The sequence below is a fragment of the Netta rufina genome (assembly GCF_964035555.1).
Source record: "Netta rufina genome assembly, chromosome: 2".
Lineage (NCBI taxonomy): Eukaryota > Metazoa > Chordata > Aves > Anseriformes > Anatidae > Netta > Netta rufina.
The window spans coordinates 68,488,610-68,560,698 of NC_140124.1; the positions used below are offsets into that span (position 1 = coordinate 68,488,610).

Genomic DNA, 72,089 nt, shown 5'->3' on the forward strand with positions numbered 1-72,089 from the left:
TTTTTACAAGTAGCATTCAGTTAGAATGAAAGAAAAAAAAAAAAAGGAAAGAAAGAAAAGAAAAAAAAATAATGAAAGATATCAATGTACCACTAGTCAAACATCTCGAAGAACACAAAACTGTGGAAGCAGAAGTTTTATTTATTTACTTTTTACTTATCACATCATTTGTTTTTGAGACAGACCTCCTGAGCGGAAGGCTCAAAACTGAGTCACATTATGTAGCAAATTTCCAGGAAAGTTAAAAACTCGTCATTTAGATCCACTTCTACAACCTAGAAAAGTAGTTTCCTAAGAAAAGATTTTATCAATCAATATTTAGTCTGAAATAAATTACTAATCATTGTTAAAGAGCTATGACAGTACTTTTCCCTTACATTCCATACATCATTTTCTCAAAGTTTTCTAGCAAAAAAAAAATTAAACCATACCTTCAGGGAAGAAATAAATAAATAAGTAATAAAAATCTACAGATAACATTAAGAGGTTTGCTCCTGACTTAAATGACAGGAGTTCACCTTCCTGTCAACTGCATGGAATATTATACTCTGGTACAATTCAACTTCTAATTCTCAATATCAACATAAACTATAACTTGATCCCACTAGTTTAATTTCTTTAGACAAACACGTAAATTAAGTATTATGCATGTTCTCATACAGCCTTTCAGGTTTTCTTCCTAAACTCTATGTAAAATGTAATACAAAGCATTCTTAATTAGTAGCAACCATAGAGAAAAACAACAAAAAATAACTCCGAGTTGGGTAAAATATGAAGATCAACTAACAGCTTAGGGTTTGTTTGTTTGTTTGTTTGTTTTCCAGTGAGGTCTAACATAGCTTTAAGGCCACAAAGGCCAGAAAGAGAAGTTCAGAAGCATACATCAAAATTTACAAAAGTTTAAAGGTAAACATAAGCAGGGTGAAAAATCTGTTCATAGATAATCAGCAGGCTCACAGATGGTTCAGTACAATTCGCCTGGCTTTATTTCTATGCCTTTTGATGGTGGCTTAATGAAAGCCAACAGCAAATGACAGATTCACCTTGAGCGTCATTCAGTTTTGCACTCAAATGATATTCAGGCCAGATGCACGACTACATGGAAGGAAGGGGTAATGTTTAAACTGCGACAGCACCACGTGGTGATTCCTCACACACAGCACTCAGCAATAACTGACACATATTTCTACAGACAGCTTCTCAGACAGGCCCACATTTACAAGGGATGATGCCAAGCACTTCTCTTTTCTATTTCTGATGGTTTTTATGCTGAGAGGTGACTCTTGACATTTTGGCATATTGATGTGAAGAGCACGGATCCTTTTTTCTGCAGTTTTGCATAAGACATATGGGATCCAGAGCACACCTGTCACAAGTTGCCAACCATAATTGCTTGTAGGAAAACATAACCGATGGGAATACCCAAATGATATTAATATAGTATGGCTAAACAGACAGAGGTCATACTCAGGCCTGGCATTTAAGGGCACAACTGCCATTGACTTTGGATGGTGACTTCCTTACACCACAGTTGTACATGGTCCTAAATGACTATCCATGTATAAACTCTTCATGTTTGAGCTAATCAGAGACAACAGTAAAAAAGTAGAGAAAAAAGAAAGAAAGAAAAAAAAAAAAAGTTAAACTGCAACATAACCTTCATTTCTTTCAGGGTTATTACAAAAGCATTTGAAGTAGAGTAAAGCAGAAATCACCTTTATGCCACCAAATGCTTTCTCCTGAATATCTTCACTCAGAACATATATGATATTTCAATGCCTACATGATGGGTTCAATCACCTACAACAGTTCTTTCCAGACTGTAATTTTCTCTAAAAGTAAACAAAACCAAAAATGTAATATTTAGAAACACAATTGGAAAAAGAAATAGTAAATTTTCTGCAAAAATTCTTGGCTAGAAAATGGTTCTTCAGCCAGAACTCGAATAATGGCAACTGCTAAAAAATATTAGAAGATACACAAATATCTGAAGATACAGCAGATAATATTTTAATTGGAATAGAAAAGATAGTTAAGAAAAGTCCTACATAAAACTCGAGAAGTATTTCCAGAAACACAATCAGTATGGAATTTAAATTATTAGACTCCCAGAAAACATCATGAAGCAGTAGTATATTGATCAGTTATTCCTCATGTTTTCCCAGATATCTTGTTACACTTGCATTCTTACTCAATTTATAAGCATCTGCAATATGCAAAACTCAACTAAATGATTTTTCTAGCATACCTGATAAAATAGGCTTAAATCTTATGCAGACCATAATTTTGCTCACAGTAACTGCTTGCCTGCAGTGTTCTAATAATGTTGAGAGATCTTACTTTTTAGTCATTCTAATAGCTACAATTCCAATTGTCATGGTTTTGACTGGGATAGATTTAATATTCTTCATAGAGGCTCATATAATGCTGTCTTTTCGATTTTTGATGAAAATAGTGGTGATTACACGCCACTGTTTTAGTTGTTGCTGAGCAGTACTTACATTAAGCGATGGATTTTTCAGCTTCCCATACTGCCCTGCCAGGAGGAGATTGAGCCTGCACAAGAAGCTGGGAGGGGACAGAACCAGGCCAGCTGACCCAAACTGGCCAAAGGGATGTCCCGTATCATGTGGCATCGTGCTGAACAATAAAAGCCAGGCAGAGAATAAGAGGGGACACATTCAGAGTGATGGCATTTGTCTTCCAAAAAAAATATTATGTGTTTTAATCCCTGATTTCCTGGACGTGGCTGAACACCTGCATGCCAATAGGAACAAGCAAATGGATTCCTTGTTTTACTTTGCTTGCATGTGCAGCTTTTGCTTTACCTGGTAAACTGTTCTTAACTCAACCCACAAGTTCTCATGGTTTTACTTTTCCAATTCTATCCACCATCACACGTAGGGAGGGTGAGTTAGCAACTGTGTGGTGCTTAGCTCCCTACCAAGGTTAAACCACAGCATTCAAATAGAGAGGCTAGAAGGATAAGTAATCCTTCACCTACATCCCTATCCCTCAAATCACCAAATCTTAAACCTATATAAATGCTTTGACAAACTGATGATTTACTGAGACAACCCTGCAGCTGCAAGATTCTCACATCTATTTCTGCAACACTGCTCTGTTAAAACGCCTCTCCTGTAGTCAAATCCTAGCACAATCCTAACAGCCAAGTCATGTAACCTCTTGCATAGGCAACACTTCACTGTAGTTTTTTTCCATTCACATTATTTATCATTTGCGTTGAAACAGCAGTTTGTTTTAGTTCTTGTGTGAACTACAGTAAAAACAAGTTTATAACTCCTAAAAACTTACAAACATCAGTCTTACAATATTTAACATCATCAGTAATTTTTTTTATATCAGATCTTATCTTGCAGTACAATGAACCACGATTCCCACATTACTGAGCAGAAGCAGCAACATCTTGTAACACCTCAAGTCTATCATATCCAATCAATACAGCCAAGTGAAATAAAACTTTGTGACAGAAGCAGCACAATTACTAAGTGATGAGCATCTTGCAACACTGCATGCTGCACTCATTTTTGTAACAAACCTGTGGAATCACTTGACAGCCCTGGGGAATGCTACTGACTAAACAAACAACAGATAACATACTACTCAAAGTAAGAGGTTGGACTAGATACCCTAGGACCATGCTGCTATTTTTGTTATCACCAGAATCTCTCTGTCACTGAAGTCCTTGTTCCTAAGAACCATGGTCAAATTAGAAATATATTAAAAACAAATTAAAAAATCATTTGTATATTTGTAAAATTTAATTCTGTGATCCTCCTACAATAGATGACTTCAGATGACTCAAAGTGACATGGTGAAAAATCATATGAAGTTGTTTAGATTTTAAACCCACGGGTTTGATCTTAAGATGCTTAACATGAATTATGGAAAAGCACAGAACAGAATATGCACTCCTTAAAATGGGTATCAAATTCCCAATAGGTGAAATTCTATTAAAAAAAAAAAAAAAGAAGTGCAACCAACATGTTTAGACCCTGTGCTATACAGAGAAATATAGAGAAGAAGAGCACTGGCTTTTTTTAGTTATTAAAGGTTGGCTTTCTGTGGGTTTTGAGTCTTTTTCAATTTATATACAAAGAAAACTAACAGAAAATTCATCCTCCTCCTCCATTTTTGTCATTTTTAGTGATGATCTATAGTACTGCCTAGATGATTATACTTCACCATCTGGTTAACCTTATCAGCAAGACACTAGAAAACAAATCCTGTGCAGTACAATTTTATCTATACCTCAGTTATTCTGATCCCAGACAGTTACCCAAAACCATGAAAAATTGTTATGGAGTGTTGAAATGTCCTGCATAAAACACTTGCAAGTGAATTCAACTAACGGATCCTGCACTTTTCAAGAAAGAAAAAAAAAAGTCTACCAAAACTCCACTCATGATGGTGCTTTTGGTGAGTGAGAATATCTATATTAGATCCTAGAAAAATTAATAGTATCAGTTGGCACCAAGATATTGGGAAAGCAGATCTCAAAGAACCAATAAGGAGGGTAAAGTCCTTCATAAACAAACAAACAAACAAACAAAAAAAAAAACAACAAATATTCAGGTGGTGGTAACTTATTTGATTTCTAGGAAAATCAACCAGTGATGAAATTTTGTATTTAAGCCTTCAGGGCAAAATGTACATGTTATACAACCTGCAGAGTAACAGCTTGAAAGAAAGACACACACAATAGTTATCCATATACATATGAGAGTTAGGCCATGCTAGGAGGTGAAGTGCAAACCAGACACACTGAGTAGACACCCCCAACTCCACCCCACCCTCTTTTAGGCACTCTCAAAGAAAGGAAAATGGTCTATTTTTTGTAAATGGGAGCCAGGAAATCCTTCTATATAATTATTTCTCCATTGTCTGAAAAAATATAAAAAAAAAAGAAGTAATAATAATAAATCCTAACTAATCCTAACTGGAGTAAGTAACTGAACACCCCTCCAGGAGTGATCTAGAAAACTTGCTCAGCCTTTCTCTTCCAGCTTTCTCCTGCAAAACAACAGTCTCACTGTTTATTGTAAGGCGGCTTCTAGCTCTTATCAGAAAAAAAAATAAAAAAATGAAGAAACTGGGAAGGAAGAATGTAAATAATTAAATTGAGACAATATTAAAATGATTATTCAGCAGTTAATATCCCAGGTAAACAGTCCATCCTTAACTTTTTGATGCAGCAGTTTTTTAAAAACAGGATTAAAACTGATCACATTTTAGTCCTGTTTAGTACCATGTACCATACAAGGTCATAAATGACAAAAAGGTTTGCTCTGTAAATGAATGTAAACTATTCTACTTCCAGATGACATTTCTATGAGTTATGCAGAATTGTGTTTGGTTTCTTCCTTGGCCTTTATGTACCACTCAGGTGATAAGCAAGACAAATGAGTAAACCACAAGGAAGAAGGGAGAAAATCCCCCAGGAAGGCAGCATAGAGACAACAAAAGCTGCTTTATACTCCACGCAGGGCCTTAGTACAGAGCATAGTTAGAGATGTGGAAACCTTGCATCTCAGTCCTGCAGAGAATATGTTATACTGCATCCCACTGGCTAAGAAAGGCTGCTATGAATTATAGAAATCCCCAGAAACAATGCCAGCACATGGAGAGTAGCATCAAGTAATCTGCTTTACTGGGTCACTGTAGGAATACATACCTTTCACAGCAGGACTTCAATGTAGTGGGCAGCCCACACTTATTTCTGGAAGTAATGAAGCCCATATCTTCTGATAAAGACCTCACTTGAAAGGAACTGAAACGTTTCTGTTTGTAAAACAAAACAGTCAAACACCCATGTATTTATTGTTACTCAAATGAGAGGCCGTTAACACATCGTAAGGTTGTTTATAATTCACTGATCTCAAAACGACCTTAGAGGACCACCACTTTCTGCTAACATTAAAAACTTGGTGTTTTGCTTACTGAAGGGATTCCATCATTCTTACCCACAGTTACAATCTCTCTCTTCCTCATACCTACAGAATGCCAAGAGCTTTGAAATGCATTACTATGCAAATATCTCGGGTGCCTTTACTACACATTTATATTGCAGGGTAATCAATAAATTATTATTTCAATATTTATTGGAATCTCAGAATAAGAAAGAAGACAGATTACACAAATCCATCTTAGTTGATTAATGGGTACTCCAGCAAAAGGCATACACTGATGGAGTGGGTCTGTATGCAGACTATATTACTGAATATTTCAGCTCGGTTGTAAATATAGTATCTGTTTCTCTTAGGGACTGTCACACTGAGTGCAGTATAAAAGGCAATAAATTTCAACAGATTAATTAACTCTTTGGTTACTGGGGCTGTGTGTCACCTATCCTGGCACCTAATAAAAAATCCTTTAATGCCAAGACATAAAGAAGGGCCTCTTTGGAAATGAGTTATTAACAGCATTTCGTGAATAGATGGAGAAATTGTAGCCCAGCCATTTAAGTGTCATAAAGTGCAGCAAAGGCTGCTGGAGGCCTCTGAGGGACGCCAGGCAATACCATAACAATCAAATCTGAGATGGAAGAGGGATTGAGCTGTCCACTCAGAATTTTTATATTGTCAAAGAGCAGCGAGGAAATAATGTGATCAAGAAGTGAATTAACCTTGTGTGTGAAAGAAAGGGGATGATCTGATGGAAAAGGCAGTAAAGTAAAAATCACTCCATAATGCCTACATTGCAGGCTGGTCATGAGGGGCCCCTAATGTCTGCAGGCTGTCAGTGAACAGATCCAGCCTTCTTACTACCATAAACCCATTACCTGCATTAGTCGGTAATTGGAATACATTTACTCACACTTTTTAAGTTCTTAGGGTCGTGACGTTGGCTAACCACACTGCATTAATTTCTACAAATGTTCTCTTTTTCCATCCTTGTGATAGAATGTGGACAGTTCTCTGTGGAAGTAAAAAGGGACAGAAGACTTACACCACGTTACCTTTATACTTATGTCTTGTGTCATACCAAGTCTAACACAGTTGCTTTGACCCAAACATCTTTAGTAACATGCTAGCCAACCAAGAGCCTATGAAAGTCATGCAGTACATTCCTGTTAGCTAGGAATCAGGTCAGTCATTTCCCAACTGAAGAACAAAGAACAGTAGACCCAAATCTACTGCTCCCCAAAAAAATATGGAATCAGACCATGCAGCATTCTGCAGATAAAAAAGCACTTTTCCCTTAGAAGGGGGAAAATAAATAAATAAATAAGATCTGCAACAAAACAGCTGAATGAAAAAGTCTCTCTGCAGGTCTGCAGAGCATCCGTGAGTGCCAAGAAAGGATCGAGTACAGCAAGCTAAATCTAGCAGAAGTCCAGGCACAGATTGCCTGTATGCAGTTTACACTGTATGCAGCAGGGATAGAGAAACCATTTGTCCTACTCCCAGACTTCCAATTCAGTATCAGGTAAAAACACCTCATCATTTTTAGTAACCTCACACTGATAATCCAATTGCTTGAAATGAAAAATAGCTTTGTCAAAGAATATTAAATTCAGCAGTATTTGCTGAGCCTAATGACGTTTGAACACATGGCCACAAAAGGAGCAAGATCAAAGATCAATTTTCCTGATTCTTTTTGGTTTGGTGGAAAACAGACACTTTGCTCCTCAACATTACAAAAATTGGCATCTATGTGAAAAGCTTGTTTAGTGGTTTGGTTGCATTTGTTGTTCCATAAAACTTACGACTTAAACCAGAGGCTTTATCTTCCATTTATGAAATAGGCACTTCAATCCACAATTATCAGGAAACTTTACTTAACTCATCGCACTGTTGATGTTACATTCATGACCACAGCAACTTTCCCAACCATAATTAACTCTTGAATTTCATCCAACTAAAATCACGTTATTTAAACTTTTACAGTAACATCTTACCTACCTAAAGATTTCTAAAAGAACTTCCAGAACAGAAACATACACATGAGCAAATAAAAAGTGACAAATGCAGCTAGCCAGCAAAATTTTGAGAAAAGAGACAAAATGTACCTGTTTTTTTGTTTGTTTGTTTTGTTTATTTGTTTATTTAAAAAAGAAAGGCAGCATACCTTTTAGATTGCAAACCTCTACATCAAGCTCTCCTTAAAGCTGAAGCATTCAAGGACAATGATCATAGGACTGTGAAAGGAGTTAATGAGCTTGAAGTGTACAAGTACTGCTCCCTGTTGTATTATAAATATTTCACTCCCTTTCTCAGTTTTCTCACCTGTAAAGAAGAGTTAGAGTAAAAGCAACATAGTGTTGTCAGACTACTTGCAAAGAGTTTATATGATCAGAAATTATCAAATCCTACACTAGTTCAAAATATTATAGACAAATGGCTGGACTAAAAGACTACATTTCTATGCAGATGACTTTACGGAAACAAGCAAACAAATGTTTTCATTCCTCAGTAATAAATAATCAAATTATAACATTTTCCAAGACATGTAACATCATTATTCATTGCTCATTAAGGTCATGCCTACCACCACACACAACCACTTTAAGCTGAACTGAACTCAGTTCAGTTCAGTTTAAACTGAACTCAGTTCAGTTTTGTAGTCATGGAATTTAAACATCTACATGGGCACTCTGGCATGTAAAGGATTGAACATCAAGAGACTGAACAATCTTCTGGAAAGTTACAGAGAACTTGTTTCAAACTTGCTTCAAAGTATCTGTTGGTTTTGGGAGACTCCCAAATATATGACCAGATATCTCTGAAAAAAAGGCAATGGTATTCATTAGTGAGCCCTGGAAAAAACATGGGTGAGTAAACTAGCAGGGAGGTTCAGAGTTTTAAAACTTGCAGAGTTTTAGCTGCTTCCCATAAAGATAGTTGAAGCATAATATCTTGCAAGCAAAGGACCATGAAATTAATATTTTCATATAACTGTGTGCTCTTGCACCTATATACAATTATTGTATAGGATGTTTTCAGAATGGCAGATTATGATTAATGCTCACACAGACACTAACCATGCTTCCCAGTCAGGGTATTTGCCCCCAAACATAAAAAGAGCAGTTACTAACCTCAGTGAATCTACAAAATTTATTTTCCCTTTAATTTCTTTTTCTCTCCTGTAGTAAAACATTAGGGGAAAAAAGCAATTGATTATCTTCACGACTAAATGCACTAGGTACATGGGAACTAAATGCCACTAGTTTCTAACTAAACAAAAATTGTTCAATGCTACCTTTAATTCTTTATAGTGAATCCTGCTGGTTCTTTGATGGGGAAGGATTTTCTGCCACCAGTTTTTGTGCCCCAAGTAATTTTCATCTTTCTCACACACCATTAATATAGCTACTGCTCCAGGTATCACTAAAAAATATAATTAATGGAGCCCAACTACACTGCAACCTAGCGATGTTGCAATGTGATTTGGGTATATAAAGAACATGCTGAAGGCCTTAGCAAAATTGGCTGGATTACCCAAAATAATAATGCAGTGTAGGTTCAGGAAAGAGAAAAAAACAAAACAAAACAAAACAAAAAAACACCTTAAACCCTTCAACATAACCAAGTAACTGGAATAAAACTGTAAAAAACTGAGAACAATAAGCATCTTATAATGCTACTTTACTTATTTGTAAATACCAATTTAAAATGCTTAGCAAAGGAAAAAAAGCTTGCAAGATGGACCATGGGGAAAAAAAGACTTTAGATTATTGGCCTAAATTCAGCAGCAGAGTTAGCAATTTATGGACTTGATTATACCTTCAAAATGAACAATAACCCAGTAACTACTGCAGTAGAAAGGTACTAAATTTTTATGATATGGGGTAATCAGGTTGGCTACCAAAGACATAGTAGACATGCTGCAAAGAAGAAACAATTCACATTAAAATAGCCGAGTGACAAATTCCCTTCCAGAAAAGGATATTTTTCTTTATATGATGTCTTTAGCAGACTGTAGGCTGTTTCTTTAAATGAATACGTGACACTTAATTTTCAGGCACACTTGGTTACAGAAACAGGCACTACACTGTACATCATGTTTAGTAACAAATAGAGCTGTCATACCTGGATTCATATTGACATTTACATCAGACTCTTAATCTGTATAGATTTCACATATAGGAAAAAGTCAGTCACCCCACATATAAATGATGCTTACATATTCATAATCAAACTGTTCTTGGTTGTTTACTCAGTAAAGCAAAACTAGTTGTGTTTTGTTGTTGCTGTTTTTTGTTTTTTAATACCTGTCTGTGATGATATTATGATAGTAAATAGTCTGACATTTCAGCATATTTGGAGACAATATAGTATTTTATTGCAATTACTATTTCCAGTGAAAAATTAAGAAGCAAAAATTGTGATGATTTTTTTTTTTTTAAATAATGTATTCATTTTTGTAGGAGGTTGAGAAGAATTTCATTCTTCACTTCATGGTGTAATGGGTACTCACAGACTGTGGAATTAGCAATCTGATGCAAAATCGGTAAACTCTTTCTTTCTATTTATTGCATGAGTTGTTAATAAAAACTAAATAAAAAATGAAGTAACTATGATGACTCAATAAGCACTCAACGGAATGTAGAAATGCTTTCTTAATTATTTAATGCCTCCAGGAGTTGCCTATCAATTGCTAAATAATAATAATAATAATAATAATAATAATAATAATAATAATAATAATAATAATAATAATAATAATAATAAAAGAGGAAAACGAAATTATAAAATCAAACATTCAAAACTTAATACAAATAATATTAAGTTTATTATAATAAACTTAATACAAATAATATTAATATTATACAAATAATATTAATGAGTCAATATTTTGACTCATCTGTGATTTTCCAAGTTATTGCTGTCTTCTGGAATTTAAGAGTTTCTATACTGTTCTGTCCTGTTATCATCCAAAAAAAGATGAATGTTTATGAATTGAGTTGAGCTCAAAGTCAGGCATCATCTCTGTGTACTTATATGAATGCATCCATAGGGATTTCCATTTAAGACAATGACACCACATAGGACAACTTTTGGGACACTGATGATAACTTTCTAGATATCAATTTATCTTGGTCAGTTGCATTAATTATGCCACAAAATATTTTTCAGTTCAAGCATATTAGACTCTTGATACATCATAGTTTACCATATTTCAAACAGACAACAGACAATGCTTTAGGAGAAAAGAAAGAAAAATTACCAATACACTTACTCCTAATAAAATGAAATCAACATAACACGAATAATGCTGATGAAGCTCAATCTTCAAAAACACAATGCCTTTTCCCCAAGGGTATACGTACACATTTTATCCTTCTATTTATTTAACAAAACATGTGAAAAAGTTGATTTCTGTTTGGCTGGTTTTTAAATTGCATATTTCCAAGCTAAGGGCTGTAACGTTAGCACATCGAAGGATCTAACCATGTATCTGGGTAGCAATAAAATTCCCACTGTAATCCACAGCCCAGGAGCTCAGATATCTGTGAGTCAAAGCCATGTTCTGAGGGGCACATTATGTGATCTCAGTTCAGGTTTACTGAGCTGAAAAGTGAAAACACAAAGTGAAGACGTTTAGATGTAGAGCTTAGGGATATGGTTTAGTGGGGACTGCTAGCGTTAGGTCAGAGGTTGGACTCGATGATCTTGAGGTCTCTTCCAACCTAGAAATTCTGTGATTCTGTGATTCTGTGAAGTGAAACTGTTGAAATAGAAAAAGTAACTCAAGAGCTCAAGTGAAAAACGCAAACACTGAAAGCTACAAATGCCTAACAAAAAACCTGAAGAGTCAGTAAAAACACTCAACAGAAAGGACCATTCTGTTAAGAGAAACAATGGAGACCAAAACTTCCACACTTTCTGGAAAGCCTCATCAGATGTCTGCATTCATAAGTGGTGAGATTAATGCTCCACCTCATGGTGTATAAGCCCTCACTATCTGCTATGCCTATTAGCAGTTCAAAGTTGCTGCATTCTGGAAAATTGTATCCAATAAGCCTGCACTCTCTCCAAGGACAGTAAAAGATGCCCATATCAAAAGTGACTCCGCAGAAGTTGTATTATATCAAATTATTTGAAATAGCATTTAATTCCACATTTACCAAAGTTCTCCCATATTTTAAACTCCCCTGGCCAAGTACATTAATTTACTGTAAGTTTGTGCAGATTCAGGCACAACTCAAGCCCTATCATGCTCGAAGAATCTAGACACTATAGTAATAATAATAATAATAATAATAATAATAATAATAATAATAATAATAAAGAGTATCTAAAAATGCTTAGGAGACTTTTTTAACAATGGTGAAAGAAGAGACTTATTATGCAACTGTGCACAATCACAATGCTTGTTTCTCTGTTGCAGTGAAAATGTGCCACTTATTGGAATATTCAGAAATATCAGGAAAGTACATTACAAGTTCAGAAAAAATCTGAGTGTTCTGGAAAATATATTGCTATAAAAGGACAATTATGGAAATAAAATGCTTAGAGGCCATTTCTGACATAGATTCTTCATACTTCTACATATTTGCCTAATAAACATCTTTTACATTTAATAGTGCTACAATTAAATTTCTGAAACATGGGTGGAGTGTTTGTTTGCTTGTTTGTTTTAAATATCAAAATCTGTCACTCCAGTCACTTACAAATTTCTTAAGGCAGCAGTCTCTGATAATATTGCTGATGATTTATTCCAATGCATGGGGCTTTACCAAGTCAGAAAACACATGCAGCAGTTTGCTATTAGATGGGAAAGAGATGATTCTTGGAGTCCCTAGTAATCAGTAGCTGCACAGTGCCCACGTGCATATCTGAAAGCACACAGCACCCTGCTGCCTCACACGAGTATTGCCAACTGGCTTGACCAGACCATTAGCACAAGAAACACGAGGTCCTGCTCACTGTAGTGGAAAGTAGGCCATGCCAGTAAACATGTGCTGGCAATGGAACGCTGAAATGCATCAAGTAACTCTGCTCGCTGTCTCTGTACATCATAGCATTGAAATCACACAAACACAAAAAAGCCAATACAGCATTTTGGAGATTAACTACAAGCACAACTTTCCCAAAGAAAATAATGATACTTTTCTCTAAAGAATAAAACATTAAAAAGATATCAGCTGTGCTTTTGTTGCCCCTATTCCTCTTCTGTACAGCTCTGAAACTTAAATAACTCACATTTCTAAAGGCATTTTAGTCATTTGCATTGTCTTCATATCATTTTAGTATAAAAGAGCAAGTCAGACCTTGAATATTAATGTCTCTAGAGTTCTACAAATACTTAGAACCAAAGCTCTTGCAGACCCAGCACCACTGGTCCAGATACTTATTTAGTAATCAACAGGCTAGCCAAATTTTTCCTGTGGCCAGTGAACACAGAGCAAATGATGCTGAGGTTGTATAAAAAGAATGGGTATTCTCAATACATCACTCACAAGTCATAAGGTCCACACTGTGGGAAAACAAAGATGAGAAATTTCCTATAACAGAAAACAGTACCAATTACACCAAATGCTACAAACCAAATCAGTATGGAACTTTAAAGCAAAGATACCAGAGGGCGAAACTGGCAGTTACAGAAGCCTGTGGCTTCAACACCTTTGATCACCTGTTTCTGGCAGAAATCAAACTATCATTCTCAGCAGCATGACAAGAAGGCGGCAAAGCTGGCACATGTCGGTTTGAAGGAGAATCCTTTCACTGAAAGGTAGAGAATCTTAGATGATGAATTCTCTGGCTATTCCAAGAAATTCTCTGAAGTTTCCAAAATATATTTTCATGCACAAAAGACAAAGCTTTGTGCTGATTTAAGTAGGGAAAATTAAGCTTAATTACAGACATGTTTAGTGGTGACTCTGCCCTAGTGCTATATGGATCCATTCAGATAACTGAGATTAGGACAGCCTAACTGCAATGTGAAACTTTTTGTAAAAGTATTTTGGTACACAGACCCCAAGATTTTAACCACTGAAAATCAAGAATAAGAACTGAAACAAGGAGAACTGCATTCGCTTCTCACTTCAGCCACTTAAATCAATATAGACCTGGAAATACCACTGTATCATGTTTCATACTAGCCCTAGTGCTCATAAAGCAGCAGTAACAAAACATTTACTTCACATAAGTGTTGTTTTAACAATTAATTCATGTTTCCAATATACTTATAAGGCACTATAAAAGTACTACAAAAACACCCATGAGTACAAAACAAGTGATATGACAATACATTTAAAAAGCCTTTCCACGTGTAACATGTCATTTTCCTCAGATTGCTTTAAGGAATGGAGTTTTTCACAATCTTTTTGGCCTTCAGAAAATTTGGTAAGATATATAAACTTCATTATTTATCACACCAACCCAGTCTTTAGTAATAAATACAGTATATTGCTTTTAACACAAGCTATTACCTAATATTATTAACTAATTCAGCAGAAAGAACCACTAAAATGTAAAAATTGCTTCAGTACTCTTTTAAGGTTAATTAAAATGTAGTGATGAATGAACTTCAGAATAACAAAGGTTTCTTTCCTTTCCAGTACCACTCGACACCAACACAACAACATTGTTTACTCTCATTGTTTAGTCATATTATATCTTTGTGGAACATACCTTGCTTGTCAAACATTTATCTTCCAAGTTCATACACCTCAAAATACTGTATTCTCTCTTCTCCCCCATCCCATAATCTTTAACACACCCTTCAGTCCCAGACATATGCAAGTTAAGAATCTGTTTAAGTTCCCTGCGGCAGCTTCTTTTCTTGGACATTATAGAGACCAAGAATTTATATGACTTCAAAGCAAGATAGACAAAGTGAGGGAGGAGATGCCTACTAGTGGCCATTAAACAATCTAGACACAATATCCACACAAGCTACTAGCACAAACGAGGAGGCTATAGCAGGAGGAGGACTGCTTAATGTAGCCACAGTTTCTACACCGCTCTCTAGACCCCATCAGAGTGAGTGACGTTTGACCTGATCCAATACTTTTTCTTAGGTTGGCTCACAAACCCAGATAGGTACCCCCTGACATTTCTTCACAGTATGCATCACATATCTTCGGGATGTACAAAAAGCCACATCCTGAGTCAGCAACTTCCCAAGTCTTGCGCTTCAAGAAAAACATCCATCATCACTCACAGGAGCAGGGCCTGAATTCAAACTTTCCACAGCCATGACACGCCCTATTATTTACAGTGCAGAAGGCCCTGAACTATTTAAAAAAAAAAAAAAAAAAAAAAAAAAAAAACATGCAATAGGACAGTGAGAAATTTTTATATAGAGAACATTCTATCAATCAACCTGCCTCAGTAGTACTTACTCCACCATTGTCTCCAGAGTAACAAAAGACCTGCAGGCACAAGTAAGGCAGCGTTTATTAGCACACTGGAGTGCCACCAGTGTAACACAATCAATTTGGGGTCACAACACCTGTTCACAGCTGCTTATGAATTTAAAAAAAAAGTTTTTCTAAAGAAGGCTGTTTGTGACCTAAGCTGACCGGGTACGTTACTAACCACCTCAGAACAAAAAGCACAAATTAATTTGAATGTGTTCCAGCTGAAGCACAATTTTTCTAATATCAATGAGTTACAAGTGCAAAATTCCCTATGATGTTAATTCCAAACCAGTGATCGATTACATATGTGCACATATGCTCTCTATAAAAGATTTCTTGCTGTTTGCATTTCCAAGTACTAGTACGTATACGCACCAGTGACAAGACAGAAATAATAAATTTGTATCTGGAGCATTACCAACGCTTGATAGATTAACTGTCTGGTCATATGTTACATGTTTTAAGTGCAATTTAAAAATTTAAAAATCAGTATTACAGTACTTTGTAATGAGAGGCAGAACCTTAATTTAACTTTATAATTTCAGATACAATAGCTTTTCCTTGAATACGAAGTGATGTATCACACATTTCAAACAGGGTATTCTATAATCATAGAGCTTTTTGTTACTATTAGAACTGCAATTCAGTTTCTGAGGCAGTAAAATGCAGTGCTACATGGCAGGAATTAGAAAAGCTCTTAAAAATTAGGCTAGGAAAAATCATTTCAGCTGGAGTTGAAGTACAGAAAGCAATAGGAAAGGATTCAGAAAACATGTAATAGAGAAACCCAAGTAACATACATTTTAAGGTAAAATGTCCTTGTTTAATTATATTACTGTTGTGATACCTAACTTGCCATCCCTGGCATCAATAGGCACTTACTCCTAATTTAACAAATACTACTAACAAAAAGTCAGTTGAGTCTCTCTTCTACATGTGCCTTTATTTATTTTGTTCTCATTCCCCAGCAGCTCACTACAAGAATAACAGCAGTTTAAAAAAAAAGAAAAAAAAGTACAAAGCTGGCAGAAAAATCCCACTGTGAAACATACAGTACTAAGTTAACAGTAATAGCCAGTAATAGCATTATAGCCATCAATGGGAGAAGGGAACTATTGCTTTTCCCTCCCTTCCTGATGCTACAGAAATAAACATCCTCACTTCTTTTTGTGAATCAATTTTTTAGGTTCACCTAACTCCCACAGATTCAGTGGATGTCAAATGCACTTTCATTTAACCAAAATACTTCCTCTTGTAGTTGTCTTGAGTACAACCCTAAAGGACAATTCATACAAAAATATGATGTTTTTTCAGTAATTCTCCATTATTTTTGGTAATGACAATAAAACATTAAATTACACTGTTTTTAGCCGTGTAACTTCTAACATACTGCATCCTCATTTGCATATGCCATGTTTTAGTCAACACAGTAAAATTTAAAATCATCTAAACAAAGCTAAAAAAATTTAGCTCTGAGAGGAGGGTTCAAGCCTTTGGAAGTGGTATGAGTTTGCTTTTTATGCTGAAATGTAACAAAATCCACATTGTTTTGCTTCATTAATTTTGTCTGTCAGCCAGGTGATAATCTTTGTTGATATTTGTGTCACTAACACTGTGTCACTAACATTGTGTCATTTGTGTCACTAACACATACTTACATGTTTCATGGAGAAACAGAACTATCAGTGGGTATTTTTTACACAGATAGGAAAGACTTTTTTACTCCTTTGAATTCATAATAAGAAAACATGCTACAAGCATACAAATACGCACAAAGACATTACTGCCCCTAATTCACTAACAAAAAGTAATATGTGCACTTGTTAAAATATTCCATATTTATTTTTTCTCCTGCAAACAAGAAACAAAAAACACCTTTGTCCTGGTTAATTCCCAACCTATTGTATATGGTATAGATAAAGGGGTATCATCTTACATTTGAGAAGTTAGAAATAGTCATATTGAAGAAGCCAGATAACAATCTAGGCTAGGTTGACAATGTAAACTAATATCAAAAAGTTAGCATTTATAAGTTAGATTGTAGTGAACAAAAGTTCTTGATAATAGAACTACATTGTGTATCTTCACTTATATATTCCAGCTGAAAGACACAGGATTATGTTTGCGCAAGAGTAAACTTCCCATTTGGTACCTTGAGTTGGTCAAGACTGAGAAGTTCAAACAGGCAGCATGACAACTTTGAGATCTTTAATACTTCCACTGCCTCAGCTTGTGATGTACAATATCTATTTCCTGGATAAACAGAGAAGTCAAGTCTCCAGAGTCTGAATCCAGCACCTTTCATAAGCCTTAACTTCATTTTTAAAAGCGATAAAAGAAAATGTAATTTGCTTTCCAGCTTTACCAGTAATCCATACGTGCTCATATTGCAGACTGCAAAAACATCTGTGAGATCAATAATAAACATCCTTCTCATAGTTCATTCTTCTGCTTTATTTAAAGAGAACATTCACCAGCACATACCCTACTCTGTACTTCCCCCAGTTTGAATGATGGAATATGGGTAACAGAAATAGAAAAATGTAAAAAAATAAATGAAAAAAATGTACATTCTTTACAAAGAGGCAGGAGACCTTCTGAGACAAAATCAAGCCATCTAATTTACACATTTCTGAATTAAAAAAAAAAAAAAAAAAGAAAGAGTTATAGTGAGACAGCAACAAGACTGCAAAGTCTCAAATATTAGGGAATATAGGGGGATGGTTGGACCAGATGATCTTGGAGGTCTTTTCCAACTTAATGATTCTATGACTCTACATCAGAGTCACATTTGCCAGAGTACATTTCTTCAACTCTTCCTACTCAAAAGCTTCATGTTCCTCATTCCAGTTACAGGTTACTTAGCCAACCCCACTTACTGGCACGATTTGATTTTTCCTCCTACCTGCCTGCTTCCACCGAGTCATTTGGGCATTCTACTACTTTCTGTGCAAAGTTCAAATCTCGCCTACTATGTGTTTTAACTTGCCTTCAATCTTCACAAAGATGAGAGCTTTGCTGATACTGATTTCCCTTTTGGTACCTATTTCCCATCTAGTAGTAGCTGGAAGAAAAAACGTAGAGAAGTAATCACTTCACTTGTAATAGTAAAGGTCATTACAGATGACAGGTCTAGAGAATCTGTTTATCTACTTAATCTAGAATCTACTTAAACTAGAAAATCCCACCTGACCATGTGCAAACACAGAAAGCACCACTGTCTGGCAAATGTGAAATCCCTCAGTCCACGTAAAGGAAGCACAAACCAAGAAGCACTGGAACCTCTGAAGATGATGGCTTATTTTCCTTAAGAAAATCACTGATTCATTTCTTCAAAAACAACTATTTTGCTGAAAGGTTTGGGAAGATTGGGGGGGGGGGGGGGGGGAGATGGAGGGTTGTCATATAGAGTCAATTTGAAACCTACACTTTCTATTTCATGTCTGTGAACTAATAAATGTGCTAAAAAATTCAAAGGCTGATGTATTTGTCACTATTATCCGTCATACATACTGATTTACTATGCTAGCTTCAATAAATAAATAAATAAATAAAATTGAAGGAAAACTTTTAAAACATTACAGACATAAAGCCTTGAGTTTCCCAAATGCTACACGACAATAGATAAATATTTATGTACAATGTTAAATATTTTGCACATTGCTTCTAGGAGTGCAGCATTTCCATTTTATAGTCCAGGATGATTCATCACTAGACTTTATGTGTTCTGAAGTTATATAGTTTATGTATTTGCACAAAATCGCCTTCAGCTACCTTTCTCACAAGCTTTTTACCTGATGTCACGTTCCCTACGTTACATTATCCGTGTGCTTTGCAGTTACTGCCCTGATTTGCCTTTCCATGTGTCACTATTACACATTTTTATTATTTTCCTCCTGCGGTCTCCCAGGGGAGGACGACGAGAAGGTCCCCCCCCTGCGGAGCAAAACGCATTTTGGCGGCTTTTAGGGGGGCAGTTTCATCGGTGACTTAATGACTTTCGTTGAGCAGCCGAGCAGCGCCCGGCCAGCACACCCGCGCTGTTCCCCCCTTCCACCCCCAGCCCCTGAGGGGCCAGGCGGGAGTCGCCGGCCACCGCCCCAGGAGGACGAGCGGAGAGCCGAGCGCGCATCGATGCGCTCGACGCTCGCGCCCCGCCGCCGCCATTTTCTCCGCTGAGGGAGGGAGGGAGAAGCGCGGAGGCGGAGGAGGAAGAGGAGGAGGAGGAAGCAGAACGGGAACGAGAAGAGGGCGGTGGGTGCCGTCGCGCCTCCCTCCCTTTTGGCCTCTTCCCTGCTCCGGCAGGTACCGGGTGGGGCCGGGAGAGGGGCGGAAGGCGGCCATGGGCGCGGCGGTGAGGAGCGCGGAGCGGGCCGGGCCCGGCGGGGGGAAGGGGCCGGGGCCGGGGCCGGGGCCGGGGCCGGGGCGTGGGGCCCCGCCGCGGCTGTGCTCGGGAGCTCCGGGCCTGGCTGCACCCGGGGAGCGTGAGGCTGTTCGGGGGGAGCCCCTGTTGGCCTGGCCTCGGGGTGCGGTGTGGGCAGGGTGTTTCTGACAGAGAACTGAGCTGTTGGCGTCTGCTGAAGTGCTGCTCTGAAAGGGTGCTCGCTGAGGTTAAATAAAAACTCCCCAGCTCCGTCGTAGTGTTTATTCTGTGATGGTTACAAGTCATGAACTTTTGGGAGGCCAAAGACGTTTTGCTTTTCTAGTTACTTGCTTGTTTTCGTTTTTTTTTCATGTAATAATTACTACATATTACCCAAGTTAAAACTAGTATGGCATGCGATTTCTCCTTTTTTTTTTTTTTTTTTTTCTTTCCCAAATGAATAGAGATTGGAACAGAATGTATCGCTGGCCTAAAGACTGTTTTGTTTACACTATTACACAGGAAGAGGGAGGAATGTGTTGTTCCACACAAGGCAGGATGGCACTATGCCACTCGGCACTTAATAAAACAGCTTCTTGTTGCGCGTTTGTTGAACAAGTGGATCACTTGCTTGAGGGGTTTTGGTAAGAACAAAATAACATTTTAGATAGTGGCAAAACTAACAGTTTGAGAAGTCACGGTGGACTTTGGAAAAGTTCCTGTGCTGTTGTCAATGAAATTATTTGGTGGAGAGTGTTTCAGGTGGCTATGTACACTTAGTGTTTGTCCAGTTGCTAAATAGTTTCAGTTCCTTGAAATGTTTCTTCAGTACTGTTTTGTTTGTTTCATTTAGAGTATGATACAAACAAAACAGTTGTTCTGTATCATCCTATGGATGGCCTTGGGCATGACTAGAGCTAACAGTGCTGTTTGTTACTACTTCAGTGGTGGATTCAGTAAGCTTCAATAAATGAAATGAACAGGTCATAAAAGCTGGTGTTGTTGCTGAGGAAATAATTTTCATATAAACAGCTGCAAATTCAAAACTGTGCTAATAAGTACACTTGTTACTGTCTGGACTTCCCTCTACATTGGATCTGTGATGTTCTGTTCCTCGTTCAGGCATCATACAAATAATGTCTAAAGTAGTGGCCAAAGTGGAAAGCTTGAGTACAAAACTGTGAGTTGCACAGGTCATCCCGCTGCTGGACACTTGAAGTACAGATGACAGCACGTGGCTATACGCTGTGCCACACATACATCATTCTCTGTGTTGAAGTTTAGGTGAAAAATGAGACTTAGATTATTTCTGCAGTTTGTGATCCTGCTGAGAAAATGTGTCATTAACAAATGGTCAAGAAAGATCTGAACAGGCAGTAACGAAACTAAAAGTTCAACTGTAGTGTAAACAATGGGTATATTGCCTTTCCGTGGTAGTGATTTGCTCCTTGGGCTTGAAGTTTGGTCCTAACCTAGCTCACAATTCTTTCAGCAGGAGTAGTAATTTGTATCCTGCTTTAGTCATCTCTTCTGGTAATGAGGGATTGCCAAGTGCCTTCTGCAGATACCTTTGCTCTGTTTGCCATGGTGAAGGAATGCAGTAAGCACAGGACTGAAAGGGCCTGCTCAGTAATCAAATCCAAACTTAACAGCTCCACATAATCACTTTCATAAAAGACATCTTATAAACAATTCAATTGTTTCATCTTTCATTCTTAGTCTGTTCTAGAATGCTGATAGTTTTAGAATGCAAAAGGAATTTCTAGTGAAGTTTTATGATCATTTTATGTCAATTTGCTCTCATGCCATCACCCTTAAAATTAGAATTATTTTTCCTCTTTAGTGATGATCACTTTATTGAAAGCAAGTCTGTTCTCTTTGCATCAGGGTTTCACTAGGCTGGGCAAGTTAAGCTTTGATCTTGATTCCGTTCAGAAGTTGGGCTATCTGTTCCTTCATCCTGATAACCTTGCCTGCAGTCATTCTTTAAATTTGTTTTTGCGAGGGACAAGTGTGTGTGGTACTGTATGCAAAGGCTGACCAGTGCCTTATAGGATGACAGGGGTACTTTTCTGCCCCTGCTGAAAACGCATACTTAACCTTTTCTTTTTCCTTTTTCCATTTTACGGCAACCTCATCTTGTGATTAACTAACAATCCACAAGGGTAAACTTTCTACCTCTTACTTCTGGTTTTCATCTAAGGAGCTCTGAATTTAAACAGAAATAGTTATTACAGTCCCTAAATTGTTATTATAGTCCCCAAGCTATTCTTTCAGAACTCTAATAGCAATCTTGTTCCAACATGGTAGCAGGTTATATCAAAGAAAGGGAAACATAACCACAATGTAAGTTTTATACTAATCCATTGTTGTGTTTTTGTTGTTTTTTTTTTTTTTTTTTTTACACTGCAATAATAAATGACCAAAGTCTATGCAGAATGCATTTGCTGTACTTATTGCATGCATAAGTACATGCATAAGATGCATGCATGCATCTGGTTTTCATATACTAGCATATTTTCCATTTTAAGATGGCTGGAAGAGTAATTTTCATAGATGTATGATGAAAAGTATTTTTGAGCTGGGGATCACAACCCGCTGTGTAGTTAAGACCAATATAATTTCTGTCTGGTGACTGAACTACATTCTCAGCTATCCTTAAAAATCTTGGAACTACTGACTGACCAGTGTGTTTGTCTTGAGGCTGAAAAGGAAAAAACGTTTAAAAAGTCATACTCTCTACTGAACTAGAGGAATTATTTGCCTGTCAGTCTAGTAAGCTGCTAAATTTCTTCTCCAGACTCGCCTAATTTTGTTTCTTATTTTACATGGAAATGGCTACATGTAGTTAATGTTAAAGGGATTGCCATACCGTATACCTTATCTGATAACAAGATTAATTTCTGAGACTGGCTTCTTAGCCTTGTTTTCATCTTTAACTCTTCCTCAGAAGTGTGTGAGAAATAGTGAATAGTGAGAATGAGAGGGTAATTTCTTTCACTTCAACACTTCTAACCAATCAAAGGCTCAAGTCTCTAGCTTTCAGAAAACTTTCACTGGCCATGGGCTAGTGTAGTATATTTCACTGTAGAAATAAACTAGGCAGAACTGCAGTGGCTCCACACCAGTATTTTCACTGGTCTTAGATCTTGGGCATCATTCATCTCCTAGGTGGTCACCCCTGTGAGTGCTGGCATAAAAGGGCTGTTTGGAGCTGTTGGGGAACTGAGGCTAATTTTCTGTTGCTGTCTTTTTTTCTGTGAAGTGTGAGAATACTACTTTCAACATCAAGCAAAAATGCTTTCAAAAGTGTTGAAAGGCCTCTTAGTCTTGGACATTAGAAAATATAAGTAAAGCCTGCAAATAAAATTAACCAAGCAAAACTCTGAACCCTTGGTATTATCCATGTCAATTCCGCATTTGTTTACTATTATTGTTTGAAGACTGTATGTTATGTCTTGTCTGATTCTAGCGTTTCTTTTCAGCTTACAGACAGAGAACACAAGGAAAAAGAAGAACAGAAAGAAGATAACAGCATCACCGAATGCAGCGAACAAGGAGTCATGGATCTGAAATTCACTTCATCAAGAAAATACATTTCCATCAGTGTACCTTCCAAATCTCAAACTATGTCACCTCATATCAAATCAGTAGATGATGTTGTAGTTCTTGGTGTCAATCTTAGCAAATTTAACAAACCTACTCAATTTTTCATCTGTGTTTCTGGAGTTTTTATGTTTTATCTAATCTATGGATATTTACAGGTAAATGCTATGAACTTGTCTAATAACTTGTCTAATGCTACTTTCCTTTTTCTTTAAGTTTTAGTGGAGTAGTAACATAGTATTTATCTTAGTCCGTGTAGACATCTAAAATAGATATTGACTGTGAAGCTTTCAGAATTGTAAGAGCAGTAAGCCATTATATAATACAACACTTCACCACAGTTAATGTGGCTATGAGGTTCGGTTCACTTTGACTTGCTTTTTTACCTCTGCGTCTAAGGCACACTGAGCTATACAAAATTGTTTTTAATGTATGTTTTTATATGTGACTTCATAGTCTTCTGAAAAAAAAAAAATAGAATGGTACAGACAGACATGCAAGTCTCAACTGGTGTTGAAACCTCCATATTCATCTGAGTTCTGTGAGCGTAGCAGAGTAGTACTAGTCTGTTTTCTCTGTATTTTATTTAGTACAGGGCTGAAACAGACTATGGTGATTTGTTAAGTGTAAGCATAATCTTTGGGCAAATACTAGATTTTATGTTGTTTTAGATAAGAATTTCTTTTACTGCCAACCTTTTGCTCTTATCAAGATAAGTTACATTTCTGTTCCTTTCTTTAGAAGTTTAGATGTGTCTTCTCAATAAAGCAGTGATTAAAAAAATATTTTCAAATAATCACGTTTCCCATGTAGTTCTCAAAAACAGCTTAAGAAGTTTTACTGGAAAATAGTTACTTTCAAAGAATAAGTTTGTTTATAACAGAAAGCAGAACAGAATCTCTAAAAGGAAAATACTAAGCAACTTTTTTTTTTTTCACTATATAGTTCTTCTGCCCTCTCTAATTATAACTGACACACATACATAAATGCTTTATGCAGTGCATGTATTTTTCCATAGCAAATTGTTCCACTTTTAAATATCCTTAAATCTACAAATTTATAAACTCACAAATGCTATTTAATTTAGGCACTCAATTTTAGGTCCACATTTATAAGAGATGAAAATTACTAGTAAATATGTCTCTTAGAGAAAGCTTGAATTTATCGTAAGTTATTTACAAATTCCAGCAAAAAGTGTTTCTGTAAGTAAATGAACTGAAAAACAGACAGGAAACCATCCATATTTTGTGATAAATATTCATGGATCAAATGTATTCCCCCCCTCTAATGAATCAACTTATTATTTTCAGTAGATTTACACCAGAAGTAAATGCTCCCATCTTTTGAAGAAACTAAATTGTCTTCTTCAGTACTTTGCAAGTAATATGTGGCAGCTGAATTCTAGTTAATAACTGGCAGGTGCAAAGGCTAGATTTGCATGTACATGAAGAAAAATGTGTTGACTTTAATGTTTTGGTGTATGCATGTGACATTGGTGGGTTTTTGTTTTTATAGGAATTGATATTTTCCGTGGAAGGTTTTAAACCTTTTGGTTGGTACCTCACTTTAGTGCAATTTGGATTTTATTCCATTTTTGGACTAATAGAATTGCAGTTGATTCAGGACAAAAGGAGAAGGTATGTGTTTTTTCCAAACATCTGCACGCTATCCATCAACAAGGAAATATTTTGATATTTATGGTAAATTTCTGTTGTTCAAATGTAAATTTTGTAAGGTATTGGTAGCAGATCTGTAGTAAAAAAAAAAAAATATATAAAAATTAAAAATCTTTACTTACTAGACGATGTTAGAAAATATTTCATAAGCACCCACTTAGGCTTCAGACCTGCAAACAGTCTTGTTGACTGTCCTTCCTGTCACTTTGTTCTGCCTGTGGAGTGTGTTTTGTCTCTAAGGTAGTCCATATAGAGTGAGTCTTGTTTGTGCTGCTTCTTTTTATTATGTCTAGAAAGCTCCAAGTGCAATTCGCAGCACTTGAAGCTCTCTCTCACCCAAATGTCTTTTCCTCAGACTTTGTCTCTTCCTAACCAACAGGTTCCTATGCATCTTGGAGAGTATCAAAGCTCTGCTTTCTTCCACATGGCATTCACATTTTTCGAAAGAATGTGTCACTCTGCCATTAAATTATTCTGTCTTCACTGCAGTCAACCAAATGGATTCTTGCTGTCTTGAATCCTAAAGATACGGTGTAGTTCCTTCTGATTCAGTGTGGCCATTCTGTGGTTTCCTGCCCTAATACAGCCTTTGCAATCTATATTGAGGCATTCTGAAAGCTTGGAGATGAGTCATCGTGGTGTACACACATTTTAAAATTCATTGATGCTTTATTTCCTAGTTGAGTGTAACCTGTTTAGGTTACTTGTAGTTATCATCAGCTGACTTCTCATACATTGATTTTAGGTAATAGATTCCTCTCCAATGTAACTTTGAGAATCTTTTGTTATTACTTTTGACAATGACAGCTAGTATTTCAAGCTATCTGTCTTTTGGAGATGCATCAGATAATGTGTAAGCTGCCTGTTAGGCATTATGTAACTAGCAGCTATTTTGGTAATTAAAATTAAAACTATTGCTTATAGTACATAAGTTATGTTGGAAATGTAGAACTTTAGTATTATCTGTTTTGTTTTCTGTAATCGGAATATTTTTGTAGACATTAAAAATCTATTTCCTCATTGCTATGCTGAATCTCTCTTAAATTTTATTATACAAATTTTTCTTGTATGCCTGCATCACAGAATGAGTTATGGGTAAGACACGGTTACCACAAGATGACATCTTATTTGGCTTTGAGTACACACAAAAAATAGTTGAACATATGCACAGCAGTAACTTAAAAAAAAAAAAAAAATCACAAATAGTGCAGTAAGAATTTCTGATGGATCACTTGTTGTCAGGTGATGACTTCATCAAACTGCAAACAATACATGTGAAAAAGTTTGAGGAGTCCTGTTTATGGTATCTGAATGACTTATCTTTCTGTTGAGTTTTAAAAAACAGTAGTACCTTTTTTTCTGCTTTCTTCATTCTAAAGCTGTCAATGTTCACATGAAAACTTTAACAAAAAATCGTCATAGTGACTGTGGCAGGACTAGGTATACCAACCTTCTGCGTTTCCTCTGATAAATAACCTAAAGCCTTTGTCTTGATTGCTCTGTAAGTCTTTAATTTTCTGGGAGAGCATTATTTTTTCAGTACTTTGTGAGCTATTAAATTTTTTGTTTTGCATTTAAACACTATTTATTAGCAGTAATTGAAAGAAATGAAATTTGAAACGAGCCATTATGTGTTTTTATTTTTTTATGGAGTGAAAATCAGTAAGAAAAATGATCAAGTTGTATTAGGAACATATTCCTTTACCTAAATTTTCCAAGCTAAATATCTTCTAGATGTGTCTGTAATACCCAGACTTGTATGTTTATATTTTGTAGAATTCCTGGCAAAACCTACATGATGATAGCATTTTTAACAGTGGGAACAATGGGTTTGTCAAATACCTCTTTAGGATATCTGAATTATCCTACTCAAGTCATCTTCAAGTGCTGTAAACTTATTCCAGTTATGGTAGGCGGGGTTTTTATACAAGGTAAGTGTTTGTCTTGCTGTTAGATTACTTATTTTTGGGAGACAACACAGTTTGGAATCCTGTACTTTAAATCCCACTGAGGTTCTTGACTAGGGAGGAGCAGGTGGCATTTCTTCTATAGAAGGAAAAATGTGAATTTCTAAAGTATCTACTCAGAAAATGTGGTCAAAAAAAGCTATGGGTTACTTGCAAAACTTCAGTTTTATGTAGACTTTCTTAATTTTCAAGTAATACAACTTTGTTTTCTGAACAAAAGCACTTCATAAATGAACAATTTTCAATGCTGAAATGGAAAAATCTAGCCACAATTAATTTATGAAGGAATTCACTGCTCTTTTTGTTTGAAAAGTTTGATTTTTATTAAGAGCTTGTTGTTGTTTTTTCCTAGTTTGTATGCTTAAATGGAAGTGTATCTGACTTCAATTGGCCTTGGCTAATTCTAGAGTTATAGTTAGTATCTGAAGAACAGAAGAAGGGTTCTGGAGAACACCAGACTGTAGATGCATGAATAAACTTCAGTGTCTGGAGTTTGTAGGTTAAGGTATATTATAATGAGTCTTTGTGTACCAAACAATAAGAAAGTCAGTAAAACTCTGAATATGAATGTATTACAGAACAAAATCAAGAATGTGTGTGTTTGTCTCACCCTCCTAGTTGCAATAGAAAACTTAATTCTATAGGACTGTGGGCCAGCATATATGTTTTTCTTTTTTCTTTTCTAAAAGAACATTTAGGCTTGATAACTTTACAAGCTTACATATGTGCATATAGTATTTATCATATATTGAATCTTTTTGTATCATTTGAACTGGTATTCCCATGAAACTTCACAAAGCTGTAAATTTTATAGTAGTCTATTCTCAGAAACTGTGATTTTTATTTTTTCAGTTTAAAAAAAAAATAACTTAGAGGCTTATATTGAAAGTATTGCTCCTAGAAGAGGAATTTCTTCTTTAAAACAAGACATCAATACTCCTGCTTTTTTATTTCCCTTTCTTTCTCCACCTCCTTTCTTTACGTCCTTTCTCTCACAAACCCAAAGACAATTTAGGGTTTTAAAATTTCCCAAATGATGTATTAACATTTAGGAAGGTCTTCTCTCCAACAAAAAAAAAAAAAAAGACAAAGTATCCTGCATAAGAGAAAACTTAAGAGTAACATCACAGTTGTCCTGAACTTGCTGAGATAGAGATTTGTCAGGGAGAATGTGCTTTCTGTCATTAGATGTAAAATTAAAGTTGACTACCAGAATCAGATAGTATCTGTTAAGATCCTCCTCCATGTTAGAAACTGCTGCTACTGAAGAAACTGATTCCAGTCACAAAAGGCCAGACCATTAAGACGTCTGCTAAAGTAAAAGATAGACATTTTTCCTTTGCCTTCTAGGCTGCTGACAGGATAAACACCAAATGGTTAGAGTATTACAGTCTCATGTTGTTTTTATTGCTTTTGTAGGAAAACGTTATAACATTGCAGATGTGTCTGCTGCCCTGTGTATGAGTCTTGGATTAATATGGTTTACTTTAGCTGACAGCACAGTTGCACCAAACTTCAATTTGACAGGTAAAGGTATATTTTCCAGTTTATTAAAATGCATTTTTTTTCTACTGCAAGTGTTCTGTAAAAGTTCTAAGAGTTCTTGGTGTAGTGCCTCATATCAAACTGAAAACACAGGTTTGGTTTTGTGTAAATTAGCAGAACTGTATCTGCGGCAGTAGAGGCGTTTATTCTAAGCCTTAGTTTATAGTTCCTTAAAACTTCTGGAAATACCGCCATTTAGGATGAAACAACACAAGCTTGTCCTTAAGAAATATTTACTACCCAGTAGATATGTAAAAGTCAATATGAAAAAATACAGTCTGACCATTTTAAAACTTGAAAAGACTCTGTTCTAGTTGAAACTTTGTTTTTCCATTCCACAACTATTCACTTTGTATTTTTTGATGATCTCATTTAGATTTACTATATCTCTTACAGTTATACACACTCTAACTTTTCTATACTGAATAAAATCAGAAATATTTTAACCCCCTTGGATTCAAAAACTTGAGTTTCTATCTCAAATGACAGGATAACTGGTTATTCCTAAAAGACATTTTATGTACTTGGTCAGTGTTTGTATTAATACTGAACCTTAAAAAACATTTGAATAATCAACTTTTAGTGTGTTCTTTCTTTGAAATTCTGGGATGAGTTATAGTAACTTTTATGAGAAACATTCAGTGTGAAACCTTTATTTCTCAATAGCGGAGGCACACTTCTATAGGTTTTGTTCCTAAAAATACGAATAAATTCCTGGTTTAAAAAAAAAAAGCTTTGTCTTCACAGAATATTATTTCATTTATTGTTCCTGATGATCAAATGGAAAGGACTTGTGATGTTGTCTAAGCTCTATTTTTTTTTTGGCCTTGCTCATAAATTAATTCTCAATATAATCCTGTGAAGTATATAACTTGCTGTAAATTAATGTGTTGGTGGTGTAAATGGGTGCTTGAGCAAAATGTATGTATTTTGATTATAGAAGGAAGATGGTATGCATATTATTACATTCTAGTGTTTTCTGATATATAGGCATGTAATCTTTACACCTATTTTAGACTATTCCAGTTAAGTTCACTCACGTTGATATATTCTCTTTGTAAAGTATGAATTATTTTAAGTATATGCTGTGACTTAATCTGAAAAGATTTGAAAAGTTCCTTCTTAAACTGCATGGGATAGGGTAAAGTACAGTAAATGTAGCAAAATCCTGATGCCCACAAATATAGCCAAAATGCAAGATAAAAACCTTTAAATATCTTCAGAGAATAAACAGTGTCTTTCATTATCACTTTCATTATCAGTTTATTCTGTACATTTCAAACAAATTTGTATATATTCAAGCTTAGAGCACTACCGTTTGGGGGGTGTTAGTTCTGTGAAATTAGAATGTAGTCCTAGAATTCGAAAGTCTGGATCTTCCCTTTGGAAGGTGATTCAAAATTCTGTCACTCTGCACCTTCTGGGGAGGTACTTTCTCCATTTCTCTGTTCCCTTATTATTTTATTCTGTGCCACTTAATATAATCAGGAAAAAAAAAAGTTTCCTAATGGAAAGGCTGAACTTTTTCATTTTCCTGGATGAATTAAGGAACTAGATGGTCCCTTCCTTCAAGAAATGTACAGATTTTTAGTAATGTAGCAGCAATACATATCTGATGAAGTGTAAAACCAGTGATCAGGAAAAAAAAAAAAGCCATGCTCACTCTGCAAAACGACATTCTTTTGACTAATTACCCTTTTAAATGTAAATCACGAGATAAGAACCAAGAATGGAGAGGTAAACATTTATGTTCTATTCTCATAGAGAAAAGAGCATTAAAGTATTTGAGGATATTAAAACTTTTAAAAGCATAAGTAGCAAAGTACATGATAACCTTCAAAATGATTATTTTCTAAAATTGCACGTTTGGTACTGCCTACTTACAGCCCCCTAAATTTCTGAGTTTCTTCTAGTAATATATGCACACTTACGTAGAACTTTCACCATGCAGACTAGTATGATTCTAGCATGATTTCATAGAATTTCATAGAACTTCTATCAACTTGCTTGTTGAAGACAAAACGTTTTACATATCACAGTTCTAAGAAAACAAAGCTGTGCTGAAAAGTCAAACAACACACAGTCCTTGCTGTCCAATGCAAATACTAAAAATGGATCATGAGCAGACATAACAGTTTTGCCCATATCATGCCTTCAAGAATTTTACAAGTCTTTTTTTTCTTTTTCCTGCTATTGAAATCCAACCTCACCTCAAAAAAGGAATCTACACAGGTTTTGTTTGCATATGAAAGAGTTCAGCAAAGAAAAGAGAAACTGTCTTCTGCCAGAACAGGTACCTATTTGTAACTAAGGAAGAAGTATTTTATTTTATTTTTTTTTCAAGATGAAGTTGGTAATAAGAGCTCAAAACATCCCTTAGCATTTCTAATTGGAGAGGTGGTGGTAGATATCCTAAATAGTTATGAAAAATAGAGGACCTTCAAAAAAGAGAAACCAGAAAGGAATAGTGTGCAGAAGGAGGTGATCTTGAAACATTGGTGCTATCGAAGCTTCCACTGTTCTGGCATTACAGGCATAAATGGAAATTAACTATCTTCAGCAAAGAGAAAAACGTTACTTGTGTGCAGGTTCCTCTGCCCTAGATTATATGTGTGGGTGCAGTCTAGCCTTTTGCAGACTGAGGTGTTCTGTCCTTAGTTTCACTGTTGTTTATTGCTTGGTTACCTACCTCTAGAAGGTGGAGTATTGAAGAGATCTCAAGGGGCTGATAAGCTCTAAACAACTTATCTTTTAACAGACTTGCATGGTGAGGATTGCAAGTACAAGAATGTGTTACTGAGGAAGCCATTAAGTGTGCGGTAGTTTATGAATGTATACCTAGGGTTAGTATTGTAATGTCTTCAAGCATGCCATTTATAGGGTCAAATACTGTTGAAGCGTGATCTACAGTCTTATCTCTTCTAGAACTAACTTAGGACCAGTTCTTCCAATCTCTTTTACTCATGCTTTCCATATTACACAATGTTACTACGCTCATCCCTGTTTTGCTGCTGCTTCTTGGCAGGTGCAATGCTGTCACAAGTGGAACAATTTCTGCCTTTGTGCCCCAAAAACCACGTGTAGTATTAACATGTATCTTGTCCCCACGTCTCCCTTCTATGTGCACTTGCCCTTCAGATTCCAGATAACTTTTATCATATCAATCCAATACTGAACCCATGCATTTGTCCTGTGGTATGCCTTGGCCATTAAGCACCGCTTGGAAGCGGCATGAGAGTACAGATGTGCTTGATCACTGTATGGAAGTGATCTGCAGCAAAGCTATTGATTGGATGGAGTTACTATACCTTTTGGATCGGAGCTGAATCCATGTGGTTAATATCTCTAAACTGTGGTCTTTAGCATAACCAATACTACTCTGGTTGTCATGTCATTTCTGTTCACTCATGCTTTTTCTGGTGCATGGTAACTGGAATAATGAATTGTCCACACCGTCTTCCATGTTGTTTCAGTTGCATATTTGCATATGTCTAGCATGGAAAAAGAAATGGTTCCCAAACTAAAAATGCTGGTTTGGAAGCTTGCATATATCCAGAAGTTTACCAAGGAGATACCACCTTAAAGTACACTGGTCTTACTTTTTTTTTTTTTAAAAAAAAAAAAGTCTTTCAATTCTGAAAATTATAGGAAGTGGGATTTTTCTTCTCTGTCAGGAGCTTATCCGCCATTTGGTCCATCAGAATACCTATTTTGAGACCCCTGAATTTAAGAGTATAATATTAGGGAGATAAAATGGTGCTTCTTCCAAGTCTTCCACTCATCATTTTTCTGACACTCAGCTTTTTTTCAGGGACCAAGACAAGGACAGGCAATAAACATGATTTTGGTGTCTGATACTTTTTGTGCTGCAGGTTTATATAGTCTTCTTAGAGAAGTGGTATTTCAACCTGTGTGCATCATTAATTTCCTAAGCTTGCAACGTTAAATGTAACAGTTGTTACGTTCATGAGAAAATCAAAGTTTTGAGGTTGAAAAATGAATTGTGACTGCAATAAATAGTTATTAATTTTTGCTATTGGAAAGCTGATTACATTATTGAATCTGTAGTGACTTTGTTATGACCAAGTGCATTAATGTTAAAACTATGGATTTTATACCTAAACAGTACTTTTCTCTTTAAAAAGAAAAAAAACAAAAACTATTTCTGTAATGAAAGGTTTTTGCTGAACCTTTCACATTTGCGTTATCACTACGTCTAACGCCTCTATTTTACTTTTTCCAGGGAAAATGGTATAGATTAACTGCTAAAAAAAAAAAAAAAAAAAAACGTTATCTGGTTATTTATCTTGATTCAAATATAAATAAGTACAATTGACACTCTTTCACTCTTGCTACTACATAGTACTACAGCTTGCTTCTTTCTAGTAATGTTCAGATATTCCCATCAAGCCTAGAGACAAGTGTGGTTCAAGACTTAACTCACAGGAGGAATGGGAGTGGACACTGCTTTATAGATTGTTAAAACTTTTATTAGCATAATGAAGTAGTTTTGCTGATGTTCAGAATGATACAGATATTTATTACTATTCTATTCCTGAGAATTTTCAGGATAAGTAGAGTGTTTTTTGTCACTGCTCTGTTTTGCTGATAAATACTCTCAACAGGTTTTTTGTTTATTTCTTTCCTTATATTAGGTGTGATCCTAATATCCCTTGCCCTCTGCGCAGATGCAGTTATAGGAAATGTACAGGAAAAAGCTATGAAGTTGCACAATGGTTCTAATTCCGAAATGGTAAATACCAGATTTGAAATTAGTGTTCTGTCACACGCAATTTGAAAGTATTTAAGTAGTCATACTGATAATTCTATCAGGGTGGGGGGGGAGGTTGTTAAAAGCCTGAATTAATACAGACTTCGAAATCCTTTGCAATTTTAAAATAACGTGTTCTATCACAGGCAACACATCAAACAACAAAGTAGGAAACTCATTCTGTTTTTCTCTTTCATATGTGAGTAGTGACTCTTGCTGCGTTCTTTGTTTTTTTTCCTTCTGTTCTTGTTTTCTGTTTTTTCATTATGTTCTGTTTTTAACCTTTCAGGGGTGCTGCTTTTCGGGGGTATGCAATTGCAAATGTATATTGCAGCTACAAAAACACATTATTTCTAGCAGCATTTTTTTTTTTTTTATTTTTTTATTTTTTTTTTACATAGAGGGGAGAGTCTGAAAAGCAGTAGAGTGTTTTCTGTACACTCTTTCTGTACAGGCCTGAAAGCAGTAGAGTGTTTTCTGTATGGTCATGCACTTGATCTCTTTTAAAAAACAAAACAAAAAACTGTTTACAGTTCTTGCATAGATGAATGTCTGTTACATGAACATGTTGCTTTTCCTACTTGATAGACTTCTGATTCTAGAGTGTGCTACCATTTGAGAGGCAGCCTCTTGTGGAGCTTGTTCTGTTGAAATCAGTAAAACTTTGACTTTTGGATGTTCCTGATTCAGTAAAATACGTGATTTTGAAAAAGTATTGCTCAATATTTTTATATACTTCTTTGAAACAAGGATTATTTGTTCACATCCCATGACTTACGTAAAACTTATGTTTGAACTTGCCATCTTTTTCTCTAAAATCAAATCAAGATGAGCAAATCTTTCATTGTAGCCAATATTATTTGAATATGCCACAAATAAAAACAAATCTTGAAGTTGTATTTGATGTTTAACTTGACTGATGTGACAGGACAACCTAGTTCCTCACTTATGAGAACAGCTTTATAAATGGAGAGAAAACTGGTTAGGAGCAAACTTCATTTATGCCTGAAAATCATTTAGGTTGGCTCAAGAAGTTTGGCCTGCAGGTTTCTGAGAAGTAGAAGAATATACCTGGAAGGTATCGCTGTGTTCTTTTTGTTTGTTTGCTTGTGCTTTTTCTCGTTATCCACTGTTGACTGCTGCCAGAGTCAGGGTTCTTAGCGAGGTCAACATTATCAGACCCAGGGTAGCCTTCTACAGCCATAATCTCTGAAATCCATTAGTACATCCATAGTGGCTTTCTTGCCCAATTTGAATCTTGCCAACAGTCTTCTGACAATTGCTACCAGCCTTACAATGCCTCTGATTTCTCTAGACCTTTACTTTTTGTTATGTGAACTTGAAAGCAGTTCTGCTCTTGGAACATATATCGATCCTCCTTTATTGTGGAGCAGTATTACGTGTTCTGTCTTCTCATGGTGTTGCTATCAGTTGTTAATAGGCTTATCTTTGTAGATAAGAGATATTACAACAAGGAAACAGTTGATTAAAAAATTTTTCCATAAGAAGTATGTCTGTAACTGACACTGTGCTTTGAAATGTAATAAATCATTGTGTTCTAGCTAGTAATATTATGTGGAATAGTTTTGCTTACTGTCCCTTTTCCCACAAGAAAAAGCTGCAAACAGCTGAATGCCTCCCACTGCACCGGTGTATAGATCGATGGGCAGTTCCAGCTTCTGTTGTTGCCTTGACATGAGAAGAGTGCATATGAAGATTATCTTGTCATTGTATGGAGCCAGGAATTTTATTAGGGTACAGACAAAATGAAGAGCTTACTTCCTTGCTGAGAAAGATGTATTCTGAGCTAGGCCAGAGCTAGTCGTATGTGAAGATTCAGTATCCCATAGCTGTAATGCAGGTGTGCGCTGTAGGTGAAGTGGCACAGATGATGCTTCATGACACGTTCTGGCAGTTCAAGGTGATTAAGTGCTGCACTTTGCATGTTTAATGTATCTTTAACATGCAGGATAAATAGCAGAAATCTATCTACCTTTCGCATATTGTTCAACCTAATTATATAGTTGTCTGAAGCTTTATTTAGGCTGTGAAATCCTGGATTTGAAGGGTTTAACAGTCAAAATTGACCTCGGGACATTAACTGTCTAGCTTTTAAAAAAAAAAAAAAACCTTATGTGGCTGTGGGTAGGAAGAATGCTTGTTGACTTCTCACTGTACATCAGCTGTTAAAGAAATAACTAGCAAAAATATCTTCAAACACTTCAAATTTAACTCAAACTGAAAAATATTAATGGGGCCATATGTTCAAAAGTATTTAATTATCTGCTTTTTATAATATCACCTGATAATTATTTTCTTTTAAACTATTCTAGGTTTTATATTCCTATTCAATAGGTTTTCTGTATATTTTATTCGGATTAACATGCACTAGTGGATTAAGCCCTGCAGTAACGTTTTGCTCAAAGGTAGGTGCAAAGATTTCCTTTTTTTCTACAAACAACCTCGTTGGAAAACATTGTTCTGTATAGTCTGGAAAAAATGTCACCAACTCTCTAATGTTGTTTTCATTGTGTAACTTGGTTGTTTTCTGTAGTTCATACATTAACGCAGTTGTTACAGTTTTTGATGTATAAGATATATCGGATAATGTTTAAAAAAAAAAAAGGCAAAATCACAGGACCAGACTCATTTCAATTTCATAATTATTTTTCCATTATTTAACTAAAATTAAATAAAGATCTTTGCATGAATGCATTGTTGAGCAGCTTATTATAGCTCAAGCAGTTGATTAAAGTCTGTAGTTTTATGTCATTTTGCAATACCTCAGGGTTTGTTTTCACATTTTCCTAACAGGCTTTTTTTGTTGTTGCAGCATCCAGTTCAGACTTACGGTTATGCATTCCTTTTCTCCCTGACTGGGTATTTTGGCATATCCTTTGTTCTAGCTTTGATTAAAATCTTTGGTGCCCTTCTGGCTGTAACAGGTATGAACAAATGATATCTTTCCTGCTTTTGGTATAAAAACATGAAGTAATCTTGTTATTTAGGACAGCTTCTGAGAATAATATTCTAGCCTTTTTTCTGTTCTTTGTGCTGACCAGTCTTGGTTTATTTAGTCTGGGTCTTCTCTCGTAGTATATATTTGGGAACTTCCCAGTTCATTCTGTGTGACAGTTTCAATGTTGAAGAGCCTATTAAGCAATCTTGTGCATGTAGCCTATGCTACATGTATGTTTTAATACAGAATCAGCACTGTTCTAAACAGAGGAATTGCTATGGAAATACACAGCAAGATACGAGGAAAAGATAAATACTATTTGAAATGCGTAAGGCATGGAAGGCAGTGTCATCACTTCTAAGCACAGAATTTCTGGAGTTTACCAACAAATAGTATTGCTAGAAAAAGTGTGTAGGACTCCCTTGAAGTTTTTGGATGTCCATAGATTTTCAGTGGAAAACTGGGGCTACATTGTAAGAAGTAGCAACGTTAAACGTATACTCCGTAGTCTGTTCAAAATAAACGAAAGTGGAACAAATTCCAACTTTTGTCAGAATTTGAGAATGTCTCCTTGGTTCTTCTTATTAAACTGAATGCAATAAAGGGTATTAGTTTTTGAAGTCAGGATATGAACCAAAGAAACTTCTCATGGACTGTGTAACAGCTGCTGAATTATCTCTAAATTGCAGGTACTATCATTAATAGTAGCCTATTAATGAAAGAAGCAGAATTTCTTACCTTGCAGTTCCTTTTCTGGACTTAAGAAGTAATTGTCCTATGACTGAAAAGCAGTCATGCTTTCTGTTGAATGTGTAGTATAGTATATATCAGAAAAAAACTAGGTATGAATGTAAAATATCAGTGATATATTGAAAATGTTTTTTTGCCTATTATTGGTGTATCTGCTAGCCCCACATGAATGTAGAAAAATATCAATCCATAAATTACATCAAAAGTTATTGGAATCCTCTACAGGCTAAAAAAAGTCACTAAATGCTATCGTAACTGCTCTTGTGACAGTTCGCATATAATTAAAAGTTTGTGAGGTGGTGTTCTTATCTAACAGTATAATCGTTTTTTGTGAGTGAATGCAAATCAGACCTTTCTGTGCTGACAGTCTGCAGGTATGTAGCCAGCTTACTGAGGAAAAAGAGGACTTGAAACAAGAGGCAGTCACAACCATTATAGATTTTCAGTCTTTAGGTCAGACTTGACTCTTAATCCATTTATAACTGGATATAACCTTCATGTTGAGCAATCAGTCATCTGGAAAAATCTTCTAGAGACTGAAATTGTAATACCTAAGACTATCTGAGGAGCGTGCTGAGCACAGCAAATCTCAATGCTGCACTGGCAAGTAACATCATACGGTTAAACTTCGTCTTTACCAATGCATTGGCTGATATAAGTGCCTTAGAAACAATGAAAAGTATTTAAACATACTCTGTGTGGAAGGACAACTGTATGGCTTCAAAGAAGTGAGCTTGTCATTAACTTTGTCTGTGCAAGATCCTTAGTGGAACGAACAGTATAGAATACAGTTAAATCAAAGGAATTGCTGATAAGATAGGTACAACACATTGTTTGTACTAGTTTACTGTGGCTTGCATCAGTATTTGTGATGCTATGACAAATTTTAGTATGTGATGAGTGTGGCAAAGCTAGCTACAGTAAAATGACATAACTGTGTTGCAAGCAAGTAAATGCTTTTAGCTTGTGTCATTGTGAGTTTGTAAATAGTCATCAGAAGTGTTTACCTGTCAGAATATCCTCAGTTGTCAGGATAAGCAGAAACGACCCTGCTGTTAATGTTAGCAGCAGTTACTGAAAGGAAAGTCTAAGCTATCTGATCATTTCTCAGCATCTCTCCGTACATCTGTTTCCAGACTATCCCTAAAACTATTACTCTTCAGTATATGTAACTGCTGTGGAACAGTGAATTGTTTGTCTGAAGAAAACAGTTGCTTCCAACCTTAAAACATCACTTGTGTGAACTTTCCAAAACTAAGTCACTACCTATCTAGCTGTTTTGTAAGTAGTTACAGTAGTCTGTCAAGAACAGTTACATCAGGCTCATTCCCTCCTCAGGTTACCTTTTCTTTAAACTACAAACATCAGTCACAAGGGACTGGGGTGGGGAGGTGTAGCAAGATGCCATGGAACTACTTTCCTCTCTTCCCTCTTCCCCCAAAAGCTGGTTTCTGCCAGGTAATGTCTACTTCATTTGCATTAGCAGAGAGGAGAATACAGACGGTTGTTTTCTGGACATGAAAGTTGCATGGTCTGGTTTCCTGTTAATTCTTACCTCTGCAGCACTTCTGTTTTATGTTTGTTTTAAAGTTCGAGAGATCTACTGGCTGGAAGTTGGCTCAGATGAGGGGTTGGTTCATGTATTGAAATAGCTCTTAAAAAAACAAAACAAAACAAAAAAAAAACAAACAAACAAACAAACAAAAAAACTACCTGTGCTAAAAATTGCTTAAGTGCTGTGGAATAGAAGACCCTTCCCAGATTTCCTTGTGCCTGACCTTGACAATCCCTTTCTGTCTTGCCTGTAGCAATGTGAAAATGTTTATCGTGCCTTGGAAGAACACCACATTCATTACTGTCCCCCCCCCCCCCTCCCCCCATCAACCCTTCTCCTTGTTGGGGGGAATGGGGTGAAGGAGTTTAATGAAAATTGTATTTCTATTAGCAGAATGAGAAATTATCAGACTTAATTGGGAAAAAGAATAAAAGGCACTTAATTTAGAAGGAAATGGTTACATAAATATTTTAATTAATAACTGATTTGAAAGAACAGAAATAATCGTAATTAGAAAAACTGAATTTTACTATTTTTTAAATTATTCATCTGTAAACTGTTTTCTAATTAAAACTCAATTTTCTTTTTCATTCTACTTTAATTTTTCATGTAATAGAAAATCATTTGATGTGCATAAATTTCTTAATGTATAGAAATTGTTATTAGGAGGTTGAGACTGGAGCAGACAAAGCAATGGTGAAGGCTGTTTATTTCAGTATTAAACATCTTTTTCAGATAAGATATTTGGGGGAGAATAAAACTTGCTTTACTGTCCAAAAAAAAGGCATGAAAATACATCAGTAGTCACTGTTGCCTTTTGTTTTGGTGTTACACTAATACTCATGTGGGTATGGTTATACGAACAAGGTCTTTTTAACCTGTTATAGCAAAAGTACGTAATAAGCAAAATATTTTCTGTTAATAAAGAAGGCGTGGTTTTCTTCTGGTCCAGACAATTGTACTATGATCTTTATTAAATGAGAAACCTGTGCTGTCATGTAACACCTTCCCAGGTCCCTTCTCTGTAGATGAATTTGTATACCTGGCTGCTTGTTACTTTTTTCAATGTTTTCATAACACTTTTACTTAGTTACTGATTGCATGTTTCAGTGATAAACTATGTATGTTTCCCAGTATACAATTTACTAGCAGAACTTTATTCTTCGTAGCAAATAGCATTGAAATTGTTCAAGTAATTGTTGAAATTTATAGTTAATTTGAAAGTAACCCAAGCAAATAGTTTAATTCAATTTTGGTAACAGAATTGTCCTCAGTTCTTACTACCTTGATTCTTGCTAGTGATGAGATCACGTGTAGAAGAAGGCCTTTTAATAATTCTAGGAAAGCCTACTAAGCCACTGAAGTCTAGCGTCCCTGGTCTCTTAGGTTTCTAGCCAAACTTGTATTTCTCTGCACTGCTAAATAACTAAAGTTACAGGATTACAAAATGCTGGTTCCATTCCACTTTAAAAAAAAAAAAAAAAAAAAAAAAAAAAAAGCCCAAAGTGAAGTAGGAATGGCAAGAGATGTGTTGTGTCCAAATACCCGTGGATTTGATCCCACTTTATTTCCTGCTGTAACAGATGACTGCTTTTAGTTTATACAATAAGTTATTTGTAGGGATTGTTCATTGCTTTCAGGTACTGCAGATACCTGACTGGAGCTGATACAGCATGCTTGTTTCACATAACGTGGTCCTAGCATAATTCCATACTGTAGGAATGTGCCTACGGTTTGTTTGCATCAAGGATGATAATCATTTAGCCAGACCTTTAACTGGATAATAAGGGTATCTACTAATATTAAAGATTGTTTGATGTTCTTACATTGTAAGTGAATTATTAAAGAAGTAAACATCTCTTTTCCTCTGCAGTAACAACAGGAAGAAAAGCAATGACCATTGTGCTTTCTTTTTTGTTCTTTGCAAAACCATTCACATTCCAGTGAGTATTTATTGTTTTAAATGAGATTTTATTTATTTTATAAAAATTATCACGTTGATCATGGAAATACAACACCAGTAATTAATTACATTCAGGCTTTAATGGTTTTTGTCTTCTGTCTTCTACAAATGTTGGCAATCTGTTGTGAATATTGACTGCCTTGTTGATGCTAATCATGCTAGAGAAAATAGTTTCAATTTTTCTAAGGGTCTGGAAGACAAATTGTTTCACATATTGGTATTTTTTGTTCTTGCTTTTTAAGAAAAATCTTGGGTAATATGTAGTGCTTAAGAGACTTAATAAATTGTTTGGGTTCTTTCTCTAGGAAGACTTGGCCTTATGCTGAGACATGCAGCTCAGTTATTTCATTGATCCTAAATATTTCTGATCTGAAACAAAATAGTGTTTGATTTTATTGCTATCTAAATTTGAGACTTCAGAACAAAGCTTAGTCAAATGCCCAAATGAAATTTATTCCAGCTAAGAATGTTGAGACTTAAAATAATGGAGAGCTAAATTAAAAATGAACATTTGGAGGTATAGACATAAGGCATTGAGTGAAAATGTGGTTTTGGACCAGTAATAGAGAGAGTAGCTCTCCTAAACGTAGGAAAGAAAAACATTCTAAAACCCCTCAGAGCTGCTGCTTACCTACAAGAAAGAACAGGTACTGTTTATTTTGTTTTAATTATCAATGCACCTTAACTCTCCAGCCTGGACAGGAAAACGAAGGGTTGAAGGACAGAAGAAATAAAGACTCGAACAAATTCTTTCTCCAAGTCTACTAAAATGTTGTTGCTGTTTTTCTTAACCTCCTCTCATTAGGGTTTGAACTTTACGTATCAATATTTATGAATTAGATAAATATAATCACTACAACTAAAGTGCTAATAGTAATTTTTTTCCCTCCTTTCCCTCCCTTTTAGGTATGTGTGGTCAGGCTTGCTGGTTGTTCTTGGTATATTTCTTAATGTTTACAGTAAGAATATGGATAAAATCAAACTGCCTTCGCTGCATGGTGTTTGGAAAAAAAGTGTGGAAGAAAGAAAAACAAGGACGTTGTCGCAAACTGTATAGACAATGGTTTATGGTCTAGACTATGACGACTATGACTTAACGTTTTTATTGGAACAGTCTTCAACTGATTCACTTTCCAAAGGGAACATTATTAAAACCAAAGGAGCTGAAGGCATATTGTCTGCTTGCAGATGGCTAGAAGTGCACATTTTCGTGAGCCCTTTCTTCAGAGCACTTGAATTCATCATAAAAGGTGTTATAGGCCATTGTCAGATGGCTTTATCAGTCAATGAAGGACAGCAGCTCCTGGCAAACTGCTGAGAAGCTGCACCCCAAATGTGACACACTAGAAGACTTACTTGGGCATTTTAATAATATTGGCCATGTGGCTGGTTTGAGATTAGTGGTTCTCTGTCTTTGTTAATTGTCTAGGTGAGGTAATTTAAATGTAATACTGTATTCACGTTTAATGGAACCTAATCAGCAACTGGTTGACCAAATTGCAGTTTTAAAGATGGAAGATTTAGAATATGATATGCTGTCACTTTTTCATTTTAAATAAAAATATTGTGGGTTTTTAAGTTATTGATCAGATCATCACGGAACTTGGTATTTCGTGTCATGATTGAAATTTTTATGGAAATCTTAAGCTGTTGTTCTGTTTGGTTATTGATTGTAAGTAAGAAAATGCATTTGAGCACTGAACAAGGGCAGAATGGGTTTTTAGGCCCCAAGCGGCTGAGAACACAATGAAAAGTCATGACTGAAGCAGTGGCCTACCAAGCTGTAATTTGCTTATTCTGTGGTGAAGTACTAAATTTTTAGTGGCCTATGGACTTCCATGTCATAGTGATGTAGAGAGAAATGAAAGGTGGTCCTCTGAATTAATATCTTCAAATCAAATTTTTTATTTTCAGTATTGGACTAAAGAATAACAGCACCTGCTACTGTATTTGGGATATTTACTGTGTCGGTCTCTGTGTGGTCCTTTGAATTTAAAATGATTATGGTACAAATCACAATTTTCTTTATTTAATGACAGGGATACAGTGTACTACCAGTCTTTCTTTTTCATTGTAAATTTAAAAGATTGCTGGAATTTAGTAATATCTGTTCTCTTACTTTCTTATTCAATTCATTATTGAATCATTTGCCTTCTCTTTCATTTTATGTATTTAACAATAGCACTTTAAAAATACTTATTGCTTTACAGTTCATTGTTCACACAGTTACGGTGTTTTTTGTTGTTGGGTCCCTTAGATGCATCTTATTTTGTGTTCTTTCATACAGAATGGATGATTTATTCAAATTAAAGAAATGTAAATTTGACAATAGAACTGTGTAATCAGGAAGAATGTACAAAAATTGAAAAATCACAGGATGTATTGCTTTCTGCTAAAAATACTAATTTGTGAAATTAATCCAATGTCTGGCAAACATTGTGCATGTTTTAGGATGAATTGCTCTACCAAGGAGCTTGTAATCAAAGCACAGACAAAAGTGTGCCTTAAATTTTGCTTAATAATTTGGTGGCTAGCATATGACATATTAGGTGTGTTATAAAATAGGACAGGGAATAACATAGCTATGTTGGCACAAGTGCAGAGCTGCACTAACAACCATGCTGTTCCTAGTGCTCAAGCTACTTCTGATGTGTCAGCAAAGCCCTTCAACATGTGACTTGCCAACAATAATAGGTGTGTATACGAGACTTCATTGTGAGTGTAATAGCTTTCATTTTTGAATTCCTAGCTGCTGTATGATGTATTGTCATGAGTTAGGTACGGAGGTATGAACTAGACAAACAGATGAACCTTGAAATAAAGAAATAGAAAGATGGCCTGCTATGGTTATCACTGATATTTTCATGTTGCAGCCAAAGTTGTATGGTAAGATATAATGAAGGGTTACAACTTAGGATTTGATGCAACAGTGTACTTTGGACCAATCAAGGGGACAGATGCATCTTTTTTTCCCCATAACATTTATCAAGTCTTTTTATTCCAATTCATTCTTCTCCCTAAATTAAGTTGCTCTCTGCAGTGGGGTTAAGTTACCTATCAGGCTTAAAAGAGGGGCAGTTTTTGAACCAATGAAAGGAAAGCTCTGGAGTAGAACATTGGCTGCAATGTCCAGGTTGGCGGAACTTGGTAATTAGAATTTGAGCATCAGTGACTATATTTCAATCTCAGTTTTGTCACCTGTAAACTGTGTGTTGCTAAACTTTACTGACCTTCAGGGAATCAAATTATGTGAAAGCTATCATCCATGCATGAAGTTATAATAATTCATATGGAATCTGTTTTCTGTAAATAGATAATATAAATTTTAGAAATCCCAAAGTTTCTGGTAAAAATTAATATATACTATGTAGGTTGCAGAACAGTTTATGTAGAACCATGGAATCATCTAGGTGGAAAATACCTTCAAGATCAAGTCCAACCATCAACCTGAGCTACTGACTTCACTCACTAAACCGTGTCCATTCATGCCATGTCCACACCTCTATTATAGTGCAATTTTGTTTGTATTTTCTCTTGAGAACAGTGTTCACTATCATTTGCCTTAGAATTTACCCTTGATTGTGTACGAGACTGACTTACTGGAGCACATGTTAAGGGAAGTTTGGAGTTTTTATTTCATTAACTATAGAAAATGGTTTTGTTTTACAGGTGTGAGGTACTTTAAAATGTGATTTTTATAGACAAAGGAATACTGTAGATTTAGCATAAATTTGTCAGGTTTTTATTTTCATAGGTGTAAGTTTACATATTGTTGAGTAACAATTACTAAGTGTGTGAAAGAACATGCTTACAGAAATGAGAGCAGCTCATAACTTGTCAGCTGTCATGGTCTATGTAGTTTCATGCTTTCATTGAAGTTTAAAAAAAAAGTATTTCAGTGAATTGCTGTATTTTTTTTTAATGAGCTTTATTGCATGTACATGTAAGAACCTGACAGGCCTCCAAGTGTTCTTATTACAGAACTTGAGTTTAGGATCTTCTGTACTGTATATGTATATTGTTTTGTGTTGTCTATGAAATATGAGTAAGGGCTTGTTTAAGAAGTAACTGTAAATTCTTTATTTTTCATGGGAGAGCAGTTATGTTGTTGTGTTGATTAACCCTACCTAATGTTATGTAGGCTGATAGAAATAACTTTTGCATTTTACATTCCTTAGTTCCTAGACTCTTCACAGTAGGTGTTATGGAACAACAAAAAAAGTCACCGTAAAATTTACTGTATAAATATAATGAGAATAAGTTTTTTCCTATTCTCATCCTACACAGCTTTCTCCTTGTCACACAAAAACTGATGTAAGAACTAGTTACAATGGGATTGAAGTTCACACTGAAATTTAAGGTTGCCCAAGGTCTCCATTGATACCAGCTATTTGCATCTGTGATGCCCTCCGCTTCTGCCTCCTTTGAAGGACTGAGCGAGTTTCCTAAATTACTATGTATTTGTAGCTTCTTTCACAGTAGATTTTTGCATTTACTTTGCACACGTTAATACCAAAGTAATTGACTGTGGATTTCTTCAGTATTTCACTATGGTCAGTACCATCAAACTGCTAATAATTTTAATATACGTGTATTGTGAATATAGCTATGGAAGTACTAGTGCTCTGAACTCTTCCCTTATCCTATAGTCTTTCCTTATTCTGCATTAAACTGTTTTTTTCTTTTCTTATTAACTTCTCACATGGAATGAACTTACCAAGTATTTTAACCTAAGATTTATCACAAAATGTTTTGGGATGAAAGGGACCTCAAAGCCCATCCAGTTCCGACCCCCTTGCCATGTGCAGGGACACCTCCCACCGGACCAGGTTGCCCAAAACTAAATCCAACCTGACCCTGAACTCCTCCAGGGATGGGACATCCACAGCTTCTCTGGGCAAGCTGTGCCAGTGCCTCACCAACCTCATACCACAGGATACGGCTGGCTTTCTGGGCTGCAAGTGCACACTTAGGCATACAGTGTTTCCTGTTTGTCTTCCTTAGTTCTGTAACTGTCTGTCTTCTGGATCCTCTTTTCCTTTTTAACATGCTGTGTTGATGTTCTATAAGTTGTTTCAGCTTTCTATTCCTGCATTTAAAGGCTTACATCATGCTCTAAGAAACTAGTCACATTCCATATTTTCTGCTTCATGTCAGTTACAGCATCCTAGGTGATTCTTTTATTTTTTTTTCCTCCACCAACAAATCTTTACTTGTGTATGTTCCTTTATTTTTGGAAAGGTCTTGCAAAGTGCATTTATGAGTTAACTCCATGACCTTATTCCATATTCCAAGAAAATCTCTTTTGCTTGCCATTATGGACTAAAGGAGGAAATAAATTACTTATAAGTAATCTTTTGTGTTAATAAGGGCCTTTATTTTTAACCTGGTTTGTTTTAATTATTTCTTTTATTTATGCCTCCCATGCTCCTGAGCATAAATAAGCCCTTGTTTATCCACTTAACCATTTAACCACTGCTTGTTAATCATGGCAGCTTTTTGGTTTGCTTATTGTTTGGGAAAGAATTTGGTACAGAATTGCATGTGTACTCTGGGGGGCAGGAAATAATAAGAAAACTCAAGTTAGGGAAGTAATTAAAGTTATACTTTGTTTCCAGAGGGATTTTATGTGTGGTGTGGGTAATAGCTCAGAATTTGTTACTGGAAGTTTTTCTTTCACCTGTTTAAAAATCTTTATATTAAAATGAATACTTAATATAAAAATACTTAATATAAAACTCCTGGCTATTCAGGCAGTTTATAGACATTAATTTTATTCTTGCCTATGAGGCAGAAAAGTCCTATCTCCATTTCACTGATGAAACAGACTTGCCCAAAGTTGCCTTAGTAGTAAGTCTGTGGTGAGCAGGGAATAGGTGTTAATACCCTCAGTTGCTCTCTGCCCCAAGTCCAACAGAGCCCTTCCATACCTAAAATGAAACGGTACCAATATAAACTCAGTTTCTTTTACCCCAGCATTAGAGATCTTAAATTGTTTCTATTCTGTGGTCTATGCTAGCATGATTTAAAGTTAAATTCAGGGAGCCATAAAATAGGCTTCCTGTGTTTAAAGCTTCTTTGCATTTTGTGCATCGTTACTGTGTTTCTCTATTCTGTTTTCTACAAACAGGACAGAAGTAGTAGTGGTAGGAGAAACATACCTTTTGCTTTCAGGTTACTTGTCCTAGTCTTGTCCACTTCGCAACTAGCCAAAGCTGCAAGGAATTGTTATAAGGAACTGAGCATAATGCCAGATTTGTATTTTTCTTCACTCGTAGAAATGCAAAGACAATAATGCAATGAAGAGCATGCACGCACTCTACTTAGAGTGTAGTGCTAGTGTAACTCTTCTATATCTGGATCAATTCCTTTTTTAATTTTTTTCTTAAATGTGGTAGTAGTGTATTGCTTCTCTACACTTCTGGATATTTAATGCTTTTCTTTGTTAAGAGTTCTCAGCTTTGTGCTTCTTCTTCTCTTGCTCCTTATGTTATATTTAAAGTATTACCTTACAATTTTTTCATTACACCTGGAGTACTATGTCCAGTTTCAGGCTTCACAGGACAAGGAACTTTTGGAGGTACAAGGGAGTGGAGTATTTTACAAAGAAAAGCTGAGATTCCAGAAGGGGAGTCCAGGGGAGGATCTTATCAATGTATAAATAGCTGAAGGAGGGGTGGCAGCAAAGAAGACAGAGCCAGGCTCTTTTCAGGGTGCCCAGTGACAGGACAAGTGGCAATGGGCACAAACTGAAACATAGGACCTCCCACCTGAATGTTAGGAAACACTTTTTTTATATATACTGAAAGTGTGACAGCACTGGCATTTGTTGCCTAGGGAGATTCTCTAAGGATGTGAACCACATGCTCAAAAATTTTCTGGGCATGGTCCTGGGCAACATGTTCTAGTGCAGAATGAAGTATGTGAAGCAAATGTAAGAAATTGGCAGATTAACTTGATGTCAGTACAGAACTATTGAATGTATTCCTTAAAGGAGTTTAAAGTTGATCTTGTTTTTCTGCATTTAGCTCGTACCACCCTCTGGCATGATTTAGTACAGCATGTGATACTGCGTGATGTATCTATTAGAGCGGTTGTTATGCTGCTTGCTGCCTGTTTCCACTGTTTTTTCATCAACATGGTCAGCTGTGACAGATGCCTTCTGAATTCTTCAAAACACAAGTATAAATTCCACTTAAACATTGTGCTCTATCAGGCATTTACATGAGCAGAAATCTTTGTTCTGTAACAGTCCTAGTTTGGTTTTGATTTTATATCGGACTACTATGGCAGGTTGAATGCTTGAACCCCAACAGCACATAAGAAGCTTTGCAACCCAGTCTTCTATGCATTTCTGGCTGCATACTACAAAGGTATTTCTTCATGTTGTGCTTATATGTGACTTCAAAACTGCAAGCACTCATACAGGTTTGATTACATGAGAAATAGCACAGTATTTTGCAGGACTAAGTATTACAAGTAAACATCTCTCAGCAGAGAGATAAGGACACTACAGTCTGTACTCAGGAAGTAGGTTATGTTACAGGCTAGGTATAGAAAGTAGAGACACCCAAATGTACAAGTAAGTGACTTACATGTGTCTTAGCCTTAATTTGAATGGCCAGGTCCAGCTAAATAGTTGTCCCTCGTGATTGAAGCAGCAATAGGAATTAAAGTGCCCCATCTGTGGTTTAAAAGTACCCTATCAGAAAAGAGTTGAGGGGGTGGCATGGCTCATACTACTGTGACTGAGGAGAGAAAAGCCATATCATACAGTGGTGAGCAGTGCTGTTGAAAGATAAGTGGCTTCTCTGTGGCTCACTGTGTCTTTAGATGTAGCCTGCTATATCAATATTCTCATGCTTAATCCTGTAAATCTGCTTATTCTTGCATACAGGTAAAGGTATACCTATTTATTTTGAACTTGATGGGTGTTTAAGATAGATATTTGCCATCACAAGATTTGGACAATCACAGACATTTCTACAAAGAGGATTTGAGGCCCCTGAAAGGCTTTAATGCATAAAGCAGAGTTCACATAGGCTTCAGGCAACTACGCAGTATTTAAGCTCTTTAGGCTTTAACATGCCTTTAATCTTTTGTTACACTAGCCTAAAGTTAGGATTATTTATTTTGCCTACTCTCCAAATTTTGGTACTGGAAAATCATTTTAGTGAGAAATAGACTAAAAACTGCCCTTAATAAGCAGTACAGGTTAACAGCTGTTGCTGTGCTATGCCCAGTTTACACTATCCAGTGCAATGCAATTGATGTTAAAATCTAACAGAGGGCTTGGGCTTCTTTGAATGAAGACCATATTCTTGCTGTTAAGCAGTATCAACACCCTTGATTTTAACAAAAGAAAACAGATTCTATGTAGCTATATAGGTAAGAAGTGACTTAAAAGTGGCTAATCTGTGATAAGTATCACACATAATTTCCATGAACTCCTTATCCTTATTTATTGATTCGTGTGTGACTGTACAAGCTTGGCTTCCAAATTCCATTTCTCCTGGGATTAAAGCAGCCCATGATTAAACAGCCAGGATTGCATGCTTGCCTGATATGAGGCCATGTATTGCCTCATGCTTTTGGATCCTAAGGCATATTAGGTAGAGGCAGCATGAACTGACAATGTCAGACTGGGTAATTTTTGCATTGCAGGACAACTTCAATACTTTTCACTTTTCCCAGATAAAAGCTCTTTTTTCCCCCAACAATTTGAAGCATGGACTGTGTACATATGATACCTGTTTGTTTGGTTTCTAAATAGAAATGTCACTACTTGGGATAGTTAGCTTTCTTTTGACAGCTGAATTCATATGGAGAACAGAGGTATAGCTGTGTATCAGAAGTGTGCAGTGCAGTTTCTTTTACTGGCTGTATTTCTCTGTTGTGGTAGGATGAGGAAAGAAAGTGAAGGAGAGAAAGAAAAATCCAGATGTACTGGACAGCAAGAGTGTTAATGTTTGGCTATCCTATTTTTCCATTGTATAATGTTGAATGCAACAGATACAACTCAGGCTTCAGTAATGACACTAAGAATCAGGACTGGGATTTTTCAAAGTAATCTAAGAAAAATCTCTAAATCCTGCTTTCCTGCTTGGAAAATGCCAAGTTCAAACACCACAGAAGACTGCTCTGTACTGTCTCCATGTTTACAAAACTTCCTTGCTGTCTGTGAAGATCCACCTTGAAGACAGATTCATCTCAAATAAAAACTTTGACCAGAAACATTCATTTTTGGGATTTTGAGACTTCATGTTTGGAAATAGTATGGCTCCTCTCGGTCATCATCTTTGCAAGTCCTTCAGAGCTGAGAGTAGCTGTGCCATGCTTGTTAATCATGTTTGGTACACATGCAGGTGACAGAAGAAGGAAGCTGTACATGCTTTAGTATGAGGCTTTTTTGGGCTCCTAGATTTCTTCTTTCAGAGCTATGACTGAATGGAGTTTAACTGTTCTCTTTCTGGTAATGACTTAATGATAAAATGTATTTATTTTTTTTTTTTAAAGCATAGATACTTATGTTGGCACAGATTAGGGAGCTTCAGTTCAATTTTTTTTGTTGTTGTATTTTTTTTTCCAGATTAATATTACTCAGAACAGTTTTTTATAAGTAGGTTTCAGTATTTAGCCTTTATACTCTGTTTAGTGCACTTACTGAGACTCACAGAAGTAGCTATCTGCATCTCTTCTTCCATTTGTTCATTTCTATTATAACTTCAATAGAATTGGTAACCTGTGTTATTTTCTCATCCTCATGTAGTAGATAATAGTACATGTTTGAAGCTCATCACAACAGCAAATACATGTAAGATAGCATACAACACATCATCCGTTCAAAATTGCCCCAGCAAGGAGGGATGGCAGTGCATTCTGTTACTTCTGCTATTTCTCACAAAAATGAGTGGGGTTTTTTTGTGTGTGTATTTTTTTTTGTTTTTTTTCTGTTCATGGATTTTGTAAGGCAGCAACAGAAGAAGCTGAGATAGCTACGTGAGGAAGTGGTCCTTCAGAAGAATGCTGTTCCTTTTTTTGGGGGGAGCAACCTATACCAGATTGCTTATAGTTCATATCTCTATTGTGCCTCTGCTCTTGCACTTTACTTTTTTCTCTCTTCTATTCCTGGTTACTAGTTTTATATAAGTAATTTTTCTACTACTTTACACCATGACAGATGAGCCACTATGGAGTGTTCATGGGTTTATTCTTCTGAGCCAATGGTATATGTACTATTTCTTCATGCAAAGAGATGCAACCATACTTCCTTGAATACTCATGTAGTCTCATAACCTTGGAGCTCTCTTTGCATGAAAAGATGAAGGAGAAACGTCATATCATGTGCTATTGCTTGTGGAGTCTATTAATATCCAACTACCAAAGCACTAGTTCTAGTAGCCTGTGAGCTGCACATTGCTGTAGGGAGTAACATGTTCTTCCTATTAAGCACAGATTTATATTTTTTATTATTCTAGTGATAAATAAAAATACATTTTTCTAACAGGTGTAATTTCATTTTGGTTAATGTATGAGCTACATCCTGACTAGCTTTCAATGTGTGTAGTCAATTGTTGATTTATTTTGACTGCATGGAATAACTGATGGTTATGACTCTAACCTAATTTAGTCTCTTTGCCTCTGGAATGCTGGTATCCAAAAGCAAATCAGGTGATTTACTTGGATTTGTTACTCAGAAGTCTATAGCTGACACTACAGATTTTTTTTTAAACAAGGGATTAATAAACTTCTGTTCAGATACATCTCCCTGTTTCTCTATGGTTTTCTATAAAAAAACTGTATTGTTTGCAAGATGTGCAGTAACTACAGCTTCATCTAGATTCTATTGAATGTAGTCCATTGCACAATTTACTGTAAAGTCTTTTATCATATGAGCAGCACAGACTGCAGATCTATTGTTATTTCAGTGCAATATGACTGTAAGTGCTACTTGCATTTCTGATAACAGAAACCTCAGAAAAGAAGCTAGTGCTTCTGTTCTGCCCAGAGAGAGGGAGCATCTTCCCTAAAGTAGAAGTGTTCAAGAGACCTTTCCATTCTAAATGAAGGACAGAGTGCTACTATGACCTCGTACATTTAATATGCATTAAACTTGCTTCTAATCCAGAATAATTTTTAAAGCATTTGCTTTATTTCAGTTCTTATTTTCTTGAGAAGGATGTAATCTTGTCAGAGATAGTAAATTATAGGCCATGTTGAAGGATGTGGAGCAAAATTTTGAGGGACAGTATCCCACCACTTTGTACAACACAGTCTACTTGGGCATTTTCCTAGCAAGTAGTAGAGAAGTAAAAGAAAAAATAGTTGGGTCTTGTATGTTGCATCTTTTAGAGAAAACATGTAACATATATATATAATACATAACATATAACGTATATATATAATATATAACATATAACATATATATATAATATATATGTTACCAGTTTTACAGTACAAAAATGAATAAGCACTTTTACAAATGATTTCATTTAATTTTGTTACTTACACTTCCCCAGTATTATAACTGAAGCATCAATAGCAGTGAATCTGTTCACGACACTTGTTTCTCCTCCGAAGTTATACTGGGATGGGATTTAGCAGGAAGTCTAAACTGCCTTTTCAATGTGGAGAAATAGGTGAGGCCATGCTTTGGAGAGCTGGCCACTCTAAAAGTCCTCTAAAACAGTACATCCCCTGCAAGCAAAGGGGGAAAAATGGTCAAACTATGAACTTGTTTTTCTTTGCTTAAGCCATTTTTGAAGTAAGGGGTGATGTGGATGTGTTGTCTTTTTCTTTTTTTTTTTTTTTTTTTTAATGGTGTCTTCATTAGAAATACTGCATACTAATACTTCATTTGAGTTTCTTAATTGGCATTCATGTAGCAGATTTCTAATAGTTTATCCTAAGGAAATTCTTGAGCTAAATTAAAATTGAGTTAAGGTTTTGATAATGTTATGCACAGAACATAAATTTTATGGGGAAATTGTAATGGTCCCCAGCCGGAACAGTGTAGTTTGACACTTAACCCTCTCAAAAAATCCCCCACGCAGTTTTTTTTGCTTTGTATCCAGGCATGCGAAGGATAAAGCATTGCAGGAAAATGTATTACATTGTTTATAAAGCGTTTAGTTTCAGGTGCTAAAATGCTTTTCTGTGGCTGAGTAGTTGCAGCTTTTTATCACTGTAGCAGCTTTTTATCAGCTGAGTTGAGGCTGAGTACTTTAGTTGCATTTGCTACCTGAGTGTCTTGGAACATAATCTTCAATGAAGTTTCTAATTTTGCAGTACTGTCTAGTGACAGTCTTTAAACCACCCAGTTATCACTGTAAAGGGTGACACACACACCAAACTCTGTCTTGCTGGTCCTTAAACAACCTTGCAGTAAGAAGCTGGCTTTCAAGATCTTCAGAATTAGTCCTTCAACTTTCATCACAATCAACAGGCAGTTGTCCTCACATGAAGAGCAACAAAACTCCACAGGCACAGAAAAGAAAAACACTGGCACAGGAATGCTGTATGGGGTGAATCTGATGCAGCCCTGCAACTCGCCAGTCTGGTGCATTTATACCATGACTGCTTATTATACATTGTATTTTTCTTTTTTTTATAGGCTATGCATTTAGTCAGTGGCTTTATGCTGCTGTTTTAGGAAATGGCATTGTGTGGCTTTATTCCCCTCAGCTGACAGAGATGTAAGAATTTCATTAGTGTGATAACTGCGCTCATTCTGGCTGAAACAACAAGAAAAATGTAGTTTGAAAGTACCTTCCAGGGCTGCTGTGGTTGTGGCCCAGATATGGCCGTGTCAGAGACCCCAATTCATTTCACAGCCTGTCAGTCCTCTAGATGCCATGTTTGTGAAGCAGGCTCCCACAGGTTTCTCCACAGTGGCAGAAGGGCAGCTGGGCAAAGAGCTTAGTCAGTACTTCAAGCATTGGACACTTGCTGGAGATTCATTCAGGAAACATTTCCGATGCAGTAACTTCCTAAGGCTATCTTAATTAGCACAAAGGCTTGCAACCTTCTCTATGGCAGGATGCTATCTCACAGCAGCAAAATAGAAGTAGATCCTTTTCCCAGCTTGCTATAAAAAGGAACTGTGAGTTTTTAAAGCAATGTGACTGCAAAGCAAAGAACTGCTATTGTCATACATGAGTTATGCGCAAAAAACGCACTCAACTTTATTTAGTTCAAATTTTGAAAGCTTGAGTATTCACAAAATTCATCTCTATGTTCCATTTCCCAGACAGAGAACAGGGTTATGCCATGTGATTTCTGCATCCACTCACACTGCCTACCATACAGCACCCAACTCCTCCTGAATAAACAACAGCCTACAAATTTGTAACAGAAATTGGCAAATAATGTTGAATAATAAATATATTTGAGAAAATGTACTGCGTTGGATGACAATTCATTAAACAGGAAGAGTTGAAATTGATCAAATGAATTGTTTGTTACTAATTATTTGCCTAGTGCTAGCTGTGTTGTGAGACCTTGAGGGTGGGAATAAATTATCTTAATGAGGGATTAGGTTAAGGCATGTTCTAAATTCTCATTTCAAGAGCTAACCCCACCATTAGTATATTTGCCTATAACTGTGAATCTTCTTTAATAGCTGCCTGTCTTCTTTGCACTGTGTAAAATGTTCCCCCTTTCTAAATCCATGTTCTGTAAATGAAATGTGGCCTCCCACATTTTATCTTCATTAGAAACACCAAAGAAACACCTAGGAGGAAATTACTCTTAGGTAGACTGTAGATAATATATCATTATGGAGAAAAACGTTCACACCACAAAGACAGACGAAGTACCAGGTACTTTTTACTATGGGCTGAATGCATCCCTGTTCAGTTTTTGAAAACCTCGCTTGTATAGGGCATGTGGCTTTACAGAGGTGGTTTTCCAAGTGAAAGGAAGATGGAGAATTGGGGATAAACTGCCTTATGCAACTTGGAAAGGAAAGAGGAACAAGGATGCACTTTTTTCCCTGTAGTAGAGTAAGAGTTCCCTTTTATGTTCAAAAGGCCATACAAGCCCAAGTAGCAAATGTTTAAAATGTGATCTTCCTCCAAAAAGTTTCTGTAGCCATGTTATTATCCCATTTAATTACTATTACTGCTCTTAATAATTCATAGCAGAATGAGAGACAGGTAGATGACAGGCCAATTGAGGTAGGGACCATTCCTCATTATATATTTTTGTAACATCTTAACTCTCACTACTGCTGAAATATAACCATGTAATAATAAAACATTCTGTTATGCTCTCCCTGTCTGTCTCCCATTTGCAGTAGTTGACCTCAAAATGCTTTTAAAAGAAAGGGCAGATTATCATCTGTTTATACAGGTGGGTCAGCACGCATGCTCAGCCGACAGTGTGGCAATCAGCACACAGGCACTCAGCTCCCTGTGCCATGCCTCCTATGCATCAGTCGGATGCATGCTCTCTCTCTTAGGTATTGCTTCCTTAAAAGATCAGCAATGCTGGTTGTTGTGTAATTCCAGGATGGAGAAGTAGGAGAACATGTTAGGTGGTCTTGCCTTTCTGTAAACTGTTTAGAATGTATTTGATCAAATGTCCTCTGTATTTTTAAGACATGATAAAATGCTTCCGTTTGCCAAGAGCTTTAGAGCACTTGTTAAAATACGTACCTTCCTTTAGGTTTGGCTGATATGCATGGCTGGTTTTTTTTTTTGTTTGCTTGTTTGTTTCCTAGCTACCTGTCTGCAGCACCTGGCAAGTGATCAGTGGCATTCTGGGAGCACCCACACAATGGTAGGCTATGGATGTGAACGCTCAGAGCCCCTTTGAGATGATGTTCATTTCACTGTGAACAGTCAGGTACTCTGTGCTTCCAGAGAGAGCCGTTTAAGGGCACCCACAGGCCCCTTGCTATTGAGATTCAGAGCAGAAACAAACTTCCCAGCATTCATTATCCTATTCACTATCAATTCAGAGGCAGCACTTGAGTGTTTGTAATTGTGCAGTAAAGATTCATCACATTTGGGGGTCAGCTACCTTGTCAGCTCCACAAACACATACACGCACGCACACAGAGGCAAGAAAAAAAATGAGCTTCATACACTCCATTCATGTCAGAACTCAACAACTTTAAGAGCGCAAATATTCTGCAGTCGCTCATGAAAAGAAATTTTTAATAATAAATATCTAACAATTAATGGGCTGGTAGCTGCAGTTGTCTTCAGGGCATAATATCTAATTTCCTTGCAATGTTTCATATCCTTACTTTTCACGCTGCAACAGTCTATCATTAAAACCGAATGCAGGTTTCTATCACTTTTATTTATTTTTCAAATCAACTTATAAATCAGTGCCAGGCCTTGTTACAGATGAGTTCCAATAAATTATCAGCTGTGGACAAATTCTGAATGTTAAACATCTTCTGTTTCTTCCTTCTCTTTTCTTTTCACTGTGCTCCTGCATAGCCCCCTGAGCCTGGAGCACACAACAGACAGGGGTTTGCAATTTTTCCTTTTAACCTAAATGAGAACCTGGCTACTTAATTGGTATTTAATAATGTATTTTAAAATGTATTTTATTCTCAGGGAAAAAAAAAAAAAAAAAGTAAATACCCAATGATACAACCTAAACAAAATTTACATCTCACAACTAAGACAGATATCAACTCTTTTACTTCTAGATGACAGATAATTCCCAGAGCCACTTTAAACCCTAATGTAAGTCATATTAATTCTTTTACCAAAGTGCTCTGTCATTGCCCTTTGGAAACAGGTCATAAGTGCTTTTGTGAGCTAATGCTAACTTTTCTTTAACTGATTCTTCTCTTCTAAATTGGGTTACTGAAATCAGCAGTGTATTGCTGATTTTGGCATGACACTATCAGTTATGCACATTATTAGTTCTGCCATTAGGCTAAGGTATATCCAGTGAACTACAGTGACATAACCCTGCATGGCTGTTGGGAAATTGTGACTACTGTAATCAGTAAAATGAGCTTTAAAAAATTCAGGATTGCAATAGTCTAAAGCTTTGATGTGAGAGCAAGTGAATTAGCTGAGGGCCTTAGTCTGAATGAACTCTGTATCACATGAATACAGGCATAAGTAAAGATGCCCCAAAATTCCTTCATTTATACAAAGCCTGCTCCAAAATGTTGTGTTTTCTCCCAGTTCTTTTTTGAGTCTCTGCCATTCTGCTTTTTTTCTTTTCTTTTTTGTTTCTTTTCTCTTTCACACCTTTTGGTTTTTCAATACATTTCCTCTGTTGCTAGACATGGTTTCCAATCCACATGGAGAGAGTATGATTTGTTTTATTTTACTACCATGAACTCAAGGAAACTCCAAACCATTGCTTGAACCAAGTAACCAAGTGGAATTTGCCCAATGTTCTTTCAATTCTTCTCCTATTTTCCTTTAGCATTAAACAATGAAACAGAAAACTGTTAGTAGAACAGTTAGTAGATAATTTAACAACTGATATTTCTGGGCTTTGTCTGACATTTACTTTGCTGGATAAATTATATCATTTGGTATATTCTTGAGTGGCAGAAAACCTTAATACTTGGCAAAAAATAAAAGGCGGGGGGAATCCTTGAAGAAAACAGGAAGAATTTCTGCATAGCCTGGCTAAATTTTGATTTGGATGAGAGTTAGAGAATGCAGCAGTTTTAGATGCTTATTTTCTTTCCATCTGAATCTAAACAAAAAAAATAAACCATATCTTCATAGAACTGTAGAATCCTTAAGGTTGGCAAAGACTTCCATGATCATCTAGTCCAATCATAACTTAACAGTTACAGCATCTTCTGTATGTGCCAGCTTCTGGCTTCATCTGAATACAATGAGAAAATGTTTGGTGCATGTTCCGGGTCTTTTCTGATTCCTGCCTAAGAAATCACTTTTAATCTTTTTTAGTCTATCTCTTTTCAGGTACTTGCTGTTATTTCAGTAAAGCAAGTTACTTTCTTCCAATAAATTCTTCCTTCAAATATGTACTCTTGTAATTTGCCAGATGAAGCAGTCTTGTTCCTATGGCAAAGTAATTATATATATGACGTTTCTCCTTGCTCCTTAGATGAGATGCTCTTCAGGGCAAAGACATTGTTTACTTCATGGTCTGCTCTACATCCATTGCAAATACAACATGAAGTGCATAGATAAACACTGGTACAGAGACGAGTCACATACTCTCCCTCTGTTTAAAGACCTAACTGTTTCTACTCTGCATTAGCGACTACTTTTCCCTATTTGTCAGTTCACACAAATGACTGACAAGTGGAATTAAGGGCATCTTGATCTGCAAAATCTTCAAACCTGAGGACAGAGCAACACTACAAGGTGGGCTTTGTTATCTTTCCCTGACCTAATAAATTTAATTCAGCCCATTTGCCCTGTTCACATGATATGAAAAGCTGTCTACAAGTACTGAGCTAGGAATGTGCAATTCACCAATTTTCGTGTGTGTGTGTGCATGTGTGTGTATATGTGCATGTGGGTGCAGGGTGGGGGGAGCAGGGGGACATTTTTGCATCTGGATCCAGTCAGAAAAAGCAATTATTTTTCTTTTCTCCTATTCCTTCCCCATAATACTACCTATATGATAAAAGACACAACATTGTCCATTCTGTCCAGTAAGCCCTTTGAGTTTATTTCAGAAGTGTTTGATAGAGCTGATAGGAGTATAGTTATGTATCCATTTCCACCCTACAGAGGTTAAGCTTGATGGGACAGATGTTCCTATCACCCGCTACAGGTACAAGTCTGTGCTGACAGAAGGACTTATGTTCCTCAGTCAGTGTGAGGAAAGCCTCTGAGTACTTCTTTGGGCCTTTATCACTCCTACCCTCAAGTGACACCTCTCAATCTGCTCCTTCTCAACCTCTCAACTCCTTCTCAACTCCTCTAGAAGTAGGAATCACAGGAAAGTCATGAGTGATCAGAAAGGTAACAGAAAATGTTTTTATACATATATTAACATAAAAAGGAGGACTAAGGAGAATCTCCATCCTTTACTAGATGCTGGGGGAAACTTAGTGATGAGAGACGAGGAAAAGGCTGAGGTGCTTAATGCCTTCTTTGACTCAGTCTTTGGTGGCAAAAACAGTTGTTCTCTGGATACGCAGTACCCTGAGCTGGTGGAAAGGGATGGGAAGCAGAACGTGGCCCTCATAATCCACAAGAAAATGGTTGGCAACCTACTACAGCTCTTGGATGTACGACCTAAGACCTTAGGTCTTTGATGTCGATGAGGCTGGATGGGATCCACCCGAGGATGCTGCGAGAACTGACGGAAGAACTGGCCAAGCTGGTTTCCACCATTTATCAGCAGTCCGGGCTATCAGGGGAGGTCCCAGTCGACTGGCAGCTAGCAAACGTGATGCCCATCTACCAGGCCAGAAGGTAGACCCAGGGAACTATAGGCCTGTTAGTTTGACCTCAGTGCCTGGGAAGCTCATGGAGCAGATTATCGAGTGTCATCACGCAGCACTTGCAGGGCAAGTAGGAAATCAGGTCCAGTCAGCATGGGTTTATGAAAGGCAGGTCCTGCTTGATGAACCTGATCTCCTTCTATGACAAAGTGATGCACTTGGTGGATAAGGGAAAGGCTGTGAATGTGGTCTACTTGACTTCAGCAAGGCTTTTGACACCATTTCCCACAGCATTCTCCTCAAGAAACTGGCATATGCTTAGTTGGGTTAGAAACTGCCCGGGTAGCCAGGCCCAAAGAGTCGTGGTGAATGGAGTTAAATCCAGTTGGAGGCCGATCACTAGTGGAGTCCCCCAGGGCTCAGTACTGGGGTCAGTTCTCATTAATATCTTTATTGATAATCTGGATGAGGGGATCGAGTGCACCCTCAGTAAGTTTGCAGACAACACCAAGTTAGGGGTGTGTGTCGATCTGCTTGGGGGTAGGAAGGCTCTGCAGGAGGATCTGGATAGGCTGGACCGATGGGCTGAGGTCAACTGCATGAAGTTTAACAAGGCCAAGTGCCAGGTCCTGCACCTGAGGCACAACAACCCCAAGCAGCACTACAGGCTGGGAGATGAGTGGTTGGAAAGCTGCCAGGCAGAGAAGGACCTGGGAGTATTGGTTGATAGTAGGCTGAATAGGAGCCAGCAGTGTGCTCAGGTGGCCAAGAAGGCCAACAGCATCCTGGCTTGCATAAGAAGCAGTGTGGCCAGCAGGTCTAGGGAAGTGATTGTTCCCCCGTACTCGGCTCTGGTGAGGCTGCACCTCGAGTACTGTGTTCAGTTTTGGGCCCCTCGCTACAAGAAGAACATCAAGGTGCTCGAGCGAGTCCAGAGAAGGGCGACAAAGCTGGTGAGGGGTCTGGAGAACAAGTCTTATGAGGAGCGGCTGAGGGAGCTGGGGTTGTTCAGCCTGGAGAAAAGGAGGCTCAGGGGCAACCTTATTGCACTCTACAGGTACCTTAAAGGAGGCTGTAGCGAGGTGGGTGTTGGTCTGTTCTCCCACGTGCCTGGTGACAGGATGAGGGGGAATGGGCTAAAGTTGTGCCATGGGAGGTTTAGGTTGGATGTTAGGAAGAACTTCTTTACTGAGAGGGTTGTTAGGCATTGGAATGGGCTGCCCAGGGAAGTGATTGAGTCACCATCCCTGGAAGTCTTCAAAAGACGTTTAGATGTAGAGCTTAGTGATAAGGTTTAGTGTAGGACTGGTTAGTGTTAGGTCAGAGGTTGGACTCAGTGATCTTGGAGGTCTCTTCCAACCTAAATGATTCTGTGATTCTGTGATTCTATATATGACAGGAAATATCTCCTACAGAAATTAGTTACTAGCCACGGCCTCTAGCTTCCAACATTTTCCAGCTCCTCTCATCAGTCTGTCTCTCTGCCAGAAGTACGTCTTTGCTACATGGCACGATCCTATAAGATGTCCTAATACAGATATGTTACACCTTCACCACAACACAAATGTCACACACATCAGCTGTACATCAAATAAGAGCCAGGACCACAGTTTCTGTTTTCTGTGACTCTGCAGAGCCAACTGTTTGAAATCCAGCAGCTTTCAGTCTGATATTTGCATTCACACCAAAATGCCCAGAAGTAGCTGAGATTTAGCCACATATGCTCAGTATAAATGAAAACCAGGCCACTTTCATTTCTACATTTATCTAGAAGCTCATTTCAGGAATCCAGTGTGAAATGTAATAACTGATACATTTTCTTGGTGTTAAGGAATTTTTTTTCTAGACCCTCTATAGCCACTCTGCTTCTTTGCACTGTACCTAGCAGTGCCACCTTAGAGTCAGGCTGCAGGGGCATGTGTCTCAGGACTCCAGGTGCTTTTCAGAGCTCTCCCACTTGACTCCATGGAAAGTCTAGGACAAATATCTCTCCTTCCCCATCTCCACCCCATGAGTTCCTGAGGCAGACTGGTAGCGGATGGCACTTCCCAGAACTGCTGTGAGGCCTAATTAATTTGTGGGATGCTTGGAGTTGTTTGAATGAAAGGCGCTACAGAAGTGGGAAAGTATTAATTATTATTATTATTTCACAGAAGCCCTTTTCTTTGTCCTAATGAGCACTCTGTGTCTGCCAGAAGACCGCCTTCAAATCTTTCTAGACACGAGTTCTATTAACATACAAACGAACAGGTCACACTGCTTCTGCAGCAGAACTCTTTAGCATGTTAATGACAAATTCACACCAGTGGCCCCTCAGTGCTCTGGAGAAATACAGGTTTTGCTCAGCACTTAATAAAGAAAAGACCATCATAAAAATATGTCATTTGGGGACGATTAATACTGTCGCAAGAGATAAAATTGAAGAGGAAAATGACATAAATTTACCTTTACATGGGTGCCAAGTGTGGTTTCTGCTTTTAATCTTGCTGTCAGAATAGTATTCATCTGGGGCTACTCAGCAGAGAGGTCTGTGGGACCAAATTTCCAAGTGAAGGCTCACAAAAAGGCATCTGTAATGCCCAGTTTTTGCTATGACTTAGATATGAGCTCCAAGTGGTGCGGAGGGCCTGCAGAAGCCTCGGGAGGAGCAGGGCTGGCACATGCTGCCCTAACACCACCAGAGAGCTGCAGCATTGGATGTCACCTGAGGATCCTTCTCAAGGCCCCGGCCACTTCATTTGGGCCTTCTGTGCAAGGAGGCATTTCTGACAAGCTGGGCCTGCCTATCAACAGATGGGCTCTTAAACTTGTGATCACGGTGGTGTGCATTACTTCACAGTTTTGAGTGTTGTTAGCTTGTTTTGTTCTTTAAGATAAAAAAAAAAAAAAAAAAAAAAAAAAAAAGGAAAAACTCATGGTCCTTATTTATTTCAAAGTGCAGTTTAAGGTTTTTATTGTTTTGTTTGTTTATTTTCAGTTTTTTAATCAGTGATTCTCTGTGTCACTGCTCTAAGTTATGAGAAAAGAAAACTTTGCTCTAAGGACTTGACCCACAGCCACAAGTCAGCAGAAAGCACTCTCCACAACTCTCTTGGGCCTTGGATCAAGGCCTCCATTAGGAAGTTACAATTTATTCTTGAAGAACGTAGTTTGGTGGCAAGATTTTTATGCATGCCTTTAGAAGTTGTCTTCTCTTTGTTCTCTTCATTTCTTCTTTTCATTAGTTTTCCTTTGTCTTTTTTTAGCTTAGTAGCCAACAACTGCGTCAGGTCTTGGGAGTACATGGGGACATTACCCCAAATCAGCAGAAGCTGCCTGTTACACTGTCTGAGATGAACACAGGAGCAAAGGTGAGTTGTTCCACTGGGGGAAGCCACTCCAGGGCTTACAGCCATCAAGAATAGCGATCACACAGAGCTCTGCACTAGCTAGAGGCTGTCTACCTGCTGCTCCAGTAGGAAACACTCTGTACACACACTGAAAAATCATGGCAGGGATTTGAAGACAGCATGCTGACACTGATGTTGCCATTTGAAATTCAATCAATGAGTATTATAGAGAGGCAAAACTGTTACTAGAGCAGACACACTGCTGTTGCCTTCATGGAGCTGAGCATTGTACCAAGTGCTGGTACTAAGTGGTTTTCTGTGTCCTATAAAGGTTAGATGCTATCTTTGAGGATTTCATTCTCCCTATCATTTTCTTTTTCTCCTGACTATACATTCTTCTGACTATTCTTGCTTATCTTAGGCATAGTGAGGGAGTTTATAAAGGAGTGAAGGACAAAATGAAACTGAAAAACAGTATAATTGGTATTTTAGTTGTACAGACACCAGCTTCAATATTCCATTGGCAAACCAAAGTCTTATGATGATCTTACGATGAAAAGAGCAACAGATACATTTCTTCACAGGCTTTTAATTGGAATCCAGATAAATTACCTTGTGAAGTTGCGGGATGCCTGAAGCATGCACATGATGTCAAGGAAAGTGACTTTGTGCACTAGAATTCAGAAAGAGCACAGCCAGTGGCATAGTTTAGGCATAGTCCATGGAAAGCTTCCCAGCTACAAAGAAGGTAAATTTTGCCTATCTGGGAAAGAAAGCTGAGCCATAGGAATGGGAAATAGAAGAAATGGTACTTTGGTGTCAGAGAGCACAGTGGAAGCATGCTTTTTGCTCTTGCTGCCCCAGGGAAATGGGAGGGATGGGAGCTTCAGTCTGCAGGGAGGATTGATAGCTGCCAACAGTCCCCCTCCCTACCTGGTCCTCAATCCTCTAAGCTCTTAAATGACAACAGCAGAAGCAGTATCAGCAAGCCTCATTTGGTAGAGAAATTAACCCACCATTCTTGGTTTGTTTTGCTGTCCTTGGCAGCCAGCTATCCTAGGCAGCTGCCTCTTTGCCTTGCCTGTGCTTGCAGCAAGCCTTGCTGTGGAAGCATTATCACTGCCCACGATGGCATTGCACCAAACAGGCTGGAATAGATGAGTGCAACACTGGCCACTGCTGCTGAACCCAAAATGATTTCCATGGCTGAGTGGTTGTCTGTAGTTCTGCATGTGGGTAGGGAGGATGGTGAGCTATTCGCAAGCATTGAAGTTGGCCTGGCAGATAGTAAACCTTCGCAGGCTCCCGCTGTGGTCCACAGGAAAATAGGGATTCCTCCAAAGGGTGGTGGCTAGATGTAAGGACCTCTAGCCTCTTTTTTTTCAGTGTTCTCAGATGGTCTCTTGCTCTTGCACTTGCAGAAAGGATCTGTTTTTCAAAGATGTCTGCCTAGCAGGTCTCATAGTACTAGGCAGAATTGCTTTGGTGAACATTTTGGGAAAGTAAAGAGGTGTTTAAAAGCATGAAATAAGACTCTGGAGTCTGACCTTTTTATCTGGTTTTAGCTATCTTACAATGCATTGCTACATGACAGTAACTTTCTGTTCCTAATACACAGACGGCGAAGAAGGAGAAAGAAACCAACTTATCAGTCAGACTGCAGATGGACATGGTCTCACTCATTCATCAAATACAATCAGAGTCAATGCAACAGTGTCGGTAAATCCCATTTAATGATTTCTCCCCAAATAACTTTTACACATAGAGATCCATGATCAATTTGCCTCTTGGAAATATAGCTTGCCACACACCAAATGCTCAGCAAGGCACAGGGGTAGGAATCATTTATAAGACAACTTTATGTTTTAACAAAGCCACAAAAACAGTTCAGGGCTGCTAATGCCCATTTTATTAGACAGGCCAAACACTGTTTTATTTTCTACTGTCTAGTAAATACCATCTACTATTCACTAGCAAAACAAAGTCTAAAGCTGGCGAAGATTTTGTTTTGTAGGAAAGGGTGAACTCATTTTTTCAGAAGACAATGCCAGTTGCCATGCAAACATCTTAAGTCCTGATTCTCTTCCCACATGTATTATTATTTTATTTGCATAATTCTGGTGACCTATGTTTGTTCCCTTTCCCTTTCCCTTTCCCTTTCCCTTTCCCTTTCCCTTTCCCTTTCCCTTTCCCTTTCCCTTTCCCTTTCCCTTTCCCTTTCCCTTTCCCTTTCCCTTTCCCTTTCCCTTTCCCTTTCCCTTTCCCTTTCCCTTTCCCTTTCCCTTTCCCTTTCCCTTTCCCTTTCCCTTTCCCTTTCCCTTTCCCTTTCCCTTTCTCTTTCCCTTTCCCTTTCCCTCTCCCTCTCCCTCTCCCTCTCCCTCTCCCTCTCCCTCTCCCTCTCCCTCTCCCTCTCCCTTTCCCTTTCCCTTTCCCTTTCCCTTTCCTTTTTTTCCAAAAATCCTCATTTTGGCTTCTTGAGACAGACCCAAAACACACTGATGTGGATAAGATGTCTGTTAATTTCAGAGAGCTCTAGATGAAGCTTCTATTCTAGGAAAAAGAATACTGCTGTGTAGTAACCCTAGCACTTATCTTCTCCCCTACACATATCCAAAAAGCAATTTAACGCACCAGCAGCAGTTGCCTATTAATCGGGCTAGAAAAGAGGTAGCCTGGGAGGGTGGGTTTCAAAGAGGAATGTGGCACTATTATGTATTGCTTGCAAAGTAAACAAGCAACATCAGTATAGTCATTTCCTAATTACGAGCTGTTTCATAAACTGTAAATGCTAACATGGGAGAGGTAAATCATAGCAATTTAATTAATAAAACACTTTAGACAATTAAATCCATATGTGCATGTCCCGGGGCGCAACATCAATAATAGAAGCTTGCAGGCATATTTTGGAAATTTTATGCAATCATTTGCAGATCTTGTAGTCAATAATTGGTACAAACTGTTTTAACTCTTCTTTGCCTGGTCTGGAAAAGGGAAAGGAATTGTTAATTACTATTATTATTATTGATTTTATTCCTCTTATTATGTTGCCTATTTTTTCCATACTACGCATCTATTATAAAATTATTTCTGTACACCCTGCAAGACGAATCTGATTTTGTCCTCATATGTATGTGAACTTGTAAGCAGTACAATGAATTAACTTCACCATATAAAGGCAGTAGACTTGTTTTCCCAATCCACAGAGCTGGACTACGAATGTCAGACACACCAGAGTTTCAGACTCTGAATCCAGTTGTGGGCCTACACCCTGAAGGATCTTTTCATGACTAAAGCTGTCATAAAATATTTTGGAGACCTTATGCACAGTGCTGAATAGAGATTTTTGACAGTTCCAGATAGACAATTGATGCACATTCAGACAGACTACCTCAGGTGTGCCTCCTCAGTCAGACTCCTGCAGTGCCTGTTATCCTGACACACTGCAAACCAGGCTGCAAACTATCCAGAAAAGCAACTGTGTAAGAGGATCTATGCCCCATATGGTTTTCCTGTGGGACATCGAGGTTGGTTGTGTGATATAAACCTCCATAATTTGGGATATCTAGCAAGTTACAGTGTCTGTTAAGCTCAGGAGCCCATTTAACCATACCAGCAGCCACACACCTTAGTAAATTGGCTGTTCTCCATTTTCCTTCAGACAAACTGCTAGCAATATCCAAGCCCAGCATTTATAACACGTCAAATTTCAAGGAGCTATCTCCAGGATGAAGAAGCTGGCTGTGGTTGAGCTCAGGCAACACTCAAAGATGAGGCCAAGGATTCTGTCCGCACATGCCAAAAACAAACAACTTCTGTATATTAAGTAACTGTTGGTGTTTTCTAAGGCTCATTAAGCATGGAGAAGAAAATAGCATCAGCTTCCTGAGGAACTTTCCTTCACCCTAAAACTGAAAAGGAAATTATCTCCCTTCCTCCTGGCTGAGGATTTGACCACTGGAAAATACTTGAGTAACTGAGACTCATTGGAGCTGCCCACTGAAAGTGTGAGTGGGCTGGAGATGGCAGAGAATGTAGCAGTGAATTTTCAGGGTTCAGTCTGCTGTGAGCACTGCAGGACAGCAATCATATCCCTCCACTGGCTCCCATCTAATTTCCAATGTCCATGTAAAGCTTTGCTCTTACAATCTCAAACAATAATGCATCCATCCCTTGCAACGTCAAAGTGTGGTATGCTCTTTGAACTGCTCTAACTGCATCTCTTCTGGGACAATGTGAATCTCAAAGACTTTTAAAGCAATTACTGGATTCAGCCTCATTTACACCAAAATTCCAGTTCTGTTTTATGCACTGCCATGACAGCAGTGTTCCTTTACGACAAGGAAGCTCACAAAATCCTAGAAGTAGCACATAAGTGCTGGGAATATCTTCAACTGAGTGGATCCTAAAGGGATCAGACAAACGTTAAGTTCTCCAAGAAAAACAGTGAGTTCTTCAGGGAAACTCCAGTTTGAGTCAAACATGTAGATTAAGCCCCTGAACCTTAACTGTCTACCCACTCTGAATCTTAAACTCCCCCCCCCCACACTTCCCAGAAAGAACCAAAAAAGGAAGATTTGCCAAAGATTTAAGGAAATCTACCAGGGCCTTCACTATTTCTGTTGTTAACTAGATGGTAAACCACTGTTTACTTATAAAAATACTACAGGAAAAAATCCCTCCTGTATTTGAGAGCAAACTATCACTTCCTATGAATTCCACCTTCCCTTGCATTCTTGTTGTCACAAGTTACATGAGGTATTGCTATTACCTTTCTGATAATAGAAAATCAAGGGTTTAAACATTTGTCTCCCCTCCTGATATTTAGGGATGATGGGTGTAGTGCCTATTGTTTTTTCCAGCATCAGGATTTCATCTGCTACAATCTGTCTAATATTTGAAGTCTTTGGAGATGGTAAAGTATGAATCACTGGTACGGCTACTGAAAATTGTGTAAAAATTATCATCTACTGGTAGGGTGTGAAAATTTAGTAACTTTCTATAAACGTGGATTAAAGAAAAAGATTTAAAACTGTCTTGGTTAAACCAAAAATAATTGTAAACTATTTAAAAAACTGTAACGCTTGGCTTTTTCAAGTTCCTTTTAAATTACTATTATTCAGATATTTGGTAATTCAACACACTGCACCACGGCATTTTAATTTAAAGCTTTAACTTGCAGCATGAAATTCTAACATGAGGGATGTTGGTTATAACCATGTTGGCCATTACTGAGTTGGCAATATATAATGATGAGTATTTGCATATTTGCTTTTTATTTTTACAATTATTTTTTTTTCTACTCAGTAGAACACAGTAAAACTCTCTTGGTTCATATGTGTTGTCAGAGCATGGGGCGATATCAAAATGAATAATACTGAGGTGGTTACTGGCAAAGCTTTATGGCAAATAAACATGAATGACATCATTTATATGTAAATCCCGTTCCAGGGATGTTAAGCAGTTTGAAAGTCATTGCACTGACTTGCAAGTCACTCTTTAAGTGAGCTGCAAGTTTCTTCTCTTGTACTGCTTTGATTCCTGTCCTGCTTCCTCTGATGAGAGGCAAATGCCCTCACTACAAGTCCCACCATACAGCCATGCTAGCAAATGTTACCGCTGACAACTCTGCTGCTAGCTCCTGTTGCCTCGGCTCTAAGATTGTCTTGACAACTGATGCCAGTTTTCCCATGTGTGGTTCAGTGGCTCAGTATTTTGTTAATGCAGGAAATCTTAACTGAAGGGGCAAGCAAAACAATCAGGCATTCTCCAGAACTGGCACCCCTGTTGGCCAGCTGCTTTCTCCAGTTTGGAGTTGCCAGAGAAAAGAGCAGCAAAAGTTAAGAGAGTCGCAGGAAATATGCCTCACAAGAGGCTTCAAAGTACTACTCTTAGTTGTTCCAGGTCAGCAGTGAATTTCACAGCCAGTGTAATTAGCCTCATCCAAACTCCTCTGGGGCCAATAGAAAAATAAATGCGTAACAAAAACCTACAACATTCTCCATCATCCTTTCACTGCAAATTTGCAAATTTACTCAATTTGACCTGTTTGGCTCTGATACAATACAATGTGCTGTTTCATTATGACTGTCTGTTCACATTATTGCAAAGATCAACATCTTATTTTCTGAAAACATAATTTTGCTTCTTTGACCAACATAACGTTGGTTCCAGGCATCTGGAAGAACCATTAGTCCTGTGGTGGAAAAATGACCACCATGTGCAAGCTGAGATCCATGGACTTCAAAGACAACATAAACTATTCTGCAATATTGTTTATTTTACAGTTTTGATTTTTTTTGTTTGTTTTTCCTTTTTTAATATTGAGTGTGTACCTTGAGATAATTCCTGTTCATTGTGCTTTTAGAGACAACCTTTCTACAAGTTCAACAAGGCCAAGTGCCGGGTCCTGCACCTGGGGCGCAATAACCCCAAGCAGAGCTACAGGCTGGGAGATGAGTGGTTGGAGAGCTGCCAGGCAGAGAAGGACCTGGGAGTGATGGTTGATAGTCGGCTGAATATGAGCCAGCAGTGTGCTCAGGTGGCCAAGAAGGTCAACAGCATCCTGGCTTGTATAAGAAACGGTGTGACCAGCAGGGCTAGGGAGGTGATCGTCCCCCTGTACTCAGCTCTGGTGAGGCCGCACCTCGAGTACTGTGTTCAGGTTTGGGCCCCTCGCTACAAGAAGGACATCGAGGTGCTTGAGCGGGTGCAGAGAAGGGCGACGAAGCTGGTGAGAGGTCTGGAGAACAAGTCCTACGAGGAGCGGCTGAGGGAGCTGGGATTGTTCCCAGCTCAGGGGTGGCTCAGGAGGCGACCTTATCGCTCTCTATAGGTACCTCAAGGGAGGCTGTAGCGAGGTGGGGGTTGGTTTGTTCTCCCACGTGCCTGGTGACAGGACGAGGGGGAACGGGCTTAAGTTGCACCAGGGGAGTTTTAGGTCGGATGTTAGGAAGAACTTCTTCACTGAAAGGGTTGTTAGGCATTGGAACAGGCTGCCCAGGGAAGTGGTGGAGTCACCATCCCTGGAAGTCTTCAAAAGACGTTTAGATGTAGAGCTTAGGGATATGGTTTAGTGGGGACTGTTAGTGTTAGGTCAGAGGTTGGACTCGATGATCTTGAGGTCTCTTCCAACCTAGAAATTCTGTGATTCTGTGATTCTACTCTAAATGAGTAAATAATTCGTTAAAAATCTAATTTATTTAAAAAGTTGCATCTATCCATTCTCTCAGAATGTTCTCTCAGTATATATCCTATATATCCTATATATATTTATGCAATTATATATTGTGTTTCATCGGTAAAATATATCACTACTCGTTTCAGGTCTTTCTTTTTTATGAGCCAGACAAATTGAATTTTAAAGGCTATGTGATCTACAAAAATTAGAGATAATATTAGCCCCAGCTGTAAGCCCACAGATAGTTCTACAGATTGTGGTGAAGATTGTTCTGATAATGAAAAAGAAATTACTCTTTATGTTATCACTTTTGTTTTTAGAATTTTTGTTACAGGATGTTCTATGTTTTAATAGAATGCAAAGAAAATTGTTTTAAGACTCAATATTGAAAATTTAAACTTTTTCTATAGTTTGATCTAAGAATTTTGAAGTCAGAGATGATTTTGATTTTCATCAATTCCACTGTGCTTTTCCAAGAAAATAGGTCTCATGTGGAAACAATGCACTCATTTCAAAGTAAAAGTAGATATAGCCTAAGTGTAAAAGCAATTTCAGTTTGAAATGCAGTTGTTCTCACATTTCCACTTAAAAAAAATCACTATTCTACTAATTTTGTGGAGTGAAGCATGTATATCTAGTGTGGGTGCAATTTTTATTTTCTTGATTGTTCCTGCCAACTCATCAATGCCACAGGTTGACCCTACAGGTAGACTTTGAAATCTCTGATAGTATATGGTATTGTGCAGTTGTATTTATCTGCTGAAGTGATACCCAAGAGCCCCAAAACAATTCATAGAAGGTTATTAAGCAGAAACTGTTATGCTCAATCAACTTCATTAATACATTTAGATTTTTTTAATCCTTCACATCCATATGGTTGTGGATTTGATTTTTATTGAGTCTGATTTGTAGCAGAAAACTATCCTGTACCATTTTAATTTGTGATAAGCAAGCCATGTAAAGCATGGTGATTAATATGAGATATTGACTACAAAATGCTGCTTCCAAGGTGGCACTTTGCTTTATACCTAAGAACAGAAGGAATGGCTTGGAGACTCTTATAAAGGAATTATATCAGTCTTGTGATACAGTCTTGTGCTGTGTGAACCTGCCTTCATATTATCTAGAAAACATACCCATAAACACTGTTTGCTACAGGCAGCCATATGTTCTCAGTTTTAGAGAGAATCACAGAATCACAGAATTTCTAGGTTGGAAGAGACCTCAAGATCATCGAGTCCAACCTCTGACCTAATGCTAGCAGTCCCCACTAAACCATATCCCTAAGCTCTACATCTAAACGTCTTTTGAAGACTTCCAGGGATGGTGACTCCACCACTTCCCTGGGCAGTCTGTTCCAATGCCTAACAACCCTTTCAGTAAAGAAGTTCTTCCTAACATCTAACCTAAAACTCCCCTGGTGCAACTTAAGCCCATTCCCCCTCGTCCTGTCACCAGGCACGTGGGAGAACAAACCAACCCCCACCTCGCTACAGCCTCCCTTGAGGTACCTATAGAGAGCGATAAGGTCGCCCCTGAGCCTCCTCTTCTCCAGGCTGAACAACCCCAGCTCCCTCAGCCGCGCCTCGTAGGACTTGTTCTCCAGGCCCCTCACCAGCTTCGTCGCCCTTCCCTGCACCCGCTCAAGCACCTCCATGTCCTTCTTGTAGTGAGGGGCCCAAACCTGAACACAGTACTCGAGGTGCGGCCTCACCAGAGCTGAGTACAGAGGGACGATCACCTCCCTAGCCCTGCTGGTCACACAGTTTCTGATACAAGCCAGGATGCTGTTGACCTTCTTGGCCACCTGAGCACACTGCTGGCTCATATTCAGCCGACTATCAACCATCACTCCCAGGTCCTTCTCTGCCTGGCAGCTCTCCAACCACTCATCTCCCAGCCTGTAGCTCTGCTTGGGGTTATTGCGCCCCAGGTGCAGGACCCGGCACTTGGCCTTGTTGAACTTCATGCAGTTGACCTCAGCCCATCGGTGCAGCCTATCCAGATCCTCCTGCAGAGCCTTCCTACCCTCAAGCAGATCGACACACACACCTAACTTGGTGTCATCTGCAAACTTACTGAGGGTGCACTCGATGCCCTCGTCCAGATCATTGATGAAGATATTAAAGAGGACCGGCCCCAGCACCGAGCCCTGGGGGACGCCACTAGTGACCGGCCTCCAAATGGACTTGACTCCATTCACCACGACTCTTTGGGCCTGGCTATCCAGCCAGTTTCTAACCCAACGAAGTGTGCGCCAGTCCAAGCCAAGAGCAGCCAGTTTCTTGAGGAGAATGCTGTGGGAGACGGTGTCAAAAGCCTTGCTGAAGTCAAGGTAGACCACATCCACAGCCTTTCCCTTGTCCACCCAGCGCGTCACTTTGTCATAGAAGGAGATCAGGTTCGTCAAGCAGGATCTGCCTTTCATAAACCCATGCTGACTGGGCCTGATCCCCTGCCTGCCCTGCAAGTGCCGCGTGATGACTCTCAGGAGGATCTGCTCCATGAGCTTCCCTGGTACTGAGGTCAAACTGACAGGCCTGTAGTTTCCCGGGTCTGCCCTCCAGCCCTTCTTGTAGATGGGCGTCACATTTGCTAGCCGCCAGTCAACTGGGACCTCCCCCGATCGCCAGGACTGCTGATAAATGATGGACAGTGGCTTGGCCAGCTCCTCTGCCGGTTCTCTCAGTACCCTTGGGTGGATCCCATCCGGCCCCATCGACTTGTGCACATCCAAGTGCC

General features: G+C 37.6%; 1 protein-coding gene across 2 annotated transcripts; it reads left to right on the forward strand.

The window, feature by feature from the left end:
* Positions 1–19,496: 19,496 nt before the first annotated feature.
* Positions 19,497–44,349, forward strand: SLC35B3 (solute carrier family 35 member B3). Of its 2 annotated transcripts, none has more exons than XM_084283211.1 (10): positions 19,497–19,636; positions 23,180–23,458; positions 24,816–24,937; positions 26,753–26,907; positions 28,363–28,470; positions 33,144–33,241; positions 35,593–35,685; positions 36,093–36,204; positions 40,397–40,466; positions 41,393–44,349. In XM_084283211.1, exons 2-10 carry the CDS (start codon positions 23,258–23,260, stop codon positions 41,541–41,543), a joined length of 1,110 nt encoding a protein of 369 aa, XP_084139337.1. In that variant the 5' UTR covers positions 19,497–19,636; positions 23,180–23,257; the 3' UTR covers positions 41,544–44,349. The 2 variants fall into 2 exon arrangements, with proteins under 2 accessions (XP_084139337.1, XP_084139338.1); XM_084283212.1 differs by having other exon boundaries at positions 19,533–19,585.
* Positions 44,350–72,089: the final 27,740 nt, after the last annotated feature.

Coding starts and splice junctions, on each gene's coding strand:
- SLC35B3 (XM_084283211.1), top strand. CDS start 23,258: ATGGATCTGAAATTCACTTCATCAAGAAAATACATTTCCATCAGTGTA. Junction 24,938..26,752: donor ATTCAGGACAAAAGGAGAAG/GTATGTGTTTTT, acceptor TATATTTTGTAG/AATTCCTGGCAAAACCTACA. Junction 36,205..40,396: donor TGCCCTTCTGGCTGTAACAG/GTATGAACAAAT, acceptor TTTCCTCTGCAG/TAACAACAGGAAGAAAAGCA.